General features: G+C 29.2%; 3 protein-coding genes across 7 annotated transcripts; 2 read left to right on the top strand and 1 right to left on the bottom strand.

Moving 5' to 3' along the window:
* Positions 1 to 7237: 7237 nt before the first annotated feature.
* LOC100243827 (squamosa promoter-binding-like protein 16) lies at positions 7238 to 12385 on the top strand. 4 transcript variants are annotated; one of them, XM_010657827.3, is made up of 6 exons: positions 7242 to 7477; positions 7559 to 7632; positions 7740 to 7832; positions 8889 to 9392; positions 11279 to 11415; positions 11564 to 12385. In XM_010657827.3, exons 4-6 carry the CDS (start codon positions 8983 to 8985, stop codon positions 12184 to 12186), a joined length of 1170 nt encoding a protein of 389 aa, XP_010656129.1. In that variant the 5' UTR covers positions 7242 to 7477; positions 7559 to 7632; positions 7740 to 7832; positions 8889 to 8982; the 3' UTR covers positions 12187 to 12385. The 4 variants fall into 4 exon arrangements, with proteins under 4 accessions (XP_019077816.1, XP_010656129.1, XP_059591701.1 ...); XM_019222271.2 differs by having other exon boundaries at positions 7238 to 7632; XM_059735718.1 differs by lacking the exons at positions 7559 to 7632; positions 7740 to 7832 and having other exon boundaries at positions 7278 to 7477.
* Positions 12386 to 38399: 26014 nt separating this feature from the next.
* MADS4 (MADS-box protein 4) lies at positions 38400 to 56298 on the top strand. Of its 2 annotated transcripts, NM_001281185.1 has the most exon segments (8): positions 38861 to 39146; positions 43387 to 43465; positions 53306 to 53373; positions 53488 to 53587; positions 55497 to 55538; positions 55623 to 55664; positions 55750 to 55886; positions 55960 to 56298. In NM_001281185.1, coding segments are annotated over 8 exon segments (729 nt in total). In that variant the 5' UTR covers positions 38861 to 38961; the 3' UTR covers positions 56036 to 56298.
* LOC104880622 (AP2/ERF and B3 domain-containing transcription factor At1g51120) lies at positions 47217 to 51735 on the bottom strand. Its single transcript, XM_059735723.1, has one exon. It carries the CDS (start codon positions 51021 to 51023, stop codon positions 50019 to 50021), a length of 1005 nt encoding a protein of 334 aa, XP_059591706.1. The 5' UTR covers positions 51024 to 51735; the 3' UTR covers positions 47217 to 50018.
* Positions 56299 to 64544: the final 8246 nt, after the last annotated feature.

The following is a 64544-nucleotide window of genomic DNA, read 5'->3' as shown; positions in this document are numbered from 1 at the left end:
TATAGTATATAGTAATGTCACACCCCCAATTTCCCCATTATTAAATATTCTTAAGAAAAAAATATTTTAAATACTTTAATTTTTACACGTGCTTTATTGTCACTTGCTCGAAATACAAGGAATGACATTTGCTTGTGACTTTAGACACCTATCTTTAATGTGAAGTAATATATAGTGACCAAAAGACAAGCCTTTATTTATATGTATGACATCCATCAAAACCTAATCCACTATTTCAAAATTTTGGTTTAAATACGTGGACTAACTGCAGCCACACACCACTAGTATAGCCACTAGCCCATTTCTATATCTAGTAATCTATAAACCCACTTACATGAATTACTTTTCTTAATTATTTTTATTTTTAGATATAATATGATAACATTGATATTTTAAGTTTTATAATAAATATGAAGAGAAAATAGATAAAATTAATCCGCTATTATATGAATAAGTTAAAATCAATATGCATCAAGTCATAATTGTGGGTACTTGAGTAGTGAGCTATTCGAGTAGGCTTACCTAAATGAACTCTTTAAGCAATTTAACACTTAGACCAAGGCAGATCACCCCAAAAATAGCATCCACCCAAGTAATTAGAAGTTATAAATAAATAAATGATCGTTATTGACAGTTAATAATTGAGTATTACGCATTAAAACCGTAATAAAAGGCAATTATGAAGGTAAGAGTGACATTATAGGTCATTCTCAATAAAAACAACCAATAGAAAATACATACAATATGATTTTTAAGGAAATTTTACAAAAATATCTTTCTAAGTTTAGTCATCATAGAGGTTTGTTTGGACAAAAATTCAAACACACTTTTTTATAGTTTCATGGAAAATAAAAGAAGTGAGAAAGCTAGTCGAAGGGAAAATTATTGATCATGCTCAACAATAGTATGTCGAAATTTTTAAGACGATTTTGATAATAAAATATTTAGTCTCTAAATAATGAAAATTAACACTTGACTATAACATTTCTTTGATCGGATCATCCCAAATAATCAAACACTTGGTTCTTCCAAAGTAATAGTGGTATAATTATGAAGTAGTAAAAATTTATAAAAGATTTACTCATTTATATGGACTTGTATTTATATGTAACAAATATTTAATTATTCTCAAGTGGTAATAAGATATATATAATATTTATTTAAGAGATATTTGTACTTCGATAAATCTTTTATATATATAAAAGAAAATTATATTCATGGAATTTTTAGCTTCCTCATCATTTATTATGAGCATCAAATATTATTTTTTATAATTATTATAGATAATTTGAGCAATGTCATATTTATTACAGGAGATGTTTGGAGACCTTTATTCCTCCTTTGACAATGAAATAATAAATACTCCATATTATCCCTATTAATCATCACTTTAATTTCGAAGATCAATTCAATAGGATCAAAAACCTATAATGTTGTCCTATGTTAATATGTGTGAAGTGTAAACTTGCTTTAAACACTCTAATTTCTTTAAAATAATAACAGTCGAGACACAATCCTATTAATTGAAAATATGAGCGCAATGTCAATTATGGTACACGTCATTATATAGATTGTGTTATACGACATGACTTGGGTTATGGTATGTGTCATAGCATCAAGTTTCATGGTATGCTTCGTGGCTTCAGTTATAAAATCAATTGTGACATGATAATATATTAATTTTATTTACTTTTTTTTTTAAGTTTTGATTAAATATATCTAATTTTTATTGATTTTAAAATTTATGAAATATCTTATTTATTATTTTTATTTATATATTTTTATTTAAAATAAGAGAGGTATATAATAAAATTTCAAATGAATGAAAGTGATATTTGTTCAACAAAAACTCGGAGGGCCATCAAATTAATCATCTCTTAAATACTCATAATTTTGAATAAAATAAATGTAAAAGAAAAATATTTAGAAATTTTGGTTAAAGGAAAAAAAAAATGTGGATGAAAAAGAAGATGGTGATGATGATGATGATGGTGTGGACCGGAGGTGGGTGGCTAGGGCTACCCTACGATAATACCCTCTGTTTGACCCGTTAGAAGGAGACAATTATTGATCTCTAACTGTGTTCTCTTTCTTCTACTTTTATTTCTTTATTATTATTATTATTATTATTTTAATTTCTTTTTCTTCTTTCAAGGCAAACTTATATTCTAAATAGGAAATTTTTTTTTGGTTGCCATCATACTTTTGTACTTGCTTCAACTCTAGAATAAACTTTTTTTCCTAATTTTTTTAAACTATTATTATTATTATTATTATTATAATAGAAAACAAGTGGTTGTACCTCCCCCACATGAGCTGAGGAATTATGGGACTCCAACAGTAAAGCAAAATGAAGATTTTTTATTTTTCTTTTAAATACTTTTGTACTTACCTCATCTTGGAGAATAATTTTTTTCCTTCCAACTAATAATAAATAATAATAATAAAGGAAGCAAAATTGAAAAAAGTGAGTTTATATGTCCTTATATAAAAATAATTATAAAATAAAAATCTTTTAAAATAATTTAAATTTTATATACTTATCAATTAAGAATAATACTTAAAATAATCAAATATATTATCTCTATCATTAAAAGATAATATTTAAATAATAAAACATAATACGATTAAAAATATATATAAAATATTAATTATTTTTAAATAGTTATTTGAAATTTGTATTTTATTAACTTAGATTTTTATTTTTTTATTTTTTTAGCATATGAAAACACTTTTTATGAGAAAAATTTGTTTTTTTCTTAATAAATTTAATCACTAAATCGGATTCAACAATTATTAGAATATTATTGGAATATATTTTTATTTTTTTAAAAAATAATAAAAATTCTTCTATTAAAATATAAAAGAAAATTTACAATTATTTAAAAAAAATTAAAAATTATTATCTCAAAATTTAAAAATAAAAATATTTGAATTAATTATTCATTAAAAAAAAACTAGATAATAAAAAGGCACTCACCTTATTTGTTGCAAAAATGTGTTTAGCCACCAACCATCATCTTTTGGAAAATAAAGAAAAATTTAATATTAAAATGATGAGAAAAAGATAATTATATATATATATATATATCTAGTGCCAATTTACGATTTTATTTAATAAATTAAAAAAAATGATTTATTAATTGCATTAAAAACTTAGATAATGAGATAATGAGTCAATGACGTACATTTCCAATCAGATAAAGCTTTTATAATTAATTTTGAAAAAAATAAAATAAAATGGAGGAGTTTAATAGTCAACAAGCAATCAGGCATGATGATGGCAATGTTACGTGACGCAGACAGACTTTTGAAACGTTACGTTTTAAGTGAACTGGTGCCTGGTGGAGATGTGGGCGGCTGATTTCCATGTTTTCATGTGGTTCCCAATTCCCACGTACTGTTTGTTTCTCGAGAAACCAATTTCCTCCGATTACCTCAATTCTTGAACCACACATTTAGTAGTAATAATTATACACATCCTTCCTGTAATTCACATGCTTCTTCAGATTCTTGAGGTATCATTAATTGATACGGATCTCACGTTAAAAACTTTTCCTGATTTAGTCGTCTGATTTTTTTTTTTTTTTTTTAATTCAAGTTTGATTCTGTTTTATTATTATTATTTAAGATTTTTTTTTTATATAAATTTAGAAATTAAGAACCCTGTTTCACCATGTGAATTCAAACCACTCTTTTGTTTTCAAAAACAGAAATTTTAAATTTTTCTAAAATCATTTGAACGTTGTTCTTTGGAATTTAATTTTTAAAAATAAAGTGAAATAAAAAAAACTAAAAATTATTTTTATCAATTTTTAAAAATAAAATAAAAATATGATTATGTTTAATCATATTTTTTAAAAATTGTTTTTAAGTTTTTTAAAAATAAGTTTTAAAAAACATAACTAAACATATACTCAATATCTATTTAAATAAACTTTTGCTTTTGCTTTTGGTTTTTAAAATGAGAAAACAGTAACTTTTTACTGTTTAATTTTTCTTTTTTTGATTGGTTACATAAAATATACAAAATTTTAGATACTTTATATTAGGAAAATAATGATTTGAAAATATTATTTAACAAAATTAAAGTATTAATTTTTTTTTTATCATTTTTAAAATTTAAAATTTACTACAAAAAAAAAATATCCAAGTAAAATTTAATATATGTATATGTAAAATCTAAAATAATTTATAAAAAAATTATATTTAAAGCCCATTTTAATAATGGTTTTAAAAAATGCTTTTAATCTTTTTTATGTTTAAATTTTTTTATTTTTTAAATATTATAAATAATAAAAATGATATAAAAAATCAATGGTAGAGACAAGATTTCAATCAAGGAAACTTCTAAAACATTTTTAAAGTTTGTCAATTATCAATAATATGAATTTTGACTTAATGATTAATTATGACACTTTTTAGGAGGAGTTACGTTTAGGATTCAATTCCCCTTTTTATATTTGATCTCGGGTCTTGTCTAGCTTGCTCCTATTAAGAATCGTTATCAAATATGATTGTTATCAAACACACTTAGAAGTTATTAAAATGAATTGATTTGGAAAATTGATGTTCATTAATTTTATATTAAATTATATTTGGATTAAATCATTGGTATTGAGCTCATTGTCTTGACTACTCCTTTGCATGGATAGCTATGCCTCGTCACGAATAGTTGAATTGTTCACCAACCATCCCCATTCGATATCTTCTCTTCTACTCATTTATTTTTGGAAAAGTATATTCAATTTTTGAGGTTGGGACATGTGTACAACGACAACGAAATTGAAAATTTAAGTAGTGGAATACTTTTTTATGTCAAAGTAATGATTGAATAATTTACTAACAAATGAGATTTTGCCTTTTTATTTTTCTTTTAATTTGACTTAAATACACCCATCTCCCTTATTTTAAAATCTATGATTGATAAAGACCTAAAATAGAAAAAAAATTAAGGATATGTGTGATAATTATTTTTGATAACGATTTTTTGTTTTTAGAAAAAAAAACAAAAAAAAAAAATCTATGACAAATATAAATATGTGTTTTGTTTTTAAAAATAGAAAACATAATTTCTTAGATTTTAAAAAAAATTATTTTTACTTGTTTTTTTTATTATTTTAAAAAATAATTATACAAATATGTAAAATAAAAATAATGATTAAAAATAAAAAATTAAATATAAAAATTATTTTTTAAATACATTTAAAATATTAAAATTATTTTAGATTTTTAAACAAATTTTTATTTTACAAACATGGTAGAACAATTTTTAAAAACTATTTTTTAAAACCGTTTTTCAAAATAATTATCAAACAAGATCTAAAAGTCCTATTTGCTAATATTTTCTAAACAAATATTAGAAAATCATTTTGATGAGTCATTTTTAAAACCAAATTAATTGTTTTTAGTTTTTTTATTAGAATTAAAATATAAAAAATAATATATTATCTTTAGCAATGAAATTTTATTTAAAAACTCAAATATGAAAAATCGTTTTTTCAAGTTATTGGAATAATTTTTTATATTTTTCAATCATTGCTTAGAATATTCTCTAAATAGAAAAATTATTTTCTGTTTTCTAAGGAAAAAAAAAAAAAAACCTAATATCTACCTTTGAAATTGAAAGGTAATGTAATGATATAATCTTGCAAATTTTTTATTGTGTATATAAATGATAAGATTCTTTGAGATCATGAATCACGTGATGCTGATGAAATTGAAAATATTTTGATAGGGAATATGATTTTGGGGTAGGGGTGTGGAGCACGCAAGTGTGGACAGTTTTGAAAATGCTTTGATGGGTCGAAATAACGAAAAAGCCAATGGAATTTGGCGATGCATATAAAAGGCAAAAGAATGACTCTTGCTTCGCAAGCCCCTGGCTAGTACGGACACATGGTCCATGCTTGCCCAATAATTGAACAAAAATAGGAAATACACCCCTCCTCTTTAATTAGGGTTTTTGGAGTTTGGTCAATCAGAAATAATGGGTTTTGCAATTGGTAGTTGAAAAAATATGACTTGTTTGGAAGGAGTTTTTTTAAATATTAAAAATATATTCACTAAAAATTTTGAATTGTTTTCCTTTTTCAGTAAAATATTTATAATGAAAAATATGAAAAATGCTTTCAGATTTGAGGAAGAAAAAAAAGGAGAAAAAAAAGATGGAAAGAAAAAATAAAGAAAAATAAAAATTATATTTAAATTTAATAAATTATTTTTATATGTTTTTTCAAAGTCATTATATAATTTTTTTCAATTATATTTATTTTTTATGAAGAAATTAAATATAAGAAAATAATTTTTTTAATACGTACTTTATATGAATAAAACATAGTCTTCGAAATTTTATATATATCATTGTATAGTATTAAAACTTTTAGATAGGAGTTTATTCATAAATCCCGATGTTATAAGAACTATTTTCAAAATTATTTTTGAAAAGTTTGCCTTATAGAAAAATAAAAACATGCATGCAAAAATTTGACTAAAAGAAAATTTTTCAAAGTTTATTTTAAAAATAGATTATTTAAAAACGTGAAGAATACTTTATGAATATTTTAATCATGCCATAACCTCTTTATTAAAGATAAACCAAAAAAAATAAAAAAATTTCAAATCAAATCAAAAGTTTTCCAAACAAAATTTCATTTTTAAAAACAAGCAAAAATTGTTTTGGAAAAATTTATAAATTGTCCAAGATCTATGTTTTAAGAGAAGTGGTTTAAAAAACAAAAAAAATAAAAATCCTGACCCATAATTTCTCCACATGTCCAAACCATCAGTCCATATCAAATTATCCTCAGACCCCAGCCAATCTATATTAAGGGTCTATGTTGACTTTTCTTCAAAAACAATGACATTTACAAACACAAAATCCAGTGGATGACATTTCCCCCCACAGAAGTTGTGGTGGTAGCAGCCCCACAAAATCAAGCCCATAAAAGAAAATAAAAAAAAAATGAAAACAAATCCACAAAAAAAAAAAAAATAAAAAAAAATGAAGAAGATGAAAGAAACCAGACACACACATACAAAAGAGAAACAATGAAACCTGATGAATTTGTTAATACACAAAGAGCTAATGCCCCTCTCTTCCTTTCCTCTCCATTTGTACTTTTCCTTTCCATACCTCGAAAAGTTGAAAGCAACAACACCCTGTCCTTTTCTTTGCCACTCATTTATTTTTTATTTTTTATCAATATTTAATGATATATAGTTTGCATTCTAGCTGTTATTGTATAATTATAATTACAAGCCTAAAAGGAAAGGAGAGGAGAGGAGAGAGAGAGAGAGAGAGAGAGAGAGAGCGTTGAAAGCACATATCTTACTCTTTTTTCCTTTTCTCTTTGCCATTTTTCCATGTCTACACTTTGAATACATTATCCAACTTCTGCATTTGCTCTATCTCATAGTTCTCAATACTGTCTCTCTTTCTTCCTTTTTATCTGTTCTGTCCTGCCATAAGAAACAGGTGAAAATACTCTAACTTTCTCTGTTTTTCTCACTATTGGGAGTACTAATCCATTTGGGTTGTAATTTTTTTTTTAAAAAGATTTTTAATAGAATGGGTGTCAGAGAATGAATGGATGGGAAGCCCAAATCAGTCTTCTTCTACTGCTTTTGTCTGTGAGTGTAGTACTCTTCACAGTATCATTTCTTCTTTGCCTGGTTTTTGCTCTATTATAATATTATTATTGCTATTATCATCCTTTTGCTTTCTCTTCTTGCTTCAGCCTTCGGTTCTTTTTCCAGCATTCTTGGAGGTCTCTCTGCATTTTGACTCTCTTCTTTCCCAATTCTGGGGTTGATTTCTAGGGGTTTTTCAGGTACCCATATGTAAATTTTAGCCTTTTTTGTGGTTTAATGGCCTTGCCTTATTTTTTAATTTCTGATTTCTGTATTTAGTAATTGGCATACTTGTAATTTAAGTATACTGAGCTCACAACTGGATAACAGAAATTTCTGTAAACTGGGGTTGTTTGTTGAGGTCCTCAAGGCTTCTGTTTGTTTCCACAGAAAATAGTTCCTCGAAAAATTTCCTGGAATTTTTTTATATTATTTTTTTCCTCAAAGCTCCATCCATCAGGATTTTTTACTGCTATGGAACCTGGGGAAACGAAACTTGTTAGGCCTCTCTTCAGTAGCCATAGGTGTAAAATATGCGTTTAAGCCTGAAGTTTATTTATGCAGTTTTTTTCCTACTTGCCTTTTTATTTTTCTAGTTTTTTCTCTTTCTTTCCTTTTTTTCTTTTTTCAATAAGAAGATCATTTCCTGGAGAGATAAGCATAAAACAGTTGCTTCAGGAAGTTCCCACTTGGTACCTGAGTGGTAGATTTTCCTGTAGATTAGCACAGGGCTTGATATGATTTGGAAAATTGTTTCCCACTACTTAAAATTTTTTGCTAAAACTAATGAATTTTTCTATCTGAAAATTAGTTCGGTTTTTGTTAGGGAGTTAGTCTAAAAGTTTTTTCAGGATCCCGTGATGTTAACTTTTCCATTGCTTTCCCTGGACATATGCAAGAAAATCAAGTTTTTTCGACCCAAATTTTTACCATCTGGGCCAAAGGGACAGTTTTAAGCGTTTGAGTAGCCGACAATTGTACTTTACTCGGTTACTGCAAGACTAGTAAGCCCTTTTCCTTATTCCTTCCCTTCAAGCATTTCCTATGAATTTCGTGGAGATTTTTAGTTACACAGTGAAGGCAAAATTGTCAATTTCCCCGAAATTTTCGTAGACAAAGAGTGGGTACCGTTCCTTTCCAGCGGTCCATTGAGAAATGCTGCATACATTTTCCTGGAGTAATCCTGTTGGTACAAACTGATCTAAAGAGAATTTATAGATGCTGATGATTTTTCTTGTTGGGTATTTGTTGTGAAGGATTGTATGATCGTTGATAAGGTGGATGAGTGGATAAGGAGTTGTTGATTGAGACAGGAGGAAGTGAATATTAAGAGGGAAAGAAAAACCTTTTATGGGCTATAATCTGAAGACGCCTTCTTGGGACTTAGCTGAATTGCAGAAAGAAGGCATACCCAGCGTTGCTCCCTTTCTTGGGTCGTCCAGTAGCTTAGGAGGAGGACAGGAGACTAAAGGGGATTGCTTGGTGGATTTGAAGCTTGGGAGGTTGAGTGATTTGGGGGACGGGTCAGTGAACAGTTTTAAAAGCTCTATGATGGAGTCATCATCGTCGGGGTCAGCAAAGAGGGCCAGGACACCAGGTCATGGAACCCAAGTTGTTTCATGCTTGGTTGATGGGTGCAAATCGGACCTCAGTAAATGTAGGGATTATCACCGTCGCCATAAAGTCTGTGAGCTCCACTCTAAAACCGCAAAGGTTACAATTGGGGGTCATGAACAACGGTTCTGCCAGCAGTGCAGCAGGTGCTAAATCTGTTCCCTTATCTATTCCTCTCTTTCCAGTTCTTTCATCCTGCAGATGTTTCTTCTTTAATTTGTTTCCTGAATTTATTTTTATCACTGAATGTTATCTAATTTTCCATGCTTTTTATTTGTTTCTAAGGCTATTTTTACTTGGTGGTTGTCTCCACAATCTATATTCACTGCATGGTTTATTCTCTCATCACAAGGATTACTCAAATGGCTTCCACTTATTGATGGAGCTTCTATTGGACTCAATAAATTAGATTATCATTACTGGAACTGCTTCTGAATAGTTTTATCTTGCGGTTTGTACTCCAGAGCTGTTACATGAGATTTTTTATGGATTCTACCAGTGGCTTAATATGACTAAATGTCCTTACTCTACCAAACGACATCCAGTTAATAAGTCACCCAGCGTTCCCTCTTGAGGTTGATATGGGCATCCTATATGCACGCAAATAAAATCGTTTCATTGTGCTTCTGTACAGGATTTAAGACTGGGAACTGTGTTTCTAATTGCATTTAATGAACCTGTTTATTTATTTTGGTAAGATTATAATTGATTTATTGTTCATTTTACCTAGCTGACTTTGATAAATGATTTACAGTTGTAAGCGATCAACTTCTCTCTTCAAATGCTAGGTAGGTAGAACACCACTGTATTTCTACTTGTCAGATTTAGAAAAAAGAAATTTTGGGGCTCTTGGGCCGATTATTTCTGGTACTTATGAATGGTTTTGAAATTGGTTTAAATAAGCTACCAATGCAGCCCAAAAAATTTGGAATATGTAGCATGTCACTGGGAATAAAACATGAGCGTTTTCTGTATTAAATTCTTTGATCCACTTCCAGAGTGACTTATTCTTGTGTCTCCCTTCAAACAGGACTTGATTTTCTTTGTTCTTGGAAAAATATCTGTGTATCTGCTAGATGATGAATTCCTACAATATGATACTAAAGAGGGTTACAAGTCTTGCATGTCCCTTCTCGCATTAGTTTTCTTTCTTCGGGGTAAAACACCAGGGTCCAAGTTGGTCTACAAACTAAGAGGAACTAGTTTCTAGTTTGCTTGTAGTGTTGGATCCTTGCTAATGAAAGTCATTACTAAAGTATGGTAAACATACATCGGTTTTTGCATTGAAAGGAAGTTAAAAGAAATCCTAACCTACATTTCAGAGGCTTTGAACACCTGGTAAACACTCTTTAGTGTTGTCTTGGCATCGTGTCTATACTGTATCTGTTCAACACGCTTCAAGTAGATTAGGTAGCCACTTTCAATTTTCAGATTCTTTCTTATCCAACAGATAATACTTGTAAATTGCAAGGTTTGTTCTGTAAGGTTTTACCTTATGTGGATGTCCATTGTTTAATATTATTCTATGAAAAGACAGCTTTTCCATTTGCCTATTTTTATATTATTGGAATGAAGCCAACATATCTTCAAGCTATAGTTCAGTAAAACTTATCCAGCTGCTGTTTCATGGGCTTAGTATGTATAGGTGTCTAACGCATCTCTTGGAAACTAAATAATAAAGTCATGATTAATGAAAGATTTTGAACTTCATAAGTACAGTTCTGTTTGGCTCTACTTTATGGGTGTCTTTTTAAACTAGAAGGGCAGCTTTTATAATGACCATTCTCTAGATTTTTGGTCCATATCCCTTGTAGAAAGGAAAGGCAAACTTGGATTTTTGTGACCTAAACTGGATGGTCAGGATTGTGGATTGAAGCTGGAGAGAGTCTCTTGGATTAGATATCCATGATGGTTGGACAGCACCTGAATCTACTATACATGCCTTCTTACATTGACATTCTTTCTGTGTCATTGGTAATTGAATGTTTCTTTAGTGGGTTTTCCTTTTAATCAAGCTTCCAGCTTTCTACAGGTTTCATTCCTTGGGTGAGTTTGATGAAGGAAAAAGAAGCTGTAGGAAACGTCTTGATGGACACAACCGTCGCAGAAGGAAGCCTCAGCCTGAACCATTGTCCATAACTTCTGGGAGGTTTCTCTCCAGTCACCAAGGTTTGGATGCTTTATTTAAACAAGTTGTGTGTTTTCCATTCATACTGAAGAGCTTGAATACAGTTTAACTACCCATTATTTTGTGCAATAGTCAATATGGTATGCACTGTGTTTTTAATTGAAGTAAACAAAATTTTTCATATCACAGGTACTCGATTGTTGGCATTCAGTAACCCACAAGTATTTCCTGCAAGCGCTGGTGTGACCTCTGCTTGGGCTGGGAATATCAAAACCGAGAATGATGCTGTACTTTACAATAGTCACCAACAGTTAAACTTCATGGACAGACAAAACTCATTCCCTGAATCCTTCTCCAGAAGCTATAGAGGAAAGCAGTTCCCATTCTTGCAAGGCCCTAATCCCACACTCCCTGGAACTTCTGTTTGTCAACCACTTCTTGATCCCAGTTCTGCATCTGGAAATGGTAGCGGTGGCCAAAAAATGTTCTCTGATGGGCTAAATCGAGTGATCAGTTCTGATCGTGCTCTCTCTCTTCTGTCATCGCCGCCACCTGAGACTCAGGAGATTGGTTTGAGCAGGATGGTGCAGCAAAACCCAATCCCCCCAGCTCAATCCTTGATCCCCAGCCTGCACTATACTGGTCTAAGCCAGTATGCTTCCTCCCAAGGAATGGGTGGGTCAGTCGGTTCTGTTTTGGTCTCTGATGGTAGCAGCAATGCCAACCTCCATTGCCCTGCAATTTTTCAGCTTGGACCTGATGGCTCGTCTACCAACAGTCCTCATCAAACGCTCTCGTTCTCTTGGGAGTAGTTTATGCCACTAAGAGTTCTCTTCCATTGTCAAATGGGTTGGAATTTTTTTGCCCCATGAGGAATAAATCTATTCCCTTGCTAAACAGTGGGATTTCTGTGATATAGTTTTAAGTAATGTACTCTCTCTCTCAGAATTTATCCCTCCTGAACTGTGGAATTTCTCAGTTGACAATGAATTGGGGAGCAGGTTCTACTTATATATATATATATGGATTCCCTTTCTGGATCTCTTTTCTTCCCTATCTTCAAATTTATGGATGCTTTCATAGAAATGTACCTCCTCTTCTTTTGAAAAGAAAACTCCACATGTAGAGGAATCCACTCCCTGCAAATCCTCCATCCATCCACTTTTGCTTTCTCACAAATTCCTGGCCCCTGCCTTTTCTTACTGAAAACAATGAGATTCTTTCAATCTTGGTAGCTTTACTCAACTGTTTTCTGGGTTGCATGGCATGTTGTACACTGCTTCGGTTAAAGTAGAGAGAGCTAAAGTTATACTGTCTCCCCTCTGTAGTATCACAATTAGCTACTTGCCTCCTTATTTCCTTCAAAAGGTTTTAGCATTAGGATCAAACAACTGAAAATATGATCAGTTCTTAAGTTTCCAGTTTTAGAACAACTTAAAACTGAATCGTTGTCAAGGACAATGAAGTCTAAACCAGTTTAGACTTATTCCTTCCTTAGACCCCTCCTGCAGACCATGAAGGTCAGGCAAGCCAGTTCCCAGCTTCCTGCAAATGCAACTGGAAAACCCGAAAATTAAGAGTATAGTTTTAAGCTTTGGATCTCAGAAAATCCAGCAATTTCATAAAGTCAGCTTGGATGTTCAAAGATTTTCTCAAAGGAGTTTAATGTGTAGTTTTTGGGAAGGTTGGAAAATCGGATGATTCACTTTAGAGATGTAAATAGTATTAAGGAGCATGATATGCATATTGAGCTCAAATCCTCTAAATTTAAGTTTAGTGATGAGAAATACAATCCCTTTCCCGTCTCATTCCCAGTTCTGATTTATTTAATTTTCCTCGTCTGCGATTTTGATCCTGATTATCCTTTCATGTCTATCCATTGGGATAGACCTCCTCGAGAATTTAAACCGATGGATTTTTTTTGTCATCCTTAATGGCTTAAGTGATCACCACTTCTTAGTGGGACCAAGGGCACATGGCTTGCTGTTACTCTTGCTGGAGTTATTGTAGTGTATCAATGGGGTGACAGCATTTGGGCCTTGTTTGGGAGTTCAATTTTGGGAAGGTTAAAAATACTTTCTTAGAAGCACTTTGGTCAAGTTTTACTATTTGAAACGATTTTCATCATATTACTATAAAACTGCTTTTAGTTAAAGTGTTGTTGAAAAAAGGAAAAGGAAAAAAAAAAGAATAAGAAAAAAGAAATAAAAGACCACCATTATGGCTGCCAAAGCTGCAAAGACTGCTAGGGCTGTGATGAACTGAAACTGAAAGTATCAGCAATAATTCCGTGGCCAAGTACAATTATTGAATCAGTATCAATGCACCCAACTATACAAGAAGAGTAGTTTAGTTCAATGTTTTGACACCTGAAAATTATTCAAGTGTCTATGAAATTGGCTTTTTTAATCAAACAAAATGTAAATTATATGTATTTTGCAAAACTATTATTTAAAGTAATTTCTTTTTATTTTTTTAATATTATTTTCAAGTCTTATTTGAAAATATAATTTTTATAAACATTAAAAACTGTAATTTCAAAATTTAGTGATTAATGTTCATCGTGAAGTATGAATTAGTTTTATTGTTCTTCGTTTGAGATGTCGAAAGTCAAACTCCCTACTAAGCTCGTGGGGATTGAATTGTCCAGTCAAGTCATGAAGTTGAAGGCGTAGCCTCGAATAATTTTTATATACGATGAATGATGAATTTGCTCCTATTCTATATTTAACCTATTTATATTTTAAGATTTTGTTTTTGAGAGAGTACTCTCATAATTGAGACGTATTTTTTATGTGATGAATGATGAATTTGCCCTCATATACATGTAACCTTTCATTCCTTTTGATTAATAAATTATTGAGTGTTGGTGCCCTTCATGGACCGATCATATTGATTGTCAAACGTTAAAAATCTTGCATTTTTTTTTGTCTATTTCTATGATTTGACTAATAATGAAATATGAATTCAAATTATAATTTCAAGATGTGGTTTTCAAACTTGTATTAAAATCATAATTTTGAAATATGATTTTTAATAATTAAAAAAGAAATAAAAGATAAAAGTAAATGGTAAACAAAAAAAAGTCATTTCCAACCATTGTAACAAAACTCTATGAAAAGCAAATGGTACGAAGAGAAATAAGAAATGACAAAGATAATATGCCCATATTAACAAAAAGAATAATAAAATAATTTTTTTTTCAAAAAGTTCACATGTCATTTCAGCTCAAATTAAATTAATGACAAATATGTAAAAGTCAAGTCATATTTTGCAACTCGTATTATTTCAAGGGATTATTTAAAAAGTTTGTCAAAGTTTAAATAGAAGAGTTTGTCTATGCTAAAATTTTTCTTTTTCCTTTTTCCCCTCAATATTCTTGTGATAGTAGCTTAAATAATCTTTTATTTTCATCATGAAAAAAATATAAAAATGACATAAAAATATGTTCTTTTTTTTTAGAATTGTTTTAAAACATATATATATATATATATATATTTGAACTACTTGTAGAAAAAAATTACAAAACTAATTTTTATCCTTGAAAAAATAAAATAATTTTAATAATTAAAAATGGTTAAATACATAAACTGCACTTCATTTTTAAATTAGAATGTATTTAGAAAATTATTTTCATTTCTATAATTGATTATTAAACCAGCTGAGTATAACTTTTGCCTTTTTGGGTTGATGGGCTTCACCCACTTCCAAGGGGAGTCCAAGGTGGAGGTCAAGGTCCAACTTTTGTTCAATGTCAAATTGTTGGAACTGCCTGAAAATTAATAGTTTTGTAAATAGGGTAAGGAATATGGCAATTGTATGTTTTGTTGTGAAGTTGTTAATGTTAATTTTAGATCTTGTACCTGTTAAGCTACTAATTCGAGCGCAAAATTTAAGTTGCTAGGTAACGGGGAAACAATGGAACACTTTGATTGATCATCAACCTTCTTTAAACTTATTAAATATGTTCTTAATAAATTAGTACTAATTTGACCTAAAAAATTTGATGATGAATAATATCATCAACATTTGATGTTTTACTTAGAATCACACCGAAAGAGAACCGATTAAAGGAGATCTCATTAGTGCTACTTTAGAAAAGAAAAATATATTCTTATTACAAGTACACTAATAAAGTAAATTAATCTAAAAAGAGAAATCACTAACCTTGATTGATCTCTCCTTTAGAACTCTCCATTCCCCTATCCAAAATCAAATCTTTTTATTCAATGAAAAAGGGAAAAAAAGCACATGTCTTTCTAGCTGGCTATGAGGGTATCCACACCTAACTCTCCAAATATAATCCACATATTAAGATAGTTTAAGCTTAATTTATATAATAGGCTAGAATATATCCAACCCATATATAGGTCCCATGCACAATTTTTGAATAAAAAGAGGACAGCTCTAGATACTTGGGAGGGGGTCCGTGAGCCATACCTAGAGGTTTCATATCTATCCTAAGCCATTTTTGATTGATTCCTATGAGGGCTCTTATGCCCCTAGTTCACACACAACTTGCTTTGCATCACTCAATAATCTCAAATCTTTGCCCACCACCATTAACTAAAAAATTAATTAAGCTTGGTTTTGATTCAATGAAGTGGAAATAAACAAATAGAGAGACTCGAATTTTAATTAACTAAGTGCACCCATTACCCTAAAAGATTAATAAATAAATTTATAATAGAGAAATAGACAAATATACATGAGCCTCGTAATCAAATCCGCTTTTTATGAGATAGTAGGTCAACAATGCATATCAAGTTAGTCGCAACTCAAAAAATGTAATTTTTTTTTCTTTAGTAGCTCGTCCATGTAATAAAATTCTATACAATCTTCTATATATATATATATAGTTGGCCTGCCCATTTGAATTCACACTCATTATATAGCTTGTGTTGAACATCCAAAATGGAGGCCATTAACCCTAAAAGAAGAGGGTTCAACAAAAGCAAGCTAGTCAAGTATCTCCACCAAGTTGCCAAGCCTTCTTTACTGCTTCAATATGGTAGCAGCAAGGTTAAGCCCAGGCCATCTTCTACATCCAAAATGGACCATGTCTCCACACCTCCAGCATTAATGCTGGACAGTTTTGGTGACACCAAAATCAGCTATCTTCATGGCTCTCATGGCTGTGCTGCAGATGAAAACGTGGACACCAAGGCTGCAACCTACATTTCATACGTCCGGGAGCGTTTCAAACTCGAAAGGAGCGATTCAGACCCAAGGAAGTATCAGGAAAAGCACTAGGCCATAGAAGAAAGAATTGCCATCAAACTTGAGCTCCATCTACTATATGGATCTATCTTTTTTGATCTTGTCCTCCATATATGGGCTTTTGTTTGCATACCCTTAATCGACTTTGTACAAATGATCATGAATTTGATTCGGTTCGGTCGATTTTTGCTGCTCTTTAGGTCTTAATCCTAGTGAAATTCATGCTGATTAACAGCTAAAATACATATTAATTCATGCGTGTGAAATAGGTTATTACTGTGATGGCTTTCTGGCTTTGTAATGTTGTGACTGCATGCAGATATTATGATGGAGTAAAATGATTTTGTAAGCATGAATGGACAATATTGAAGCATATAATTATTGATATTGATTGAAGTTGGTTGAGGGAGATGGGGCCCTAATATTACATAATGGTGTGGTTATTGGAATTAATTTCATCTATTATAGTATGATGTGAAATTGTCAATTTAGTTCATCCTTTAGTGGGGTTTACTGCTGATTTAGTAGGTGGATGTAACATTCATGTGAGACGTCCCTCGAATGCTTCAATCATTTTTCTTTGATGGATGGGTTTTGTTTCAAGTGCATAGAGCCAAACCAATCTTCACTACAGATGCCATGACCATCTTTATTTTTAGGGTTTCGCTGCAATACCATTTTAGTTGGCATCGAAAACGTTTAATTATTGATCAGGTTGAGTCACACGTATATTTAAGTTCCGATTCTTTTACAAAATTCGATCTTATTGTTTTATACCTTAATCCTAATTTTTTACACATTGATTCCATTGATTGTATCCTTAATGATCGGGAATAGATGTTATCACACTTTTTCAATTTTAGTAGTGTAAGTAAAAAGTTTGCTAGGTAAATATCTTAAATTTTTTCCCTAGCAGTTAGCCAATGTTTAGTTGTTGGAAGATTTGAGGAAAAAACCCTATGAAAGGAAACATTAAAATAATAATAATAATAATAATAATAATAAATTATTTTTCCATATTTTTTTAAATTCATTTAACATATTTTTTTTCTATATAAAAATTAAATAATTTGATAATACATAATTTCTAATTAATTTTAATAATATTTGATTTTCTTTCACATTTTTTCTGGTAAATGTCCAACTATGAAAAAAAAAATATTTTCTTTATTTATTTATGTTTTTTTTAAAATACTTTTTTGGGACACCTTGAGGTTAATACATTGAAAATCTTTAAAATAATGGAAGACCCTATTTAGCCCTTATTTGGATTAGTGTTTTTAAAACCAAATAGGGCTAGTAAATGTATTTAAACATCACATAAGTCTTATTTGAATAGATTTCGAAAGAAGATATTTTTTAAGTTCAATAAGAGATTTTATACTACATGACTTTTAAAAATAAAATAAAATTATGACTTAAAAAAAAGATTTAATATGAAAGTCATAAAAATATTACTTCTTATAGAAATTTTATTTTGATCATATAATAAATTTTTATAATATCAATATCGTTCTTTAAAAATATGATGTTGACTTCAATTTTAAGTTTCATATAAAACTAAAAATAAGAAGCTATATGAAATAAAAGTATATAAATATTTATAAAATTAAAAAGCGATTTAAAACTATTAAAATTTGTTTTTGAGTATTTAGTTTGATTTCCTTTTCAAAATTCCCCAAATCTTGAGAAAACCTCCAAATCTCTTGTGGTTTGTAAGAAAGGGACATGGCAAGTTTGTCCTTTTCTCTCTTGCCCCAAATATTGGGTTACTATGAAAGCATGTGATTGTAAAAGCTAGTTGTGAAATTACAATTGAACCTTATAAATGATTCACATCAAAATAATAATAGATGGGTATTTTCGTCTGATCAATGTGTGGGTCCAAGAAGTTTGATGACTGAAGGCATCTTCTTCCTATCATGCCATATGGCAACACTAGGATGGCATGAAAAGCTGTAAAGGGCAGGGAATAATAATGGGTAAGAATTGTTTAATTATTTATTTTAAATTGTACTTGCTTATGTATATAAAGTATAGACTCTATATTAGGCTAACACCTTCTTTAAATAATTTAATCCAAAAATTTGAACCATTGGGTTATGAGTCATTGTTGTTATATTTAATTTATGAAAAGTTTGAAAAAAAAATTATTGTTTGATTGATGAAAAAGTTGAGAAAAAGAAAATTAAATTTTTGAAGAATTTATTTATTTTTTCAAATTTTCTTCTTATTCTTTTAAGAAAATGGAGAGAAAATTGTTTAATATTTTTTCTCCTTTATTCCTTAACCTATGTTGGGCTCTTGAAAAGTATTAAGAAAATGAAAAAAAACTAATAATTTCCTTACATTTGTATGCATGAAAAAATTGTAAGAAAAAAAAAGAATAATATTGAAATATTTTCCAACCTACTTTATGGGAAAAAAAATGTATTTCTTAACAATTTAGTTTTTTTTTTCACCAAGATTTTTTTTTATACCATTTTTTCTTATTTTGTTTTTTCTTTTCTATTTTCTTTCTCTTAATTTTTTTTAAAATTATACATAGTTTTCATATATATTTTTTCCTTGCATATATATATATATGTTACACAGATATAATAAATTTATTTTTAATTTTTTAATACATTATTTTTATTTTTTATTTTTTTCAAATAATTCTATTTATTTATTTATTTTATATAAAGATTAAATAACTTGAAATATATAAGCTAACACCCTTCTTAACATGCAATGATTCACATACTAAATAAAAAGAAATTATAAATTATAAATTATAAGAAATATTATGAAAAATTTAAGAGAAAATAGGGAGAAAAGAAAATAGAGGAAAAAAATAAAAATTAATTTTAAATTAATAAATTATTTATACATGTTTCTTTCAATTTATTTTATTTTTAGACAAAAAAAATAATAAATTTTAATCAAATTTTATTTAAATTTTTTTTTTATGATAAACCCAATATGAAAAATAAATTAATATATTTTTTCTCTTTCCTTCATAACCTTCACATTATATTAAACTACAATTTAACCCAAAGTTTTTAATTATTAGATTATGTGCTAACAATTGATGCCTGCCTAACAACTTTCACATTGAACCTTTTTGACAGCTGTAAACTAAAAGCTATTATTATTGATCTTGAAATCCCACTTTTTGACTTTTTAAAAAAAAAAATCTAGAAGTGAAGAATATGCAGTAGGCTAGGTAGAGGCTAATACTATTAATTTGGTTGGGTCATATATGGCTAACCCCCACCATGTGATATTGGCACAGTGGGGATAGAATCTTGTGAGCTATTTTTTTGGAGTTGGGCAGCAAGCCATATCCACACTCACACACAAGAAAATAAACCGTGGGCTCCATGTGATGTGACCATCATTGGCTATGAGCCTTTAATCGGAAGAAATCATTGACCATCAAAGGGGGTTAGAACTCAGCCTCTGATCATATATGCCTTCACCTCTACCATTTTTGTCATCATCATAGAAAAGAGGACTTTTGAAAAATCTTCGAGATCATTTTGGATGACCTAGTGTCCATCAAGGCATGTGTTGTGGATGGGGGTACTCCTCCAATTCCAATTCATCTCTCCAACACTGCTCTTTCACATGTACCCCTTTAATTTCAAAAAAATTGTAACCTATTCCTATACCCATTTGCTCATTTGTATTGATATCAAGGGAGAGAGGTGATGATTTTAAAAGATAGACTCCGAAAGAAAAAAATCACTTTCAAATAAGATAATGAAATTCGATTGATGTAAAAAGGTTGAAAACTCTTGATTTATACTTGAGAAACAATATGCTTCATGCATGAAACGATAAACCTTAAAAAGATAACTGAATATCGGGAATTCAAAGAGAAGTATCTTAAAGGTTAATATTGGGCATTGAGCCCACCTATCACAGGTATGAGGAAAAGTTAAAAAAAATGGGGTTATAAATTCAAGTTATAAAAATTATAAGATATTTAGAGTACGCTTGATAATAATTCTTAAAAGTAACTTGAGGGGTAGTTCAGTTGGTCCGGTCTTGGGTTTGCTCTCCAATGATCATCAGTTTGAGTCATCTTAAGGCTACTGGAGGTTTACCCAATTGTTAACTTCAGGACCTTGTGGGATTAATCGAGGTATGTGTTATAAGTATTAAAAATATTTCTTAAAATCACTATCAAACAAATCTTTAATTAAATTTAAATGCCAAACGTTTGAGTAAGTCCCACTCAAGGGACAAATTCCCCGTCCAAAGAAAATTGTTATTTTCTCAAGGCAAAAAGTATGGAATTATTAGATTGGTGATAGAGGAAGATATCAATGGAGAGTGGACTTGTGGGGGAGCCGAAACCCATGTCAGATGTTGACATATCATCTACCTTCAAGTTCCTTTCCAACCAGCTTAGTCATATCCCACATGAATGACACCGACATCTCCATAATATTCTTTAGGGTAATTTACTCAACCGTATTTTCCTTCTCAACTCACTAATATTTAACCTTAAAGAGGTCCCAAAAAATCTACTTAACAATAATAATATGGGCATCTCTCTTCTAGAAAGGTCATCAAGTGGCCCTTAATTCAGGATTTAGACCTCAAAGTCCATTTCTATGTCCATATATGTACACGTTTTGTCCCCTTATTTATGTATTCAAAGTGTAAACTCCAATTTCAATTGACAACCCCAATTCAAATATGATCACATCCCTTTTCTTAATTGCTTTCTTATGATATCATGTAGTAGTTGATCTTACCGTTAAATTGGTATTAATGGGTATCATTTTTGAAAAAAAAAATTATTTAAAGTATAAAATGACAAAAGGAAAAGAAAATTACAAAGATGCTATGATTTTCATTTTTATGAGAATAATTTTTTTATTATTATTTTCAACTTTAATTTAGAGTCCGTTTGATAAGAATTTTAAAAAACTTTTTTTAAACCTAAATTTTAAAAAAAAAAATTAGGTATTTAATAAAAAAATATATATATTTGTAAAAATATGAAAAATTATAGTGGTTTTCAGATAAATATTTAATAAATGATTCTTCTAAACATATTTTCAGAGAAAATACTTTAATTAAAATCGTTTCGAGTGAAAATACTGTCAAACACATTCTTACTCTTATTCTGTGTATTGACTTTAAAAATAAATAAATTTCATATTTTTAAAATAATATTCACGGTGTCAAGTTATGCAATGTAGCATTTTATGTTTTCATATGAAAATGTATTTTTTAAAAATATTTATTTACATTTTTATTTAAATTGAAGTTGAATGATAAGGTAAACTAAAATATAATGAATATTATGGTGTGATTATTGCGGAGAAAATGGAGTCATTGTCGACTTTCTGCTTTTTCCATGTGTGGTGGTTGAACAAAATTTAAAGCTACGATGTTTTTGGAAAGAAAAGTGAAGCAAGTAATTACTTTCTTCACCAAATAGCCTGCAGCTAAGTTCAAGAAGCCATCGTCTGCAAGTTCTAAAAGCTCTGGTCTTTTTCTAGGTCAGAAAGTATGCCATCAATTATTATTATTATTACACGTAGACTTTGTCTTTTCTTTGATTTATTATTGATTTTAGTATTGAAGGAAGTGTGTTGAACATCATTTCTATCATTTCCGATTCTACACGTTAATTGAAGAACTCATTGTTGAAATTGGTGGTATGTGATGGAAAGAAAATAAAAGGAAAAAATCAGGATTTTTTTTTTAAAATTAATAAATTATTTTTATGTGTTATTTTATATATTTTTATTATGTAAAGATTAAATAATTTAAATAAATTTTAATTTTAATTATATTTGATTTTCAATTTATATTTCAAAGTGAACTCAAATGTGAAAAACTTATCATGCTTAGTATTTTTTTTTCTTTTTTTAATATCCTTCTATAATCAAACATAGTTTTAGGGAAACTTATTGTAATTACTCAAAATTAACTAAGTAATAAAATTTCAAATTTCTTGCCTAAAAACGACAATAGCATACTTCTGTAATTTTATAAAATAAATAGCGAAATTAAGCTTATACCATAAAACTTCAAAATGAAACTTTATAAATTGTTAGTGTTATGGATGTTAATGAAAGTTTAATACTAATATGATTACGTAAGAATACAAATATAAAATAATACAGGCATAGAGGTACGTGACAAAAGTTCGTTGTGTGGTTCAATCAATCATACTTACATCCATAGATAAAAGATGATAGAAATTAAATACAATTATTAAGTCTCTAAATACATGTGACACGATGAGGGGGTATTGGATAAAACTAAAAATTAAATACGAAAAAACTTTAGTACTGAAAATTAAGAGGTACATATTATGAGTGTTAAATTAATTGTTACATTTTAGTCAAACCAACATAAGACAATCACCTTAGAAGAGGTGAATATGGTGATAGTCACTTTTTGAAGATTTAAACTATATGAAAACAAGTGACAATTATATACAGTTAAATAACAAATTTTATGGAAAAACAAGTTCATATAAAATAAGGAGAGTAAGAAAAAGAGAATGTGAACTTAAGATTTATATAGTGATTTAACACAACCTAGTTTATATCCACTTTTTTTTCAAGTTCCTAACTAAGTGAGAGTTTTACTAATCCAAAGTTTTCAACACAAGCCTTTAAACATTACAATTAGATTGATTGACTCCATTAGGTACTTAAAATTCTTTAAGAGATGTCTTACTCTTCAACCACCCCAGGGATACCCCACACTTGGCACATACTAAGTGACACCTTATACTTGGATTTTCCCTCAATGATACCTACACTTGAGCTCACTTCACAAAGGTTACAAAAAAAATGATAGAAAATTAAACTCATAAAATCTTAGTACAAATTTAAAATCAAATGGATACAAGATAAACTAAAATTAGGGTATACTAATGGATATGCAAATTTTAAAGCAAAGTGAACTCAAAGGCACCCTCAGACTCAAATATATTAAAGAAAGATATTGAAATATCAATCTTACAAAACAGTGAAGTTTAGAGTCTTTTCATATAAAAGAAAGAAATCTAAACTTAATAGTTAAACATGGTTTAGGTTCGATCTATTAAGTAATCGACTTGATTGATTCACTAGTTGTTGTGCATTAAATGGACTGGCAAGTAACTATTAATGTTTAGACTCTCTACTGATTGAGTAATCGGTTCAATTAGTCCTAAATTGATCGAAACTTTGTCTTAACCAACTAAGTCTTAGTTGTTGGAAGTCAAGGGTGCATAAAATGCTCATCAACCAATCAAGCCCAATTGTATCAATTAGTTCCCTAGCCCATTAACTGGTTGCATTATAAAATGCTTAAAAAGTCCGATTTGAGGTTTGGAACCTCCAAAATTTTTTTTATAGCTTCTTCAAACCTTTAAAAAAAATTTAGAAATCATTTGGTTTAAGGTTTTAATTAAAAACAGAAAATCATCCAATTATATAAGAATTTAAAACAATTTAGCACTTAAAGGATTTAGTGCACCATCAACCTTACAAAGAAAACCTATGGAACAAGTTTTGATTGATCTTGTCTTTGAAGTCTTCTTCTTTTTCTTGATTTTCCTTTGGTATGATTTATCTTTGTAATTTGTCATTTTGGAAAGCTTCTTACCTAAACACACCTAATATAAATATTAGCTCCAAACTTTGTTTTGTTATCACCAAAACCAAGATTTATCAAACCTTGATTTAACATTAATAAAAATGCAAAGTGCTTGGTATCTTCTTAATTTTAAATTTAGTTTAACTATTTGATAGTGAATTAACTAAAGAATGAAAACGATTTATTTTACAAAATTAACCATATACTCATTATAAGACAAATTTTAAATATTCTTTCCAATTCTATATAACTCATATATCTCATATATTAATAAATAAAAATTATCCTCCAACCTATGCAATGTTTCCTAAAATAACTATTATTACCACACAAATAAATAATTACAAAAAATCGAAATAATTAAGATAGATAAGAAAAGTTCAAACTCAACTAATAAATAATTTGTTTGTAATTTATTCATGTAAATTAAATATATAAATCTAACCAAATTATGTTTCCTCTACTAATGAGAGATAATATTTTACCATATGATAGAGGATGTAGTAGAGGATATAAACAAATACAACTATTAAGTTCCAAATATGAAACTCTTTTACTCCATTAGGTGTTTCTTCCTCTTAAACATATTTCTATCTTAAAAATTTGAAATGATAAAAACAAATACAATTATTGAGTTCCAAAACATAGAATCCTTTTACTTGGAATTGGAAGTCCTCTTACTTTATTGAGTGCCTCTTTCTCGTCCTCACATCTCTATCCTATATCCATATGTATAATTTTTAGAAGGTATTTATATAGATATTTCTATTAGTTTTCCTTATTTTATAAGAAATTTAATTGCAATCACAATCATATATATTAGCTTAGGAAATATTTTATAAAATATTATTTCTACAAAATACAAGTGAATCATAATGCCATGCAAGAGAGAAATATAATTTTTTTTACCGAAAATAGATTTTAGTTTCCATAATAACAATTTTTTTTTTAAAATTTCCATACCCATTTTTTTTATATTTTTATTAAATAGATTTTAGAAATTTTGATTTCTTTAACTTTATAATATAACCTTAAGAAATATTATAATAAAAAATTGTCTTTATAATTGTTAAAAAACAACATAAAGACATATTGTAATATATTATACTTTTATTATACTTATGTTGTAAGTTCAATACATATGTCATAACTACAATTCATGTATTTTTCTTTTCTAATTATTATTATTATTATCAATAACCTATCAAATAAAAATAATGTTAATAATAATACATATAAATAATATAATAAACAATTATTTTAAAAATATTATAAATAACTTATCCAAAATAATAATAATATATAATATAATAATTTTACTAATTATTGTTTCATTCCAATAATTAAAAATATGAAGTTATTATATTATTTATTATATAGATTTCATAAATTTTGAAATATTTAATTTTACAATATAACTATTAAGAATATACTACAATAAAAAAATTTGTTTTCATATTTTTATGGAGAAAATTTTATAATTCAAAATTATTTTTTAACTGTTAAAAAACGAAATTAAAGCATGTCGTAACATATCTTATTTTTAGTATATTTATGTTATAAGATCAATACATGAATGTTGAACTTACATTTTGTAACAAGTCTAATAACATTAAAAACATTATTTTATTATACTATATTATTAACTCAATACATTTTTGTCATACCTATAACTTGGATTTTTTTATTAGTTCATAAATATTAATGAAGTCTTAATAATAATAATAATAATAATAATTTAATTAGTCTCAAATTGGCATATAAATCATAAAAGGTTAAAAAAAAAAATTTAATAAAGTTTGCAAGTGTTAAGAATGAAAAAATAGTATCGTCTTCTAGGGTTTTTTTTAGTAGTACTAATAAAAATATAATAACATTATTTTTAACAGAGTATTAAAAATATGAATAATAAGTTAAATAATAATAATAAAATAATAGATAATATTAATAATAATATGAATAATTTAAAATGCTAATAACATAAATAATAATAATAATAATAATAATAATAATGTCCAAAAAGAAGAGGGTATAATTGAAATTTTTAAATAGTCAACCTTTCACATCTTATGATAAAAATTTGTAAACGTAACGACCATTCATTGGAATTATCACTCCTGGGCGGTCCTTTTTTATAATTCTTCTCATATGGAAGTGTCCGTGCCAAATATAAAACAGACCTTGTTTGCTTTTCAAAAAATGTTAAATGGTTTGCTTCAAAATCTCAGAGTCCAAGTCAATACAAAGAGACAAAACAGTGTTCACGTTTGTTTGTTAATTTTTATTTTTAATTTTTTTGGGTGAGTGTGAAACAGAACTTTGGGCTAAAACTTTAATCAAGTAGAGGTGACTTCCCTAAAGTGAAGTTTCCAAAATAAGTATGTGGTCCACGTGTCATTAAGGCTGACGTTGATGGTGTCTGCCCACATATGGCGTCATTTCTGACCCTTAATTGTACTGGTTTTGGACCACCACGTTCACCTCCAGCCATTGGATCTCTATCCCCCTTTTACTTGGTCCCCCACCATACTCGTCATCCCCTAATTTTTTTCTTTTCCTTTTCTTTTGTTTTTTAATGTAAAAAAAAAAAAAAGATAATTGATTTTTCCTTTCACTACCTTTAAAGTCAAAAACATTAATGATACCATGAGTTCTAAAATTGAATGTCTACTAAGAAAATGTGCTTCCTCTAAAGAGAAAAGAGAAAAGGGTTTTGTACAAGTAATTGAAATATGGTTATTTTTATATAACAAGTTATTTTCATTTGGACTTTAATTTAGGATTTTTGGTTTTAGAAATTAAAATGTCAATATCAGATCAAAATTGACAACGAGACATTTCACATCTGATATAATAAGCTCGCTTAATTTTGTACATATATTTTAAAGTTATATATATACAAAAAAAAAGATAGATTGTTGTATACAATTAATTGAAAGCAATAGTAAACTTATCTTCTTATATTTTGACAATAGTTTGATTTCTTTGTCACTATGTTTCATTTATATACGTATATTATAAGAAGTTAAGATGACAAGTTCAATATAGCATCAAAGAAGTAGGATTAAAAATTTGATATAGTGTCAAGAAGAAAGATGAACTGGTTTAATAATCTACATTGAGTCATATGTATTATCTGTTGAGATTAACTATATGTTTGATTTTTCAAAAATGTTAAAGAAAGAAAAAAAATATATTAAGAGAAAAAAAATAATGTTCTTATTAAACACATTTCATATTTTTGTTTGGTTCCCAAAAAAGTTTGAGAAAAAATACAAGTAAAGAAAATAAAAAGGAAAGAAAATTTGAAAAAAATAAAAAAATGATTTAAAGTCAATAAATTATTTTAATATTTTATTTCAAACTCATTTCACTTATTAAACTCTTCTATATAAAATTAAATAATTTAAAAATATTTAAGTTTTTTTTTACTAATTTTAATTATATTTGAATTTCTTTTGTATTTTTCTTAGTAAAATCAAATATGAAAAAATAATTTCCCTTAAGTTATATTTGATTTCCAAAAAGTATTAAGAAAATGAAAAATAAGTGAAATAAATTTGAAATAGCATATAAAATAATTTATTGATTTTAAATCTATTTTTTTATTTTTCTTTATTTTTTTCTTTTACTTTTCCTCTATATTTTTTTTCCTCACATTTTTGCTCATCTTTTCCGAAACCAAACATAACCTAATTTTTTTAGAACAATTTCTTAAAAGTCGTTATCATTTTAATGTTATTTGAAAGAATTTTTACATCTTATATAAAAGCTACTACAATTTTTTATTTTGAAAACAAAAATTTAAAAATACATCCAAACTTGTACTCAAATTGATTAAAATATAATTTAAAGGCCCCAAAATTCAGGTTATGTTTGGTTGACAGAAAGTATTAAAAAAGAAAAAAAAAAAAATGATTTTTTTTTTCATATTTGGTTACCCAATGAAAAATATCAAATAAAATAAAATATAATTAAAATTAATTAGAAATTTATATATTTTCAAATTAAAAATATCGAAAAATTAAAATAAGGGAAATGAGTTTAAAGTAATATAAAAAAAAAATTTATTAACTTTAAATCTTTTTAATTTCTTTTTTTTTTTCTCTCCCATTTTCCCTCGTGAGGCTATGGTTGTTTTTTTCCACATTAGATTCTTTTCCTTAATTGAGGTTTGCAGACCGTGCCCTGATTTTGACCAACTAAGTCACAATTAGAAGATAGTTGGATTCCAAAACCACATTATAAAGGGAGTGGTGCCCACTAGTTGATAATCTGTCTACAACAAAAATTTGAATTATCGTAGATTAATCCAAATAATGGTTGAATTTCCTAGAAAAAGCACCTCATAAATCATGGTTACCCACTTGTCACCTTAAATTTTCCTCTTCAATGTAAATCACTTTGTTAGATTCCTTAATTTAACTAAACATTCAACATTAGCCAACCAAGTTTGAGCATGTAAATTTCTCCCCATTATGGTTTCTTCCTTTTGGGTTATCTATTCGACTCTGGTAACCACAGCCTTTTTAGTATTGCCTTCAAAAATACCCTGAATTTGGGTGGGTAAAAACTTGGAATAAAGTCAAGTCAACCTTTGGATCCAAACAAAAAACTTGGTATCTTGGCTGAGACATGAAGGATAAGATTATCGTACTTAGCTACACGTAACTTGGAAACCTCTAATTTTCTTTTTGAATGTGACAACCCCCACCAAATCTTAGAAGATCTCCTATTCTTCAAGATAAAAAAAGGTGAACGGTTTGTTTTTGTTTATTTCTTTATTTATAATATATACATTGCAAATATTATTTAAAGAGTGTTTATGTAAATTTGTATTAATTTTATATTAATTCTAAACTAAATTTTACATATGAAGTCACTAATATACCCTTATTTTCAATTTTTTCATGTCTTAATTCTATTTTTTTTTTCTTTCCTTTCTTTTCCTTCCCTTCCCACCTCTTCATCTTATGCTGGGAAAAACGAAGAAAAACAAAGAAAGAAAAATAAATGGAGAAGATAAGTCAAAAGTCTTATAATACAAAAGTTTGTTTAGAACCTAAATGTTTTTAATATTTTTGAATATATTTTTAAAATAATTTTTATATAGGGTGCTTTATTTTCATTTATTTTATATGCTTGTATTATTTATTTTTCTAAAACAACTATTAGAAAACAAATAAAAATAATAAAAAATAACTAAAAAATATTATTTGAAAACATTATGTTCTCTATTTTTAAAAACAAAAAATAATTTTCTATTTTTAAGAACAACAAATCAGTCTTTTGATTGTTAAACATGTTTTTCTGTTTTTTTTTTTTTTTTTTTAAGAATAGAAAACTATTCTAAAAAATAATTATCAAATAGACTCGAAATATAGTTAGGATTTTCATGAGTAGATTTGAAGAGGTTAAAGAAGGGTATTTTGATTATTTCATATGTAAATTTTATTTAAAAGAAAAAGAAAAAAAAGGTGATGTGCAGGAAGATTGAATGAATGTTTTTTAATAATGAACTTAGAGTATATTTGACAGTGATTTTAGAAAACATTTATAACAATTTTAAATGATAAATAATTTATAGTATTAGAAATGTTAAAAACGTTTTATAGAATCACTATCAAACGGACCTTAATGAAAAATGATATTTCTAATGAATGTGTAAAGAGATTGAATGAATATTTTTAACAACCCTCTACTTCTTAAGATTATCACAATTATAATGGAAATAAACCTTAATGAAATGAGAAAGAAATAATTATAGAAAAGGGAAGACAAGAGCAAAAAAAAAGGGCATTGAATAGGGCCATGTAGTTCATTGATTGCAATTAACAGCAGGCAGAGAAAAGTGTAGAGGGGAGAAAAGGACATTGACAAGAAAGAAGAAAATTAAGAAAAAAGTGTGAGATTCAACAAAAAAGAAGGAAAATGGGATGAATGGCCAACAATAGTTGATGAACTATAAAGTATAAACAATGTGGCAAGGGAGTCAAAAGGTAATACGAGGGAAAGTAGATGGGAACACGTGATGGAAAGTAACAAGAATAAAGGAAATTTTCAGCGAGGAATAAATGCTATGTCTTCATCTATGAAAGCAGAGAAAAAGGATCAACCAGCTTTGCAACTTTGAGTGAGCCTTGCAGTTTTGCCTATATATTTCACATAGGAATATACGATGACATTTTATATGGTATTGTAAAGTGTTTTTCATTACTAAAAATTTAAAGTATGTTTAGAAATGTTTTTGAAAATTACTCTCAAAAAATAGTTTTTGATAATAGCTCTTATATAGATACATCATCCTTATCGTGTCTCATAAGATTACACCAGTAAACAGATAGACATCCCTTACCTAGTTAAAATGATAAAGTGCAATATTATTAAAGATTATTGCCAAACAGATAAACATCCTTATGGAGTCAGAATGACAAAGGGAAATATCGAGGCTGAGGGTTGCACGGCAAGAAAATTCGTCATTAAAGTATGCATTTTGTCTGTAAATATGTTTTCTAACAAAAAGCATTTGTATCATATTCATTTTCCTAAACATGTTGTTAGAAGTTTCCTAATGAAATTCCCACTTTGTCACCCTAAGTGTCTTAGAATGAAAAATCCGATAGTAACCTAACCCCTCATATATTTTACCTTTTATTTTGAATCATTTTCGATGATTTGTTCAAATATTTTATTTTTATATTTTTTTATATTAAAACCAAACATGAAAAAAAAAATCATTTTTCTTAACTTTTTTTTTTTACAACTTTTGGGAACTTAAAGGAAAAATTGTTAGTTCCTTTAAAAGTCTTATGATATTTTAATGAATAGACCCAAAAAATTAAAATAAGAAAAATAAAATTTCTGGATTTGATTTTAATGCTATGTTTGGCTTGAAGAGTGCTAAAGACCAAATACAAAGAATATTTAGAAAAATAATTTTTTTATTTAAGTCTTTTATATATAAAGGAAGAAAAATAAGTGAAAGAATTTTAAAAGGTATATAAAAATAATTTATTAGTTTTAAATCTAATTTTTATTTTTTCAATTCATTTTAAGATTTTTATTTATTTATTTATTTTTGAAAACATATTGTTTTGAAGAATATATTTTAAGTGTTTTCAATTATTTTTCTTTTTGAGTTCCCAAAAACAATTTTATTCATAAAAAATAATGGAGAATTGCTTTGAAAACTTATTCACAAGAACTATTTTTTGAGAACTGGTTTTTTTTCTTTTCAAACAGACCCAAAAACTTTACCAAACAAATTAGCATGTAAATGTGTACACACTGTGAGTTGTGTGAAATTGTGAATCAAGTGAGCATGCAGCTCTATTGCAATAACAAAAATGGAAAAATTCACAGTAATTAATTGCCCATGAGAAAAAAGAAAAAAGAAAAAGAAACAGATGGTCTTAATGAAATTTCCACTTTGTCACCCTAAGTATCTTAGAATGAAAAATTAAACATATTAAAAAACATCAAGTTTTTAAAACAATTTTCCACATTTGGACAATTCATAATCAAACATATCTTCATGATTTTATCTTTAAAAATAAAAAATAGTTCTTGAAAACAATTCCCAAACATAATATATAATTTTGCATGTAAGGGGTTATTTCTTGGTGACAATCATTAGTTCAAATCCAATAGTAACCTAACCCTCCATATATTTTATCTTTCATTTTGAATCATTTTCGATGATTCGTTCAAGTATTTTATTTTTATATATTTTATATTGAAACTAAACATGAAAAAAAAAATCATATATTTTTTTTTTCTTTCTTTACAACTTTTGGAACCAAACATAACCTTAAGGAAAAATTCTTAGTTCCTTTAAAATTCTTATGATATTTTAATGAATAGACCCCAAAAATTAAAATAAGAAAAATAAGATTTCTGGATTTGATTTTAATGTTATGTTTGGCTTGAAGAGTGCTAAAGACAGGATAAAAAGAATATTAAGAAAAATAATTTTTTATTTAAGTCTTGTGTATATATAAAAGAGGAAAATTGAGTGAATAAATTTTAAAAAGTATATAAAAATAATTTATTAATTTTAACTCTAATTTTTATTTTTTAAAATTTTTAAGTGTTTTCAATTATTTTTCTTTTTGAGTTCCCAAAAACAATTTTATTCATAAAAAATAATGGAGAATTTCATTGAAAACTTATTCACAAGAACTATTTTTTGAGAACTGTTTTTTTTTTTCAAACAGACCCAAAAACTTTGACAAGTGTGCCCTATATAAACTTGACCAAACAAATTAGCATGTAAATGTGTACACACTCTGAGTTGTGTGAATCAAGTGAGCATGCAGCTCTACTGCAATAACAAAAATGGAAAAATTCACAGTAATTAATTGCCCATGAGAAAAAAGAAAAAAGAAAAAGAAACAGATGGTTACTTTGATACCAAAAATATTGAACTTTGCCTTATGTTTTCATCGTTTAAGGCCTGTGACTAGGAACAACCATGACCAAAACTCCAGTCTCTGCTATCCAGTCTCAGCAGCTAAATATTGGTATATGAATCTCTCTGCCTTCCACGTTCCAAATTCTTGGGTTTTTTTTTTTAATTTAAATTGTTAAAGTTTGATGCTGACTCAAACTCCAGCAAATGCAGAGTGGATATTAGAGAAATTTGATGGGTCTAGCTGTTGAGTGATGTGAAAATGGACCACAGTATGAGTGATTGCAGCAGCTTAGCTTTCTGATGGGACCCAAACTGGTTTTGCTTTTGTCTATAGTGGAGTCTTTGTGGGATATTTGGTCCCCCCTCCAATGAAATATGTTGGATATTTATTTATTTTTTATGAAGTGTACAAACCAACACATACAGGTCCAAACAATTGAATGGTAAAAAGAAGAGTTAGTTAAATATTTGACTATGAGGTAGGGAAACCAAGTCAACATAGATACATCATGTTTGGTTCCAAGGAAAATACTAACATAAGGAAAATAAATAAAAAAAATCAAGTATAATTGAAATCAGTAAAAAAAACATACAATATATATATATATATATATATATATGGATGAATAAAATAGAAGTTTTTTATCATATATTTTTGCTAATATATAGGGATACGTTTAAAAAATCATTTTATCTATCATTAATAAAACCATGTTTGGAATATGTGAATAGGAAATATTACTATTATTAATGCATTTATATTATCTTTTATAATGGAAATAGGAATAAAAAATTAATTATTATGAAACTAAATTTCACACACATGAAAATTTTGATTCCTTTATTCTACATGATATTATGATTTATCTTTATTTTCATTTAATTTTTATTCCCATTTTCCTATACCAAACACACTTAAATGTACCAAAAACACTTTGAAATGAATATAGACATTTTTGTGCATGAAATAATTAATTTATCGAGTTTTCATTTAAATCTTGGCTTACTATGAAATTTTTTAATATATATATATATTTATGAGAATAGAGAAAAAATGAATAAATATTAAGAAATGAATAAAAAAAATTATTGAGCTCAAATTCACTTTTCTTTTCTTTTTTTTTTTTTTTAAAAAATAAAAAATTGTACTCTCTTTTGTTTTTTAGCACTTTCTTTACCTTAAACTTTTGAAGGTTCAATCTTAATTAATGTTCAATCTTATTTGTTTTTTAGGCTGAAGTCTTAATACATTATAAATATTTTAGTATAATTTGGTTTTTAGATCCAATTTGACTTTTAAATATTTTCTTTCAATACAAAAATAAAAAATAAAAAACTTGGTGTTTGTTTGTTTGTTTTTTTACTTAATTCTAAGTAAAACTTAAAATTAAATAGTATTTAATCGTATTAAGTATTAAATTATTTGTTTTTGTAATATTTTATTTTTATTAAGTATTAAAAATTAAAAGAAAAACAGATATATTACTTTTTTTTATATTTAAAAAAAATCAAATATTTTGCTTTTTTTTTATTTAGTAAAAAAATTTATAATAAGTCATAAATAAAAAATAAAAAAACAAATAACCTAAAATTTATCAGTTCAATGAAAAGCTAAAAAAACAAAAACTCATGGAAGAACCTACTTGAATATTTTAAAATGTTACCTTCGTCCTCGAACCAAATTAGACTTAGAGGGCTTTACTTGGAAAACAATTTTCTAATTTAATTTTAATTAATTTTAAAAACATATTCTACAAATTAAATTTCTAAATAAAATTTTATTTTTAAAAATAAAAAAAAATATTAATTTTTGATAACTATTGTCAAAAACATGCACAAACCTGCCCAAATCTTCATCATTTATTGAATTTCCACTCCACATCCCATATTATTTCCTCTTTCATTTCTCCTTGAATGTCATGCATGCCCCATTTTTTTTTAGGGCATTCATGATTATTCCTTCATGAATTGTCAAGATCATAGAATGCTTGAGCATGGAACACAGACATGATACAATATAAACCAAACCCTAAAATGAAGAGTTGGCCGACACATACAAAGTCAATATTCTCTAAGAGGAAAAACCAAAGAGAACATGCCTGGTACTCCCTACCCAAACCTCTCTAAAATTTTATCTAATCCTCTTATGGGTCTTTGATGACTCTGCCCAAACCTCACACTTCTTCATTTATTTCCATGTATAATAAATATTCATACCTAAATCTGGTTCCAAGGTTCTGGCAGTTCTTCATGATATTTCTAGTCTGAGAAGACCACTATGGAATGCTGCTCTCTTACCCAAATCATTATGTCTACAACCATTTCCATATTGCATGGTCAAAATTTATGACAAATTCATCTTCTTACCTGTTACAATTCACTTTGTGAATGTGACATATGACATTTAAAGCAAAATCATTTTTAGTATAATCACTTTGAAAAATTATTTAATTTTTAAATATAAAAAATTATTTAGAATAATATTTTTATAACATAATATAATAGTAAAATACGACTTTTACTACATATTTAAAACAGTTTTATAACTCTATCCATTATTAAGAGTGGGTTTAAAAATATTTCTATTTAAAATACTTTTTATTTAAGTGTTTTTTTAAAAGTATTTTTAAGAGAATCACTTACTAATTGCTTTTCTGAAAAATATTACAAGTAATTTTTCAACTTTTAAAAAATATCTTCTTCATTTTGCTGAACATCTCATTTTCTTGCCAAAGTATTTTATATCAAGCATTTTCTAAAGTTAAAATCAAATGGACGGTAGCTAATTAAGGGCTATTTAGTAAAACTTAATATTTTTTACTTAATGACTTAAGTTAATTTTAAGTTAAATTATATTTAAGTTCCTAACTTATTACTTAATTTTTGTTTTAAGTATCAAGGTTGTATGATAAAATTAACTTAAAATTTGTTTTAAATTATCAAATTAATATATTTATCCTCATAAATTATAATTATGGTAAAAGATGTCAAATAACAATGAAAGTTATGGAGTAATAAAAGAAATCGTAGAGGTAAATAGGACAAATGAAAAATAAAAAAATAAAATTAAGATATGAATTTAAAAATAAGTTAACTATTTTTACTTATTACTTAAAGTTATTTTTTATTTTAAATCATACCATTAAGTTATTTTACCAAACATATTTAATTTATTTAATAACTTTAATTAAGTTATTAAATCACTTTAAGTTATTAAGTTGGTTTTCCAAATATCCCCTAATTCTTTAGATAATTATTTTTAATTGAATTGCTATCAATAATAAGAATAGTACTGATTTAAAAAAAAAATTTGAATAAGAATCATTTTAAAAAAGTGGTCATATGTAATTTTAAAATTTTAAAAAAATATTAATGATTATATTTGAATACCATATGCTCTATCATCAAAGGTACATATCTTTCTTTATTCTAAAATTTAGACCAATGTCTCCTACTCCTAGTCAGGCCTATTTTATAAGAAATTAGAATAAGTATGATGGGTCTATAATCTACACACAATATTATTATTATTATTACCAAAACATTTTTTAAGTTTCTATCCAAACATGATACTTCTTAAAAACATTTCTAATAAAAATATTACTAATAAAAGCACATTGAATAAAAATATTTTAATTAAAATCACTCTCAAAACATGCTCTACTACGAATATGAAAAATAGTGATTAACATGCAGTAAATATATATATATATATATATTTTGATATCCAATAATTATAATGATCTGAAACCTACTAAAATGGTTAGAGAATTAGAATGAGTATTTATTTATTGTTATGACAATAAATAAATAACAATTTTTACGTATAGGTGTCACGTGTTTTCCTAGTGTGCGGCTTATGCATCATGTGTTAGCTTTTTCTGACCTGCGTGATGGAGTTGACACATGCAATACAAGGTGAATTTGTTTCCATTTAATAATAATAATAATAATAATAATAATAATTTAAACTTTCCTTCATTCTTCATCCTTGAAAAGGACTTTTTAATAGTATAATATGGATGATTACATATATGAAATTACAATATAAGGATTAAATATTATGTCTAATTTTTAATGGTGCAAGTAGTTAGGGATTATCACTTCAAATAATATAGATAATTCAAACAAAATAATCAAAAGATATAAACATTAAGGTACAAAGATTTTTATGCGGAAAACTCTTATACTAATTAATTGTGAAGATAAAAAACTAAGAGGTTTAAGATTGTTAATTTAAATCTACTACACATATAAGTTACATGAATTTATATGACCATTTTACCTTAAAACTTATAACTTATTCATGTTTGCGACTAATCTTTGATTGCTCGAGTAAATACACTTTAACCCCATTGAAGTGATGAAAGTTTTCAACTCAATATTCAAATATCAAATCTTTGAATGAGAGATTGAAAATGACGTGATACTTTAGATTTTTTTTTTCTCTAAAAAACCCTTTTTAATGAATATGTGATCTCCTAATGATCTTTAACTTTCAAGGGGTTACAATCAGGTATTTATATGAATAAATCCTGAAGATGTTCGGTTTTAGAAGATTTCTAACTTAGATTTGTATGAAAAAATCTTGGTTGAAAATTCATGATCGCTCGAGCCCCTTTCGGTGGCTTGAGTGCTTCAAGCGCTCAAGCCGTGTGGGGCGCTTAAGCAATCAACACTTGAATGCTGCTTCTTGCTTAAGTATTCCCTGTTTTTTAAAAACTTTATAAAAATTAATTTTAAGTCTAAAACAATTACCAAACCTCTCTATATCTGAAGTGACTCTAACTTGCCATAAGTCAATTTTTTTTTATATATACTTGTGACTTCCTAGTTGGATGAATAACAATGTGTGACTTTTAATGACGAACAAGTTATTATTTAAAAAATTTTTATGACTAAATATTAAAAGAAACAAAATTATCAACATACAAATAAAACTCAATGTCCTAATAGATACAATAATTTTTTTAAATTTATTGTATTTAAATTTAAATTTCCCAACTTAATGAGGCCTTTTAAGCTTTGGAAGTAAAGAATTCAGTTGTTGATCATTTAGTTTCAATTTTCTGTTACTAAAAATAGATAGCCTCAAAAAATAAATAAATTTCTTCCCTTATTTAAATTTAGAAATATTAAATTAAATTTTAATAAGTAATGGGTAGAAGTGCAGCCAACCAAACACGTATATTTGGAAACAATTTCAAAATCTTGCTTCTTAGAAGATAGAAATCAAAATGATCAACGAGGACAAGGTAGATTTGATGATCAACGAGGACAAGGTAGATTTGACAACTTAGGACATATTTGTTTCAATTTTCTTGCTTTTCAGATTTTTATAATAAAAAATTTAAAAATAATTTTGAATGTTGTTTTCAATAAAGTAAAAAATAAAAAATGGAAGAATTGAGGTATAAAAAAATATGTTTATTGTGATTTTTTATTTATATAAAATGCATTTTTTTTTCACTTTTTCTATTTTTGGTTTTAAGGAATAGAAAATAAAATTAAAATTATAAAATGTATTTATTTTTTATAAAAATAAATTATGATTAAAAATTATTTATATTTTCTTATTTAAAGATAGTAAAAGCAAGTGTATACAAAAGTCAGCTTTTTATTTATTTATTTTATTTTATTAAATAGTCATTCGAGTAGTAAAATTAAAATATATCATTTTCGATTGGTGGTGGACATTACGGTAAATTCACTTAACGAACCCAATGGCAATTCCGTAATAAATACACAGCATACGAAGGATTATCAGCTTCTTAAGGTTAGGTCACATGATTGCCCGACCCGGAAAATCGTCAGGTGGATATCAGACTCCAAAATCACTTCGTCTCTCGACACGTGTCCCCCTCTCTCCTCCTTTACATTCATTACAACATCGGTTTCTTTAAGGTTTCTCCTTTCCTTCACTCCCCTGCTCTCCCCTCTTCCCTGGTCCCTCCTTCCCCCTCACTTTCTCACCGTTTGATCCGCCACCTGCTGATCCAACGCCACCCCACCCGCTCATGCCCAAACAGATCATACGCCTTAGAACCACACAACGCCCTCCCTGTAATCATCTTTTTTACATTGTCTATCGAGTGAAACAGGCGTTAGGGCAAAAGAATTAAAAAACAAGAATTATTATTATTATTTTAAAAAATAATAATAATTTTATTTGTTTCTAAAGTCTTTTTCTGAGGATGGGAGTGTACATAAATAGAGATACGGGGAAGAGAGTATTTGAGTTGAGTTGAGGGGTGAGGAAAAATCTGTTTTGCATTTTGTGTTTGTTGTTGTTTGGTCGGAGAGAAAGCTAGAGGCTTTTCCTTTTGTTCTTTTCTTCATTTTTCCTGAGAAAATGGGGAGAGGTAGGGTTGAGTTGAAGAGGATTGAGAACAAGATCAACAGGCAAGTGACCTTCGCTAAGAGAAGAAATGGCCTTCTCAAGAAGGCGTACGAACTTTCGGTGCTCTGCGACGCCGAGGTTGCTCTCATCATCTTCTCCAATAGAGGAAAACTCTACGAGTTCTGCAGTAGCTCGAGGTAATAACACAGGAAAAGAAAAAGTAGAAAACCTAAATTTGATACAAACTTGCTTTTCATAACACAAAACACAAAGCAAGAGAAAAGGAAATTGTTCTCTTTTCTTGTTTTGATTCTACTTTTCATCTTCTTTTTTTTTTTTTTTTTGTTTTGGATCTGGAACGCTTTGTGAGATGTTTGTTTGAGGTTTGTGTGTATTTTTTTTCTTTTCCTTTTTATTTTGCTTGCTTGTTGGTCTTTGTTTGTTGTTGAGCTTTTCCGTTTTGGTGAATGTCTCAGCGTTTTTAGGTGTTTGTGGTTTTCTTTTGATTTTGCGTTGGACAGATCTGCAACTGCAAGCCATAAAAAGAAGATTGCTTTAATATGAAGTGTAAATTGTGATTCGTTTTTTTGTTCAAAGGCTTGGAGGTTTTCCTTTTTGTTTTTCTTTCCAATTTGATGATATTTGTGTGTATTCAGAGAGCGATTCGTGAGGTTTTTCAACTTTGTCCATGTTTTGGACCATTTTTTTTTTTGGTTTTGTTTTGAGGTTAAAATGATCTGATCTGATGCTTTAAGGTCGACGACACCAATTCAGGGTTTTGTTTTCAGTGAAAGAAGCTCATTCAATCGTACCTAGGCTTCGTTAGAAAAGGAAATGCTTGGAAAAGGTTTTCTTTTCAAGTCTTTTGTTTTGTTTTCTCATTTTTTCATGAGAATCAAGTGGAAGTTTTATGGATCTCCAAATTGGATCTTTCTCTTTCTTTTCCTCTTTTCTTCTCATCTAAATTATACCAAGAAAAAAAAGTACTGATTTTTCAAAGCTTCCTCGACTTGAGTTTCTCTCCAGCCTAGCCTATTTGCAATTTCTAATGTCTAGGGTTTTTTTTTTTCCTAAACCTTCTCGTTTCTCATGTTTTGCTTTGTAATATTCTGATCCAAGCTAGCTCAGATCAGTTTCTGTTCATAAGCGAAATTCAGTTTAAACGATTTTTTCTTTTAAAAAAAATTCTTGTAGAAGAAAAACTGCTGTTCAAGCACCCTGTCTGATGGAAAGACCTCTGCACAGCAGCTTCTGAGTTCAGGATCTTCTGTATTAGCAATTTCTTCTGAGTCTAAGGTTTTTCTCGGTTTATCTCAAAATTTTCTCTTTTCCTTCCAAGCGAATTTAATATCAAATGGTTTTCAGGTTCTTTTCTGTGAAAACACAAGAAAAACAGTTCATACTCTTCATCAATTGAATTGACGCAGGCATTTCTGCAACTGAGTTCAGGGTTTCTTTTCTTCAATCAATCCTCTTCTCTCTCTTAGATCTGAACCCTCAAGCATCTTCAGTAGGTTTTGAAGATACTCCTGGGTCTTCAAGTGATTTGCGTGAACTACCTAATATCCAAAGGGTCTGCATGTCCTCTCTTCACCCAATCAGTCTCTAATATTATATTCATTTTCATTAAAGGCTGAGCGAAATGTTGCTTTTCAAAAGTTTTAGTTACCACGTAGGAGGGAGTACTTGGATGCTTCCGGTTTTCTAGGAGGATCTGAAGCGTACAAATGCTAATGGATGAAAAGAATGTATGTATCCACATAGGACCATGGGTTGTTGTGCTCTAAAGTTTTTTTAAGGAATAAGGAGATTGACTGAGCTTGTTTGTTTCATGGCTAGCCATTAGCAGAAAAGAATTCATTTCCTATCTTCCTCCCCACAAAAAAGCCACTGCTATAAGAAATTGAGAGGCTATACATGGTAGTGAACAATTAATCTAGCTGAAAATTTTAATTGTGATGTAGTTACAATAAGAACCAATTATAGCACGCAGATTATATGGAAAATCTAGCTATAGCCAACATTTTTTTTTTTCCTTTTCATGGGAATCAGGTGTTTCCCTTCTTTTCCTTAATGCAAGCCAATTTTATTTATTTATTTATTTATTTTTCTGTCTTTTGCATACTCAATAGAACACTTGCATTCTAATAAGTTCTCTCTTAAAACCTTAAAATTTTAGAATATTATACATAGAAATCACAAAATCTCCTATTTTTATAAGAAAATCTTAAGGCAAAATTTGTTTTTAGTAGGAAAATTCTATACAAAATAAAGACAAACTATTGCCTAATTCGTGAATTAGGTTTGACAAAACGATAAAAAATAAAGAATATTGACACAAACTCTAAGTCTTGGTGCTATGACCTGCATGTTTGTTTATTTTTCTTATTTGGTGTAAAACAAACAATTACCATTCTGTGGAGTTCTTTGTCTTTCACTTGAACTTGAGTGAAAATCATGAATAACCCAACCATTCTTCAGAATGTAGTACAAAAGGTCATAATATGAGTGCATCATGACCTTATGAATGTATGAGGTCATAATGCTTAATGATTTAAAATGATTTTAGATTAAATTATTAAGTCATTAACTTGATTTCTCAAAGTTATTTTTAATTTTAATTTGTAGTATTAAGTTACTTTAACTAACATACTAAATATGATTGATAACTTAAATTATGTCATTAAGTCATATCATGAGAAATATTTGGTAAAACTTAATACTTATTAAATTATTTAAGTTGATTTTAAGTTAAATTATTTTTAAGTTGTTGACTTAAAATTTAATTTTTGATTTTTATGATTAAGATTATTTGATAAAGTTAATTTCAAATTTATTCTAAATCATCTATATTTATCATCATTAATTTTAACTATTATTAAGTAATAAATCTATATAATCAACATACATATTTAAAATATTGTGGATGTATAAAATAACCCCAATATATTTACCATAAAAAAATGAGTTTTGGATATGAAGTCATGGTTGTAGTATATATTCTTATTACATGTGGATAAATTAAACAAAAAAAAAAAAAAAGATTATGAACAAATTAATTATTTTAACTTAATATTTAAAGTTATTTTTAACTTTAAATTGTGATATTAAAAATAATGAATAATTTAAATTAAGTTATTAAATTATATCAAGTTATTGAGTTGATTTGCTAAATATCCTCTTAAGTCATTAAATTGATTTACCAAATACTATGTTAAAAGACATTTAGTAAAACTTAATATTAAATGTTCAATGACTTAAAAGTGATTTTAAGTTAAATTGTATTTAGGTTATTAAATCATACTAAGTAGATAGTTGGTAAAGCTTAATATTTATTACTCAATGACTTAAGTTTGACTATAAGTTGATGGGTTCATAAATTGTTAATTTAAAACTTCTTAATTTTTTTTTTTCACTTTTAAGTATTAAAGTTGTTTGGTAAAGTTAACTCAAGTTGTATCTTAAATCATCAAATGAACATATTTATCCTCGTCAATTTTAAATAATATTTATATTTTTACTAATATTAAGTAATAAATTAATTTGCTAAACATTCATATTTAAAATATTTTACAAACATAAGATAACTAAACAAACATTTACTATAAAAGTGAGTTGTGAATACATTGTCATAATTATAAAATATATTTTCATTTAATATGGGTAAATAAGGTAAAATAGTTTAAATTTTAAGAATAAGTTAACTATTTTGAATTCATATTTAAAGTTACTTTTTTACTTTAAGTTGTGATATAAAATTATTTTATTAAATATGTTTAATTTATTTAATAACTTAAATTAAGTGATTATATCATATTAAATCATTAAATTGATTTACCAAACATCCACTAAGTTATTAAATTGAATTATTAAAGTTATTTTTAACTTTAAGTTATAATTAAGCTGCTTTTATGTAATTAAGTAAGTTGATTTATTAAAGACCCAACAATGGTTCAGTCCTCTTTTTAGTATTCTTGGGTGCAGCATTGTTTGTGAAAAGGGCTGTGGAGAGTGTCCTTTGAAATAGTTAATGTCAAAGGACATTCAATAAAGATCGCAAGCAATTCACTAAATGCCAGAAAGTTCCAATGATTCACTTGGGTATAATCTAACATGCACTCTGAGTGTGAGAACTTTTCCAAAGCATCCACTTCCCATGAACATGCAAGCTTCACGTAGAACTGTATAGTGACTAGTCTTCCTGGGTATTTTTTTTTGATAAGCTAGTCTTCCTGGGAATTATTATTATTATTATTAATGACTTGTCAGGTGTTAAGCTGCCTTTGACTAAAAGACTAATATTTAGGGAGTTCTTGGTAAACTTAATAATTGAAGATGATTTTCTCTAAATTCATTCCCTTCCTTTAAATGCACTGATTCTTGGCGTTTTTGGTGGGGTTCATTACGTTTAATCTGTCTTTTGTGTTAAATGTCTAGCATGCTCAAAACCCTTGAGAGGTATCAGAAGTGCAATTATGGAGCACCGGAGACAAATGTATCCACAAGGGAGGCCCTGGTAATTGCCCTCTCTTTTATTGATTTATCTGTTTCTTTCTTTCTTTGTTTGTTTTGCTTATTGATTTATCCAGTTATCTGTTTGTTTGTTTCTTTTGCATATACTCTCTCTTTTACACCATTCTTTGTTTTAGCGAGCCAAAATTTTTTATTGTGATGTTTGATGTCTACGGTAAAATGAATTGACTTGAAATATGTTACCAAATAAAACACCTGAAAAATATAGAAGAATTCTCAGGTTTTTCCGGCCAAGAAACAAGAAATTCAAAAGAGGTAAACTTTTCCCTTGAAACTCGGAGACAGATGGATGGAAGACGTTTTAAGAAGCAATACATCTTAAACACTGGGCAGAAAAATAAGGATTTGCAATCTAAAGTATTTAAGATGAAATTAGGGCTTTTTTTAAGGAGAGCCTAAAAAAATCAGAGGAAGAAAAGTTTTAAATTGTGCTGCATTTATATTTTATATAGAGAATATCATATAACAATCAAATCAACCTATGAAATCTAGCTATTTTTCTTAATTAGGATTAATTTTAAGTTGTATTTTAATTTTCAATTAAAAACTTAAAATATAGCTTAATTAAATTAGAAACCTTATCATAGATCAACTTGATCTTAACTTAAATAACTTAACTTTTTTTCTAAGAAAAAAACTTGTCAAAATATCAAATTAAATCTTGCCAAATCCCCAACTTACCCTTTCTATACCTTTGTAAAATATCAATATCATTCATAAGTAAATGAAATCCAATGTTTGGTGAGCTTTCTTGAGTCTCTCATACCTAAACCTCTTGCTTGGCGGTCACGAATAGTTTTAGGAAAAGGACAAGGACCAAATGAGCCTTGTATCTAAATATAGCAGCACTATGGTTTAGGTTAAAAAAAAAAGGCCCAAAATCCACAACTAAAGAGGGGCAGATTTTGCAAACGGCTATTGCCACAAACATAGCTGTTGATTTGGACCCCATGCACAACTGTCGATTTGAAAACTTATTATGTATCATTTTTTTATTTTCCGTATCATGTCGAGTTATTTTAGATAAAATATGCAAGCATATTTATATAGGTTGGAAGCAAGAAACATAATTTCAACCCATTACTTATAAATGGTGTAAACAAAGATGCTAAAATGTCATACCTAGTTAGGGTAAAACGAAAAGAATAATTTCAACCCATTACTTATAGCTCAACCAATTTATAAAATTTAACATAGATAAAGGACAATCTTATTTTCACCTATTCCCAATAACATAAATGATTGTTTGATCTATTTTTTTTAGTATTATTGAATACTTTCCCATTTCTCTCTTTTTGTATGGTACAATAGTTAAAAGAGAGTAGTTCTCAAAATTTTCTTCTTTTTTTTCCTTATGAAGGATTTGTGTCAACTCAATAATGTTTTCTTTACTCATGGTTGCATAACCTACTTTATTTTAAACAAAGCATAAACCAGTTGCCACAAGATGATTGTTTTCAAATAATGAAGGAGAATATGGTCAATTATCTATCCTTCTCCTTTACACATATAATATTTATTTGATATTTTCTATCTCTTTCCTTCGAGTTGATTTAGTGTCAAAATCCTTCCCCCATGCAAATTCTTAATAAAATAGCTAACTATTGATGAGACCCAAGGATTTTATGTAAGACAGGAAGGAAAAAGCTCCATTCTTCTATTGAGCAAAAAGGAGTAAAAAGATTTTGCTGAAAAAAATATTACCCTTTATATTTAGCCAAACCATTTTATTCTCAAAATCTTTGTTAATATTTGTGCTAGCAATTTTCTAGTAAGAGCTTCCATCTGTCTAGCTCCTAATCAAGTAGTTGTATAAAAAACAAGAGGGTTTCTATATACAGCTATCTACTTATATTCCCACACCCCAACTATTGGTAGTGGCTATGGAATACAAGAGAAAAGCCTCTTCAACGGTTAAATCATCACAAGACTTCCAAAATTTTACTCTTCTTGCATTCCCTACAACATAAAAATAATAATAATAATAATAAATCCTAAAAAAAAAAGCCTAATCCATTATGTGTCAGTATTAAAGTTTCAATATTTCATGTTCACTATCATTCCTTCCCCGGTGATTTTAAAATCCAAAAATAAAAAACCATAGTTTATTTGACACCATCATTTTCATTGCCAATATTCAAATAAAAATTCTCCAATATTCATTATAAAAAAATTACTTATTAACCTTTAACATTAAAAATGTAACTTTTCATATACAATTATTTTACTTCTTTTCCTTTTATAATCATTTTTTAATCTAACTTTCTATTTTAAATAATTAATATAATAATTATTCTAAGATTTTTTTTAATTTTATTTTTCTTGAAAATTATGAAAAATAGTTAAAAGACATATGTCGTCATTTTATTATATCACGTATTATATCGTGTCATGTATCATATCATATGTGTATAGTAAGATACACTTAAAATAAGATACAAATTATGATACATATTGATTTTTATATATAAAAAAAAGTATTGTATGGTTGTATCATATGGTGTATTATAAATTTTTAATAACTCGATTCTAATGCCCCATCTCTACCTCCTCCTTCCATTAGACTCCTTACACTTTTACACTTTATGGCCTAGCTCAATCAACGCCTATGCATTCTATTGTCAAAAGCCTTTTCCAAAACTGATGATAGAGTGTATACCAAATCAAAATAAAGCTACAACAAGGGATGATGGTCATCCAAATCAAAATAAAGCTACAACAAGGGATGATGGTCATCCTAAGTCTTAGTTTCCCACGTACACCAAAATTCCAATCAAAATTTATGGTTTAGTTAATGCTAATAAATCATGATTGCAATTCATTATAATGGAAATATTAAGCTAACCTAACTTTTTTAGCCATCGTTTCTCCAAAACACTCACCTTTGTAGACGACTTGTTGCACCATGGATGCCCATGAATGCTTTTAACTTTTGATATTTGCTTTTGATCATCAAAGATGGATAAAAGATTGATTTACACAAAGGAAAAAAAACATTATGCTCCACCAAAATGGAGCTTACAATTTGTCTAAGAACAAAAAGGAATTTTTACATTCAAACATAAAAATCCTATGTTCCTAAACATGGAGCTTACAACCCAATTCATGCAAAAAAACAAATCCAAACATTCAATCATAATTATGAACATCATATTCATAAAAAATAACATTCATATGCATTTATTCATCCCTTTGGGTCATGTGATAATAAATATACCTTGCAAAACCAAGTTAGCACATCATAGAATGAATCTAATATGCAAAAACCTAACCTAAGGTTCTAGTTCTAGTTGTTAGAAATCCCCGAATTGCTTCATTCCCAAGCCCTAGGTCATTAGGGTACATGAAATCCTATCCTAGGTTTCCCTAAATCTAAGCACAACGGAAAGCTTGACATTTTAAAAACCAAAAACATACCATAGATTTAGAGAAAAGTGTCATACTAATTATCCAAATGTTCTTGGATCAATTCTTATTGGTGAAAAAGATCTCATAAACTTGTAATCATCTATGCGATAACTTCTTTGAAGGTTGGAGGTTAGAGTTTTCTCTCTAGATTATAGGAAAGAGAGTGTGAAAACTTGAAATCCTAACTTCTAAAAAGCACATTTATAGGCTTCTTACTAGGCTGAATCACTTAATTTAATCCAAAATGGTTACTAATTGATTAATTAACCCAATAAGACTTCCATTAATCAATTAGCTTAGTCTAGAGATGCCTCTCATTTAACCCTATGTGATCCTGCTTAATTATCAAAACGTTCATATGCATATAAGTGAACTAAAAATTCATCTAACTCTCATAAATCATATTATAAAGGAATATGAGTTCAAGTAAGGATCATTAGGACTCATAGGATAACATCGTCTCCCTCATAATCTAATTTTAAAGTTAACTCAATATCCCACTTAAGATAGTCAATTATATTTTAGTGTTTCATGTACATTACATTAACAAGACACCAAGAGCTTGAGTTTGTGACTTGTTTTTCACTGTATATAGTCTCCCCATAAAATGGTTGACCATTGTCTAACAAGGTGAAAACTATCAACCTTTTAAGATTGTCTTTACCATCCTTCTATTATGTGATCAAATAACATACTTTAACTCAATAAAAACATATGTCAAATTCCATTAAAGGAATTACTATAGACTCACAATTCATAATCACACATCCTTAAGATCACCCAAATGATATACTAGTTTAAAAGTCCATGAGATATTATAGTGTCTCTATTAAAAATATTTGTTGCTACTAATTTCCATCAATAGTAACTCAATTCATAGTAAATATATGATCATTTTAGGATTTGACTTGTAAGTCAAAATTACTGTTAATTTCTGCACAAACTCAATATTATCTCAAGGTTGAGAGACTACACAGTGTAGTAACTTGGTGAAATTATGACTACTCGATAACCTTATGTCATAACTCACAATAGGTTTTATCTAATGTGTAACTATACATACTAGCGCACCCACCATGAGAACTTCATTCTAATGATTAAAACCAGTCATCCCTCCAATTAGGAGGTGGTGTACTACCACCTCAAATGGATTGCTTAAGCCCACGACCCAACTATGAACAAATCATCTACTAGTAAGAAACCCATGACTTTGATCTTTCGTGCAATTCTTAATGTACCAAAGTTATATAAAATGCAAAAAATTTTAGGCTATAATGTTTATAAAGTGTAATACATGGAATAAAAATAGACAAAAGTAAACCTAGAATATTATAAAATTAATAATGAATTTCAAATTTATTATATCATGTCATACTTTTAAGGGTTTTACCCTAATATAAAAGAACTAAAAACACGATTCTAAAATAAGAAGGTAGACTCATAAGAAGTTGTAGAAAATGAAACTGATTGTGGCTTTCATGAAGGCAAAAGTGTGAAGTCATCAAATACATAGGATTCATTCTTAACTCTCCTTACCATGAAAAATTCCTTGAAAGCTTGATCTTTGACATAGTAAAAATTAGGAAAAAAGTTAAAATACACAACATTATCTTTGAGAAATTTAGAGGCTCTGAACAAATTTTTGGTGGAAGAAATGTGAAGAAGATGATTTAAATAGAAGGAACACAAAATCATGCATGCTCATAAATCAAAGCATATAATGCAAGGTTGTTTGATTGATAGTGCGAGGTTCTTTAGTAAAAACATCGAACAAATAATGTTAACATAATTTATGTGTTGTGATCAACCAAATGATTTGCTTATTTTTATTTAGGTTGGTAAATTAATAATTTCAACCTGGAAGTAATCGACAATCATAAATTTTTATACACACTTAACACTATGTTATACACCACAATTGGAGACACCATGCGCCATGATTTAGGAATTGACAATCACTAGTATCCAATATGTTAGTGACACCACGCACCACAATTTATGGACCATGATTATTTGTTATCCAACACAATAGTTAGGTTACACTTTGCAATACAATTTTAGTATATTGCTTATGTAATTGAAACACATGAGTACAACTCTGGATGCCAATGAATGTCATAATGTAGCCATTACATTATGAATATAAAGGGTGTGTTTGGTATTTACGAATATTAATGGGAAAAAATAGAAACAAAGATAAATCTTAATACCACATGCAAGAGAGGGATCAAAATCTTATTAAGAGGATGAATTGGTTTCCATATTAAAGAATTTATTATTCTTATTTCTATTCTAAAAAACAATCCAAATTAACACATTAATAAATAGAACTAGAATTGATTTCTTATTCCTATTTTCTATTTCAACATTATAGACAAGAACATTCTTTGAATAAAAAGAAGCAAATGTTAGAGTTTTACCAGTCTAATTTTGTTAAACTAAGTGAAAACAAGTAAAACATAATCTAAATTAAGACAACTTTTTTTCCATGCAAACTTTTTCTTTTCTTACATATTAAAAGTAGAACAATCATAGTTTTAAGAAGTGAACCTGCATGAATTGAATATATAAGACATAACATCCTGAGTTGCAACTAGCTTTTTGGGATTGCCAATGGTGGGGTTTGAGAAGGTAATCAATTCCCTTCTAAGGAAAATGGAGGCAAGAAAAGGTCATCAAGTTGAGGTTGCAGGGGAAAGAAGAAATCGTTTCTGGCGGAAGGAGATTTGAAAAGGGGAGAGAGATTTGAAAACTAGAATGCTTGGTCAACTACAATTGTTCACCTCCCTCAAGGAGGGGCAGTGAGGTCTAAGCTCTTCTTTTTGAGGTCACTTTCTTCGATTCCAACTTGTTAGGTTTTAGGGGTTTTCTTTTGGTGCAGGTTGTGCTTTTAGCACTGATCCTTCCCACCAGGAGAGTCCAACTGTTTTTGAATGTTGTGTTTTGGTTGGTTTCAAGGTGGTTGGTATTTCCCTCCTCTCTAGCTATAGCCTTTTGGGCGTTTTTTTAAATATATTCTCTCATTTACCTATTAAAAAAAACATCCAGATTTGCAACAGAAAAATAGATATATTCTATAATTTTATGTTACAAAAAGAAAAAAGAAAAAAAACAGAAACGTCTCATTGTCAACTGATATGTACACCAAAAAGCTTTACACCCTTCTTCAGATTATTTTGAGATATTGGTACCTCATCCTCAGATGAGGTACCGTTGTTTAGATTTTGTGCCAAATCTAATTTCAATGCATGATCGACCCCTTCAACCATACTTCCATTGCCTTCACTATTACCATCCATTCTCTTTACATCAATGACACAAAATGGCTGCCCATCGTGAGGCATTTTAGGTGATTCACACATATAAAAAGTTATAATATCCTTTGCCTTCAACTCCTTTTCTTTCACAAATCTATTCCAGCCCCTTGTGAAGACGAAACTCTGACTACTACTCCAGTAACAATACCGAAACTTCCACAGGCGCATCCACCTGTCGTAAAAATTTAACCTTGTGTTGTCCACAGCACTTCCATCTGCATTCCCTTCCCCATTGTCCGATACCTTTGGAAAATACTTAACTGCATACTTTTTTGGTATAACTAGTCTGTTAAGCTTACCGACATCGCTTGGAGTTAGTTCCTTCTGGAATAGTTGTCTCCACATCATGCCTCCACCGCCCTGGGAAACCTTGGCATTGTGATCCACTCCTTTTTCCTCTCGTTTTCGATCCAAAAAGCTCGAAAAATTGGAGGAATATGATCCATCCTTGATCATATTTAGGACTGCTTCTGTTGTGTAATGGTTTTGGAAGTCTGGTTCTTGAACCGTAAGATTTGTCCACGGAAAGTTTCTCTGAGACTCTCCATTTCGAAGCTTAATGGCGGCACTGTCATACGCCATTGCTGCCTCCTCCTCCGATTTAAATGTCCCAAGCCAAATCCTCTGATGATTTGCATATATCTGTGCACCCCAGTTACCGTTTTGCTGCTGCACAACTCCTTTGAACTTTGAAGAAGAAGAAGAAGAAGAAACGTTGTTCTCATATCTTGTACGCTTCCTTGCATGTTGTGTGTAACAATAGCTATTTGCATCTGAAACTTCCCCATGGATCATGTGTCTCTTTGAAGTTGGCATCCTATTTAACTTTTAAATCTGAAGAAAAAAAAAAGTAAAAAACGTAATGATAACAAAAGCCAAATCACAGATAAACAAATAGCACACCCATGACGTAGATTTAATGTAGTCTCACCAGAGGATTTGACTCGGTCTTGGGGATTGGGGCTCGGGTGCCTTTTTAGGAGACGTATAGAGGGGATTATAAAGGAGGCCAAGAACAGATACTGTATTTTAGGAGAAAACTGTGAAATCAGATCTGGCAATCAGAGATTTTCCGTTGCTAAAAAGGTAAAAATTTTCTATTTGTAACAAGGAGAGTCCTACAAACTAAACAAAATTTGTGTAAAAACCAAATTGCAGTGTCCAAGGTTTTAATTTAAGAAAAACGTTAGCACCTAAAAACACACTGCTTTTTTGTTTGCTATTATTGGATTAACAGCTTATTTACTGTTGGATTTTTGGTATTATCTTCCTGTTATTTGCTTTTATTATTTACTTCCGTAATTATTGCAAGATTCCCTTGAATCCTATCACAAAAACGTTCTTTATCCAAATAAAATTTAATATTATTTTCTATATTTGATATTTCTTCCCAAGTGTACGATTTCAATTGTTTCCGTGTCACAGTATTTAATTTGCTAAATTACCATTGTGAAATTAAATGAATTGAAATATTTTCGGCACAAAATTGTTTGTGATATGTCTGTATGGTAAATTCTATATAGGTTTCATCTCCTACGATGTTTGCCATTTTCCATCCTATTTAATTATTTTCACATGCCACGTCACTGTCAGATAATATTACCATCCTAGTAAATTCAAAATCCTCTTGTTCGATCTATTATACCATTATTATAAATTACGTAAAATAAAATTTTAAATTAGTGTTTTACTTCACCAGGAGTCTCCATTTAGAGACATAAATAAGCATGGGTTTCTTTTGATTCTTTAGTTTTGTTTTGTGAAAATTATCTTTAAAATATAATTTCAAAAGCAAAATATCAATTCGTAGAGCAAAAATAGTTACTTATATTTTTTTACTTATTCCAACCAAACTTTTACCATATAGATGAAAATTTTTTATAGTTTTATGATAGTATATAAGATTTAACTAATTAATTCTATTATGAATTTTTGAAGTTTTTAATAGAAATTTAATCCTTAACAACACTTCTTCAAAACATATTTGGTTCCGAAAAATATAAGGGGAAAAAAAGGATGAGAAAAAATGGAAGAAAATATAAATTAGATTTAAAATCAATAAATTATTTTAAACTTATTTTTTTATTTTTTATGTAAAGATTAAATAATTTTAAAATATATAAATTTCTATCTAATTTTAATAATATTTGAATTTTTTTATTTTTTAAATTGAAATCATGAGAAAATTATTTTTCTTAACAATTTTTTTCTTTTCTTAGTATTTTTCACAAACCAAACATGACCTAGATATTTTATCATGGATGATGTGTTAATATAAAATAAATTTGAGATATACCAAGTGAATGAATGAAATGTTGATATAAAGAAGTTTGAGAAGATTGAACATTACTAAGAAAATTTTTTGTTTCATCATCTATTAAAAAGATTAAATTAGACGAGAGTGGAAGTATAAAGATTTTTAGACTTCTTTTATCTCCCAAATTTGCAACATCATAAAAAACTAGATTTTAAATCCTATGTTCATAACATCTAGTCATTACTTATAAAAAAATGACATTAAAATAATGTTTAATAGCTTTATAATAATAATAATAATAATAACTATTTTATAACTACCTCTACCATTTCATTAAACCGTCAAATATAAATCTCAACTTTTTCCTCTATCATGCCATTTTAGAATTCTTTGCTTAAATTTTTGTTTAATGGAAGTTAAGTTATTAAATTTTAGAATACTAATTTTCAATATTTTAACTTGGATAATTTATTTATTTAATTTTGTACATGAAATTCTTATAATTAATTTCCGTTATTTACAGATTCTGTGACTCTTCACTTCTTAAAAAGGATTATATTTAATCCAGATATTTTCATCCTAATTTTAATACTTTACATATAAATCTGTTATTATAAGAATTTCATGTACCCATCGTTTTACATCAATAAAACCGAAGTTTTTGTATTTTTAATTTGTTTTATTATCCTTTTTTTTTTGTATTTTTTAATTGATATATTTTCACATTATCATGTTTTGTGTAATTATAATTTGATTTTTTTTTTCCAGTACATAGATTTTATAGACACTATTGTATTAAGATGGGATTCGAAATAAATATATATATTTTTTTCTTATGTAGGAGTTAAGTAGTCAGCAGGAATATTTGAAACTTAAAGCACGTTATGAAGCCCTACAACGATCCCAGAGGTAACCCAGCTCCATTCCATATCATAACTGTACTCATTGAAAAACTTATTCAAATGATACGAAGCGCTCCACGATAATTAGGACGTCTAACCATTGGACTGTGATTGCATTTAGGAATCTTCTTGGGGAGGATCTTGGCCCTTTGAGCACGAAGGAACTTGAGTCACTGGAAAGGCAGCTTGATGTATCACTGAAGCAGATCAGGTCAACGCGAGTATGTTTCTCTCCTGAGTTTGGTGTTAGATCTTAAATTTGATTGCATGATTGTCATGATTATTATTATTCTGGGTTTTCTAAAGAGAAATTAGATGTTAGTTTAGAGATGATGATATATCACTGTTCTATAATTCGTTTCCACTTCTCTTTTTATTTCTATTGCGTGTGAGAGGTTACTGTTTTGTTTCCATCCTTGTCCCCCAGTGAACTAGAATTATAGGGCTGGGTTTACCACGCACGTGAATAAGCCACCGAAACTACTGTGTTTGTAGGGTTTGGTTAAATTCAGAGTGAATTGATTTTGTTAAAATAAGACACTGGGTTGTAGGTTTCCTTGGGGTACTGTTTTTTTACAGAGTCCGACCAAAAGTATAAGAGATATTGGAGCCTAATGGAGCAAAATAGGGGGTGAGAGGATTGGAGGGAGTTTCTGGGTGATCATGGGAGAGTGGATATATATTCCCAGCAACAATCTCGTGCCCCTACTTATTCTAACCAAAACAGTGTTCAAACTCTAACCACTTAATCAAAACATTCAATGTCAATCCCATTTAAAGGGAAAGAAAGACCAACTCCATCACACCAACTCCACCATTAAGATGTGTCAAGTCCAAGACCTACTCCACTATTAAGATGTGTTAACTCAAGTAGACATATCAACTAGACCGAGAGTGACAATTCAGAGATGATGTGTCTCCACCACACCAACTCTACCATTAAGAAGTGTTGAGTCCATTAACGACTCCTTCACCATTAAGATGTGTAGTCCATTAACGACTCCTTCACCATTAAGATGTGTTAAGTCCACTAACGACTCCTTCACCATTAAGATGCGGTAACACAAGTAGACATATCAACAACCAGACCAAGAGTCACAATTCAGAGATGTGTGTCATACCTTCAGCTACATACAATATCAACTTCACCAAGTGTTGAAGGTTAGGGGATCTCTTGGCATCCACCATAGGGATAACCCGGATTATACTTGGAAATAAGCATTTATATTGCTAGAAGGGTATTAGACATAGAAGTTCATATTGTTTGAAATTCCAAATATTCGGCATTTATATTTCTCGCATTAGTATTAATGTGCATACCTCTTCCACATAGAATTACGGCCCTATGTTAGAGAGTAATTTAAAGATCATAATTCCATGAGGGTTAGAAATCTCTGGAGACATGGAGAGGAGAACTTATTTGACCAGAAGTCAATTGTAATAGGAACGAGAAGGAGAATGCAATTTTAATCTCTAACGTTCCTGCCTTTCGTCTGCCTATGTCAATGGTTGATTTCCTGGTTTCCAAAACCTTGGAATATGAATGGGAGCGTAAGTAAGAAATCAGAATGTAATTTTTAACATTGCTGCATTTAGGTTGGAAATATCAATTTAATTTCTCTTGTTATTTTATTAACTTACAAATCATAGTCATAGAATGTTATAAAAAGGATTGAAGAACTCGTATTCAACTAATCAAACTTTAATTCACACACCCTAAAAATGAAAGTGACATACCTCCGAAATGCCTCCATCACCTCTTAAAAACGGATTTTTAATTTTGCAAAGCAAAATACTAGTCCACCCCGAGGGCCTTTGGACTGTTGAGGCCCAAAGTTAGAGTTTGGACTTGATTTGAATGTGGACTGGCCCTTTCATTCAGTGTTTATAGCATAAATATCAATTATTTTTATTTATAAATTATTTGTCAAAAATTAAAATAGGAATTAATGTAGCGTGTGCTTGGGATTTTAAATTTTGAAAGAAATTTTTGCCTTTTATTTTCAGACAAAATATTTAAAGATATAAATTATTAAAATTACGTATAGTATTAAAATAGGGGTGGTGGGAGGGTTGACACACTCAACTAGTACTAGTAGTAATGCACTCAACAAAATTCTCCTTTTGCAGACACAGTACATGCTGGATCAACTCACCGATCTTCAGAGAAAGGTACAATTGCCTGTTCCAATTAAGCTTCTTTAACACAATTTCTTCTCCCATTTCACCATCTGTTTGCATTTTTTTATATTCCAGGAACACATGCTCAATGAAGCAAACAAGACCCTGAAGCAAAGGGTATGCAACACGAGCTCAACTGAAATGAATTTTATAGAGATGTCAACCAATGATGTGATAATTCAATTCCTTTAATGCTCTGCAGTTGTTGGAAGGAACACAGGTAAACCAGCTCCAGTGGAATCCAAATGCACAAGACGTGGGCTATGGTCGGCAACAAGCTCAGCCTCAGGGCGATGGCTTCTTCCATCCCTTAGAGTGTGAGCCCACGTTACAAATCGGGTACATTGTTCTCTCCATCTCCTTCTCCTTCGTCTCTTTCCCAAACAGACAACTGAAGTTACTTGAAATGCAGATACCAGCCCGATCCAATAACGGTTGCAGCAGCAGGCCCCAGTGTGAATAACTACATGCCGGGATGGTTGCCATGACCATAATAAGAGGAAGGCCAACCCTCACGGTATGCATGCATTCCTTTGACAAATGGGTATAATTTCTGTGTTGTAAGTTACATGACAGAAACTGAAGAACATGTGTAATATTATGGGTATCCACGTTTCCCCTAATACACCATAAAAACAGATTCTATTATTATAACTCTCCATCCTTAGGGAGAACTGTAAGTAATGTTTGTTGTGTGCTCCAAGCATTCTGCTTCTTTCTTTAATTCCCGCTTTTCTCCAGTTTGAAAATAATTGTTGTTTGCATCTTGCCCATACATTCATTTCGTCTCCACATACTCTTCTTTCTCTTTTAATACAAGGTTGTATAGATTAGAAAATAGGCCATTGAAAATTATCATTCATCATTCTTGCTCAATTCTTGGTCTTCAAACCTCTTGCTTTTCTGCTAGAAGCTAAAAACCAATTTTTGCGGATGGAAGAATTAGACAAAATCTTGCTGTGATTCCAAAATAATTTTGGGAAGCTACTGTTAATCCTAATCAAACCAGAAATTGGTTAAGCACTGGTGTTTAGGCCATCAATCTTATGCTTCATTTGGGATAATTTTTTTTTTTAATAAGCATAAGTTTTTTGAACAAAATTCACTAAAACATATATAAGAGGAGTTCTTGATAATAGCCTATTTGATAGTATTTTTAGGAAATGTTTTTAATATTTTTAATATTTAAAATTTTTTATCATTCAAGTGTTAAAAATACTAAAAACACTTTCTAGAATCACCCTTAAATGCACTCCAAATTTAAAAAGAATTTTTAACTTCTTTTAAGTATGTTCAAATTAGGCCTTGATTTCTTAGTATAACTTCTTATTTTACAAATTTGACCCCGATCTAACTTCACTTTATTCAAACAAGGTTAAGTTTGAGTTATTTAGGTTAAATATGAGTTAAATTTGGATTAAGTAAGACAAAGTGAAATTAAATAATAAATAAAACAACATTCAAGCTAACAAGAAAAAAATATTAATCTTTTTAGAAAAAATGAAATTATACCATAATATAATGAAATTTGGCATTTTCATTTATACCTATTTGGAAAACATATAAAAATATAATTACATATATTAATATAAATTACCAATAATAAAAATATTAACTTAAGTTTGGGAGGAGAACTTAACTTAAACTCGATCTAAGCATTAAAAAAATGATGACTCAAATCCATCAAAATGTATTTCTATTTGGATTGAATGAAGTCAACCCATCAACCGGTAACAAATTCAAATTGAAGATATATTATTAATCCCTTTTCTCTTATCTAATAATTAAGGCCACTGAATTTCAATTTTATTTAAAATAAAAATTATTTTTTCATTACAATATTTATTAGTAAAATAAATACGAATAACTAACACATATATTAATATAATATTTATTATTATATTAATTTTTTAACCAAAATTCTTTTTTTTGCAAAAATATATAATATAAAAAATAAATAAATGAAAAATAAATAAATTTATAATCCATAATGCAACTTAAGATTATTATATAATATAATAAATGATGAGATCAGTCAGAACAATTATCTCTATCTAATGATGGTTGTACGGGGCGATCAGCTCCCCGGATCCATGGAGAGTCCTAGCGGCCATGGAACAATTATCACATCTCTATGTTATCCCATGTTATATTTTTAGTTAAACAATAAACACATAATATTTTATTGGTGTTAACCATATAAGTGGAGTCTGGAGTCTTGGTCTACGCAGAATGACTTTTCCTCCTCAATTGACTGTTCTCCATAGACCATAATGACTTTACCTTCTCGCTTGACTCTTCTCCATAGACCATAATGACTTTTCCTCCTCGCTTGACTCTTTTCCATGATCTAGAAATCAACGTCAAAATTTTGATCATTTGATCAATTATTAAATGTTTCCTTCTGAGAGCACTTTTTTTTTTTCATATGCTCTTAATGAAAGGAGGCACCGACGGCTCAGGAAGAATCTTATCCATTAATGAATGGACTCTGGTTGCTCGTCTCTTGGAATCTTTTTAACTTTTTACAGCACATGGCTATGAATGCTGAATTTTCAGCCACTTATTTATCTGGGTTATTTTTATTTTATTTTATTTTGAATTCTATTTTTCTCCGGTCCACGAAAATCAATGCCGATTCTTCTGTTCAAGATTTAAATGTCTTGCGTGATTTGAAATTTTCTACCTCCAATTGACTACCATCTTCGACCAATTGAGATATTAGAAATACTTTTCTTATATAATTCTTTTCTTATATCATTTAATGTTTAAATATTAAAAAAATTAAAATATTATAAATATTGAGATATTATGAATATTGAGATATTAGGAAAGTTGAGATATTAGGATATTAGTTGTTATTTTCTTATATCATTATTTCCTTGTATTATTATTTCCTATTTTTAGAATGATGATTACCCTCTATATATATTTTGTACATGAACGAATGAAATGATGAATGAAAAAAACTATAATTTATCAATTTGAAGATGGTATCAAAACCATGGAATTGAAATCCTGGATATTTTGTCGCTATGGTAGTCCGACAACGATCAACCATCCTAAGACAAGCCCTAATATTGATAAGTCAACATTCAAATGCACTCACTGCAATAAGACTGATCCCACCAGTCTGAATATTCCACAATTTCAAAGCAACGACTCTTAGTATGACCAGGAAAACAATGAGGAACCGAGAGTTTGAACCATGGAAGAAGGATTCCAAGAAAACCTTGACTGCAACTGTTGCCGAAATAAAAATAGAGGCTAATGTTGTTGAGAAAGTCTTTGCATTGGTAACCGCTACAAATCATGGTGGTAAGTTTTTAAATACTTTTACACCTGTTATTAATAGTGCATGGATAATTGATTCAGGTACTACAGATCATATGACTTTTGATTCTAGACAGGTTTCACCCCTTAGACCTTCCTCACAAAAAATTGTTTCCACAACCAATGGTAATACAACCTCAGTCATTGGGAAAGGATCCTTAACTCTTACTGATACTTTGAATTTGGATTCTGTTTTAGTTGTTCCATCTTTAGATTATAATCTTTTGTCAGTTTCTCAAATCACTACAGTCTTATCTTGTATTGTCTTTTTTTTGCCTGAATTTTGTGTGATTAAGGACATCCAAACAAGATAGACGATTGGTTGTGGTATTAAGCGGGAAAAACTCTATTACTTGGACTTGCAGTCAAAGGATTCAAATAAGTTGCAACAAGCCTTGATGGCAGATAGATCTGATGGGGAGAAAAAAAAGTCTGAAATTTGATTGTGGCAATGACGTTTGGGACATGCTTCCTTTGGTTATTTAAAAAAATTGTTTCCTAGTTTGTTTGCAAATAGTGATATTTCTGGTTTCCGTTGTGATATTTGTGAATTGGCTAAAAGCCATCGTGCTTCGTTTCCGTTAATTTTGAATAAAAGTCTGTTTCCTTTTATGGTTATACATTCTGATGTTTGGGGCTCATCTAAAGTCCCAACTTTGAGTGGCTCATGTTGGTTTGTTACTTGTATTGATAATTGTACCAGAATGACATGATTATGCTTGATGAAGACCAAAGATGAAGTGAACTTGTTGTTTAAAAAATTTCATAAAATGATTGAAACTTAGTACAATGCAAAGGTTTAGGTTTTGCGTAGTGATAATGGTGGAGAATATCAAAGTTCTGATCTTCAAAAGTATTTGGAAGGGCATGACATCATTCATCAAACTACTTGTTCCAATACACCCCAGCAAAATGGAGTTGCTGAGCGAAAAAATCGGCATTTGTTAGAGGTTGTTCATGCTTCATTGATAGCAGCAAAAACACTGATATCTTATTGGGAGAAGCAATCACATCTGCCGCATACTTGATCAATTGGGTACCTTCCAGCTCAATTAACTTCCAAACACCTCTCCAAGCTCTTACTAATGTTGTAGTTGCCCCAACCGTCCCAAATCTACCTCCTCGTGTTTTTGGTTGCATGGCATTTGTGCATCTACACAAACACCAACACACCAAGTTAACTTCTCATGCATTGCAATGTGTGTTTGTTGGATATGCATTGCACAAAAAGGGATATCAATGTTACCATTCTCCAACTCGACGAATGTATATTACAATGGATGTGGTGTTTCATGAAGATTCGATGTATTTTTCATCTGAGTCTGAACTTCAGGGGGAGTACCATAAGGAAATTCAGACTCTCGATTATGATTATCATATCTCTGAGGAGGATGAATCTGGATAATTTGAACTAGTGAACCAAGAAGCAGGTGAGTTGGATATGAGTGGTCAACAATTTGGGTCCAAATATGTTTTCACTGAAACACCAAACCAATCGTTGTCTATTGAGGGTGTTCTTAATTTGGAACCCGATCCATTCATGAAATGGTTACCACACTGTCATAATAGAGGTATTCTTAAACCAACATATGAACCTGAATTGTCTACCAAAGTCAAATATCCCATGAGCAACTATGTGTCTAACCATCGTTTGTCTTAATCAAATAAGTCATTTGTAAATCAATTATCTACTGTAGCTATTCCTAACAGTGTGCAAGAAGTCTTAGTTGATCCAAGGTGGAAAGCAGCTATGAATGAAGAGATGAAATCATTGTAGAAGAATGAAACATGAGAACTCGTAGAATGTCCACTAGGAAAGAAGCCAGTTGGGTGTTGTTGGATCTATACTATGAAGTACAAGGTAGATGGTAGTATTGAACGATTTAAAGCAAGACTGGTAGCAAAAGGGTACACTCAAACTTATGGAATTGACTACACAGAGACATTTTCACCTGTAGCTAAGATCAACACAGTTCGAGTATTACTGTCTTTAACTGCAAATCTAGATTGGCCATTACAACAGTTCAATGTGAAAAATGTCTTTCTGCATGGCGAGTTATCTGAAGAAGTATATATGAATCTTTCACCAGGATGCATGGTGTCAGAAAAGCAATGTCAGAAGGTGTGCAAATTGAAGAAGTCATTTTATGGGTTGAAGCAATCCCCGAGAGCATGGTTTGGAAGGTTCGCAAAGTCAATGAGAGCTTTTGGCTATCGTCAAAGTAATTCAGATCACACTTTGTTCCTAAAAAAGCAACATGGTAAGATTACGACATTCATCGTATATGTGGATGACATGGTAGTTACAGGAAATGATCCTGAAGAAAGAAAAGCTCTGCAAAATTATTTATCTAGAGAATTCGAAATGAAAGATCTAGGTCCTCTGAAATACTTTCTTGGGATTGAAGTTTCTTGATTAAGTGAAGGAATTTTTCTGTCTCAAAGAAAGTATGCCTTAGATCTTTTACAAGAGACTGGAATGTCGGGATGTCAACATGTTAATACACTAATAGAAGAAGGTTTGAAATTGTGTGTTGAGCCTAATCAAGTATCAACCGATAAGGAAAGATACCAGAGACTTGTGGGGAGATTAATGTACTTAGCTCATACAAGACTAGATCTTGCTTATGCATTGAGTGTAGTGAGTTAATACATGCATAATCCTGGAGAGTAACATATGAATGCAGTCATGCGTATTTTGAGGTATTTGAAGAATGCTCATGGGAAGGGGATTTTGTTCGCTAAAAATGTTGATCATCAGAGTATAGAAGTATATACTGATGTTGATTGGGCCGGTGCAGTGGATGATAGGTGATCTACATCCGATTACTTTACCTTTGTAGGTGGTAATCTTGTGACATGGAAAAGTAAGAAGTAGAATGTCATCGCTCGTTCAAGTGCAGAAGCAGAATTTAGAGGTATGGCTCTAGGACTTTGTGAGGCATTATGGCTAAGACTCCTCTTACAGGATTTAGGTTACCTATCTAGGCAACCAATCCGATTGTTTTGTGACAATAAAGCTGCATGTGACATTGCTCATAATTCAGTACAACATGATCGTACAAAGCATGTCGAGGTGGATAGATTCTTCATTAAGGAAAAGTTGGATGATAAGATTGTGGAATCGCCTAAGATTCGATCAGGAAATCAATTAGCCGATATTCTCACCAAAGCTGTCTCAAGTCAAGTGTTCTCAAAATTTTTAGACAAGTTGGACATGTGTGACATCTATGCACCAACTTGAGAGAGAGTGTTGAGATATTAGGAATGCTTTCCTTATATCATTATTTCCTTATATCATTTAGTGTTGAGATATTAGGAATGTTTAGATATTAGGAAAGTTGAGATATTATGAATATTGAGATATTAGGAATATTGAGATATTAGGATATTAGTTGTTATTTCCTTATATCATTCTTTCCTTGTATCATTATTTCCCATTCTTAGAATGGTGATTACCTTCTATATGTACTCTGTACATGAACGAATGAAAGGATGAATGAAAAAAACTACAATTTATCAATTTGAAGACGACCTTCAATTTGAATCATCCGCGTGAAAAGATAAATTACAATATATATAAAATAGAGATTTAGGTGTGGATTGTATTTTTAACGTGCATTTCCACTCAATTGACGAGACTCGTTTTTAATTAAAATAAAATTTTAATTTTTATAAAAAGTTAAGAGTCTTCACTTACTTTTATTTATTTTTTAAAGGGAAAATCAAATAAGAACAAAACCTTTGAAATGACTCCTAAATTTTGGAAAAGTTATCTATGAAAAACTCGAATCTAGGTCCAATGATCAGATTACCTATCAGGAAGGTACCTTCAAAGAAGTAGCACCCCTCTAACCCCTAAAAAGGTCTCTACTAGTTAAGTTGAGGGAAATATGACAATTAATCAGTTGATTGAGGATATTTAGGTAAACTAAGGTGATCTCAAAACTCTGTTATTAATAGCATGCTAGACAAAAATTTCAAACACAATCACAAAGAAATGATACTTTGTGTACCTGAACCACAACTTAAACGCTATTACAAGACATGAAAATTAGTTCATGTATTATATCATTTAACATGTATTCTATTTTATTTAAAGGACTAGGCACTAGTCATAGCAAACCTAAACACAATCAAAATTAAGGTTGGCAATGGGGCGAGTTTTTTTAGGTACCCACCCCGCTCCGCCCTTAATGGGACGGGTTTCAATTTTAATAAACGGGTTTGGGACGAGTTTGAGAATTTTTTTAAAACCTGGAGCAGGTTTGGGTATTGCTTTGTCCCATCCCGCCCCGCCCCACCCTGATTATATCTAAAATTAAATTTTAAAATTCATTTAATTTAATTTTTATTTTACTATTTTTAATATATAGATAATAATAAAATATTTTTAATAAAATAAGTTTTAAAAATATAATTATTTAATTCTTTATAAAATATATTTATTTTAATGTAATTAAAAATTTTAAAAGTAATTTAAAAAAAATTAAAAATTCAAAAAAAAAAAAAAGTTAAACAGAGCAGGACAAGTATGAGAATTTATCATACTCATCCCGTTTCGTTTAATTTTTTAAATGGGACGGGGATGAGAATTATTTTGAAAAATGGGCCAGGATTGGGATGGGGGTGACCCGTCTCGAACCCACCCTGTTGTCATCCCTAATACATGAATAATAACAAGAAGATCTAAAACCTAAGGACTCCCGAATTTCCAAAAATGAGAACTTTCAATATGATAACACAATTGAAATACATGAATAATAACAAGAAGATCTAAAACCCAAGAATTTTTAATATGAAACTAAAAACAAAAAGATCAAATATTAAAATGATCAAACTTTGCATTATGAGACTTTTACTAGCATAAGAAATAATCTAATGATACGAAACTAAAACCAAGAAGATTAAAAACCTAAGAGTTAATGAACTTTCTAGGACAAGACTTTTAAGGGCACGCAAATAATCTAAATAACATGAAACTAACTGAGAAAACAAATGTTATGCTTAGTTAAGAAAAACACCCAAAAGGAGGGGTATTGGGGGGGGGGGGGGGATTGGGTTTTTAAAATCTTTTCAATCACAACAAATTCAAACACAATATAAGCAAAGTAAAGAAATAGAGTTTAGAGAATTCAAACTCGGGTTTATAGTGGTTCGACACTCCTTGCCTACGTCCACTCTTCTTAACCTCCTAACCGAGTGAGGGTTCCACTAACTTGAAGCTTCAACCAAGCTTCCAAGCTTCTTACACTTGGATTCCGGCTCCAATGGGCTCTTACACAACCTCTTCAAGATTCAACCCTCTTGAAGGCTTTAACACTCAGATTGTTACAAGATATAATCACTCAACCTAGCTTAAGGATGGCTCAAATACAAGACAAAGCTAGGATGACACACAAGAGTGCACTAAAGGATATGCAAGTGGTGATTTAATGTACTATGAAGGAAATGAGAGCTTTTTGATCAAGAACAGGTAGGTAGGTTATTGAATGCAAGTGTTCTCTTATCAATAAATGAAGTGGAGCTCTCAATTTATAGGTTTCTAAGCTCAGGAGTTAAAAATAGCAAAAGGTAACCTCGTCCGGTCGAGCTAAGAGATAGCCGGTTCACTAGCCGTTGGAGCATTTAATGCATGACAGGTTACCGTTGCCTCAACCGGAC

This window comes from Vitis vinifera, chromosome 1 (assembly GCF_030704535.1).
Source record: "Vitis vinifera cultivar Pinot Noir 40024 chromosome 1, ASM3070453v1".
NCBI lineage: Eukaryota > Viridiplantae > Streptophyta > Magnoliopsida > Vitales > Vitaceae > Vitis > Vitis vinifera.
This window is presented reverse-complemented; position numbering and strand designations above follow the sequence as displayed.

Coding starts and splice junctions, on each gene's coding strand:
- MADS4 (XM_010655627.3), top strand. CDS start 38,962: ATGGGGAGAGGTAGGGTTGAGTTGAAGAGGATTGAGAACAAGATCAAC. Junction 39,147..43,386: donor GAGTTCTGCAGTAGCTCGAG/GTAATAACACAG, acceptor TTAAATGTCTAG/CATGCTCAAAACCCTTGAGA. Junction 53,588..55,496: donor AGCAGATCAGGTCAACGCGA/GTATGTTTCTCT, acceptor CTCCTTTTGCAG/ACACAGTACATGCTGGATCA.
- LOC104880622 (XM_059735723.1), bottom strand. CDS start 51,023: ATGCCAACTTCAAAGAGACACATGATCCATGGGGAAGTTTCAGATGCA.
- LOC100243827 (XM_019222271.2), top strand. CDS start 8,983: ATGGGCTATAATCTGAAGACGCCTTCTTGGGACTTAGCTGAATTGCAG. Junction 9,393..11,278: donor TTCTGCCAGCAGTGCAGCAG/GTGCTAAATCTG, acceptor AGCTTTCTACAG/GTTTCATTCCTTGGGTGAGT. Junction 11,416..11,563: donor GTTTCTCTCCAGTCACCAAG/GTTTGGATGCTT, acceptor TTCATATCACAG/GTACTCGATTGTTGGCATTC.